General features: G+C 38.2%; 3 protein-coding genes across 6 annotated transcripts; 1 reads left to right on the plus strand and 2 right to left on the minus strand.

The window, feature by feature from the left end:
• The first annotated feature begins 4391 nt into the window (after window positions 1-4391).
• Window positions 4392-25628, plus strand: LOC145787879 (sphingosine 1-phosphate receptor 2-like). The gene is made up of 10 exons (XM_082599716.1): window positions 4392-4591; window positions 8153-8324; window positions 9622-9763; window positions 12265-12414; window positions 12776-12935; window positions 14560-14688; window positions 15323-15534; window positions 15977-16142; window positions 19090-19208; window positions 21857-25628. Exons 1-10 carry the CDS (start codon window positions 4526-4528, stop codon window positions 21987-21989), a joined length of 1449 nt encoding a protein of 482 aa, XP_082455842.1. The 5' UTR covers window positions 4392-4525; the 3' UTR covers window positions 21990-25628.
• A 5044-nt stretch (window positions 25629-30672) lies between these two features.
• Window positions 30673-44108, minus strand: LOC145787775 (proteasomal ATPase-associated factor 1-like). 4 transcript variants are annotated; one of them, XM_082599603.1, is made up of 9 exons: window positions 43268-44108; window positions 42507-42788; window positions 40333-40469; window positions 34208-34448; window positions 33927-34025; window positions 33462-33589; window positions 32529-32758; window positions 31725-31932; window positions 30673-31325 (listed from the first exon to the last, which is right to left on the minus strand). In XM_082599603.1, the coding sequence occupies exons 3-9, from the start codon at window positions 40398-40400 to the stop codon at window positions 30998-31000; spliced, it is 1302 nt and encodes a 433-aa protein (XP_082455729.1). In that variant the 5' UTR covers window positions 40401-40469; window positions 42507-42788; window positions 43268-44108; the 3' UTR covers window positions 30673-30997. The 4 variants fall into 4 exon arrangements, with proteins under 4 accessions (XP_082455729.1, XP_082455726.1, XP_082455725.1 ...); XM_082599600.1 differs by lacking the exon at window positions 43268-44108 and having other exon boundaries at window positions 42507-42845; XM_082599599.1 differs by lacking the exons at window positions 40333-40469; window positions 42507-42788; window positions 43268-44108 and adding an exon at window positions 42868-43253.
• A 2275-nt stretch (window positions 44109-46383) lies between these two features.
• On the minus strand, window positions 46384-54929 carry LOC145787838 (zinc finger SWIM domain-containing protein 3-like). Its single transcript, XM_082599673.1, has 8 exons — window positions 54595-54929; window positions 53752-53866; window positions 52956-53184; window positions 50330-51697; window positions 49893-50063; window positions 49218-49388; window positions 48911-49063; window positions 46384-48752 (listed from the first exon to the last, which is right to left on the minus strand). Exons 3-8 carry the CDS (start codon window positions 53167-53169, stop codon window positions 48376-48378), a joined length of 2454 nt encoding a protein of 817 aa, XP_082455799.1. The 5' UTR covers window positions 53170-53184; window positions 53752-53866; window positions 54595-54929; the 3' UTR covers window positions 46384-48375.
• Window positions 54930-72089: the final 17160 nt, after the last annotated feature.

Genomic DNA, 72089 nt, shown 5'->3' on the forward strand with positions numbered 1-72089 from the left:
AACAAACAACGGATTGTGGCGTCACAGACATCAATCCGTATAGAACACTGCGAAATCCTACCTCGCAGTTTACGCGGCCTCCTTTCTGTCGCTGGTACACCGCAAAATCCTATCTCGCAGTTTACACAGCTCCTTTCTGTACACAACCAGGGGCGCCGGAAGCGGGGGGGCAGGGGGGGCGAATGCCTCCCCTGCCCTCAATTTTTCTGCAGATGGAGGGGCAGGGGGGGCAATGGTGCCCTTTTAAAGTCATGTAAGCTACTGCACATTTTGCAATATAACAAATTCTGCTATTCGCTTTTAGCCTAATTATAATCTTTCATTTTTGCCTCAAAATAATATTTACGGCACAAAATTTTGCAACACAGTACAGGCCTTAAAACTCGTTTTATTTTTCGGCAGCCATCGTGGCCTACCGGGAGATCCTTCTCGGGGGCCAAATCTGCGTGCTTTGAGGCCAAAATACAAAATAAAAATAACGATAGCACAAGTAAATAGAATTAAACTTGCAGCAATGCTAAAATGATCACGTAGCGTTGTTGAAGTCTTGGCCTGGGCGATGTCCTACAATAGAATCGTTGCACCACGCAGTAACTGCTTTATCGGGATTGTAATCCAGTAGGCTACTATCCAAACGAGTGTCTCCAATGTGGCTTATTTTAAAGAAGTTCGCCACTCCCCTAGAATTATTTTTAGCAACGAAAAACAACGTTCGACATGACTGTGTTGACGATGACGGCAAGGTAATAAGTATTTCAATGATGTGAAGGACATTACTAAAAGAAGCATAATTTTTGCAAAATATGATCAAAAAATGTTTTCCCCTCGGATGTCAACTAACTTAGTTCTCCTTTTTAACAACTGTTCAATGTCCGACAACATCGAATCGACATAAAAACAATATTGCCAGCCGATGTAAATTAGCACTTCGGATTAACACTTTGTTAAAATAAACGTCGGGAATTACAAATAAGACTTACAACGCTGGCGATCGCAGATGGATATATTCCATCAATAACAAATATTCCCGCACATTGCAACAGTGGCGATTAGGCTATGACGCGCTGACCTAATTTTGCGTCACTCTTTGATACTACATGTTTTCGACAGTTAATCCACAATCATTCTATTGCGAAATTAAATAATTGTCTAGAAGAGACCGGCGGCCAAACTTGGCCGAGTGAGGAGGTAGCACCGGCGGTCATTCAAGCACTACTTAGCGGCCATGGCCGCAGGCTGTTTTAAGGCTTGACAGTAGGTTACAATAACATCATTATAACATAACATGGTGCCCTTCTTTGTATACCGCATTATCATTATTGCTATATTTTATCTTAAAACTTAAAAAAAAATTGGCCTTTTAGTAAACAAAAGTGCCCTTTTTTCGTAATCTTGCCCCCCCAGTCACAAATCGTTCCGGCGCCCCTGTACACAACCTCGCTTCTTGTCGCCAAATGCCTATAATCTCTTCCAAACAAATAATTTGACCACTACAAAAAAACTGCCATAAACTGAAAAACAAACGACCAATTTTTGTTTGGGAAATCAAGTAACTGTAACTAGTAACTGTTGAAAAACGATAAAATAGTAGCTAGTTACCGCTTATCATTACTTTTTCAAAAAAGTAACGAAGTTACAGTTACTCAAAAAGTAACTAGTTATGTAACTAGTTACTTTTTTAACTAGTTACTGCCCACCTCTGCGCAAATGTTATTTTTTCCGTGAATGCTTATTGTTTACCGTTGTCGTTGCGAATATAAATCATTGTGAAAGAAGATACAGTTAAAAAGTGGAATTTACCTGCTATAGATTATCAAACAGAAGGAAAAGTTAGTGTGCTATTTTGCAAAATTTGTAAAGAATTTTATGACGGAAACAAATCGGAATTAGAAAAGCTACGGGGTCAAGTTAAAAAAGTAATACGAAATTAGATAAGCGGTTCTTCGGCAGAAAAGAAAAATAATGCTTCTGATCATATGGCATTGCGCGTTCATGAACGGGCAGTTTTGCGTCTTCAAGTATTCCAGTGACGATGCGACAGCTTCATCCTTCCATACAGCGTCTTATGATTCCGATTGTGACAACTAGTTCATTATCAAACAGACTTGTGTTGTGTTTGCTCGCAGTATCTCAATTGTGCCGAAATTATGTTAGTGTAAACGTAAATCGAGGCAATCATCTCGCAGTGAGATATTAATTTGTTACCGGTACCTGGTTGAACAATTAACGTTATTTTATGATAATTCAAAGTCGCTAGATGTCGAATTAATGTAAAACAAACGTAAATTTCTTCTTGGGCATTGTTACGCAGGCAGCAAAATTCGTTATTTTTGCATTGACTTCACGTCTGTAGATGTTGAATCAATGTAAAAATGATGATTTTTGCTGTCTGGGTACGCAATGTAACCCGCTAGGAAAATTAAATAGATTTGTGCTGACTCCAACGTTGAATCAACCCAAAATTAACTTACTTTTCCCTCTGAGTTATTTAACATGATTTAACGTAACAGCGTGCGTATCGCTACTTTTGGTATTATTACATCACTACAAATCAAACAGTGCGGTCGTGACTCGTGATAGATTACTCTAGTATATTTTTCACTTCTCGTTTTTTCGATTCAACGTCTCCAGATGTTGAATCAATGTAAAAACGACGGGTTTTGCCAGCTGGGTTGTGTGCTTTTGTGAATGCAAATGCAAAATCGCCCATTACGTAATCACAGAAACCCTTTTAGTGGATGGAAGTCAAGTTGCAACCGTGTTTACCTGTCTACTATTTTTATTCACATTGCAAAACATTTCTGCAAGCTTGGAACAACAAGTGCATAAGTCAGACATAAATATAAACTTGCAAACACGTTGACAATTAAAGTAGCCTACTTCGGTTATTTTATCTATAAAAGAAACCCGTTGTGTCGAATAGCACAAAACGTGTGTGGCGAAATGTTTGATGCCAGGCGTTGGAACTTCGATCAAAGCATTCTCCCGCAGTGTTCAAAATGGCGGCGCTGACGCCTTGGGAGTTTCTCGTGTGAAGCGTCACTTTTAGACCTTGCTTTGAAGTACCTGGCGCAAGAAAGTTTACGTAAGTCAGCACTCTTATGGTTGCATCACGTGATGCCTCCCCCCCCCCCGATTGTTCCTCGACCTGACTACGTTTAGTCCTCTCTCAGTTTTTTTTATTTCCTTTTTATTTTCCTTTTTTTTCGTTTTTTTTTTCGTTTTTTTTTTTTAGTAAGGCACGGCGTTTGTCGAATAGTGATGGCGCGTGTCGAGTGACCTCGTCACCGAAAAAGGCAAAAATCGCAGCCCTGGAGCCGCATGCGACTCCAAGCTAGCCTTTTTGCGGCTCTCATTGACCCCTGAAAATCCCATAAAAAATATAAAAAATCTATTTATAATAAATAAGGCGATTATTTTTTGACTTGTCAAAATTATTTACGAAGTCAAAATTGTTTACAAACTCCGTAGCCGTTATGTCGTAGAGGTTGCACCGTCAGTGAACTTTTCATTTTACATCTTACACCAAGGATACGTGTACCCTTTGGGGGTACGAAGCACCAAAGCAGGGGGTACGACATGCAATGTGAAATTATAAATCAAATCCTATTGCAGTTAATGTAGCCACTGCTCCTGATAATTTACAATTGGAATTGCTAGACATGCAGTCAGATATCGAGCTCAAACAATTACTTCAAAGTGAAGACCTACTTGAATTTTGGAGTCGAGTTCCAGAGGGAAAATATCCCAACTTGAAAACCAATGCCCAGAAAAACGCCTCTGTATTTGGATCAACTTACGTATGTGAAGCACTTTTCAGCAAATGATCAGAATCAAAAATAAATATCGCAATCGGTTGACCGATGACCACCTCAAGCAGCTACTGCATATTTCATCCTCTGCATCAATTTCAATTTAATTTTCATCAAATCAATTTAATGTCCAACTCATCCAAGTTGGACATTAAATTGATTTGTGTTATTTTTTTGTTAGTGTTGCTATTCGTTGGTACATGCTTTTATGCTTTAAAATTTTCGTTATAATTACTTGAGTGTTTTCATGCGGCTCCATACGCACTCTGAAGTTTGAAATTCGGCCCCGACACCAAAAAAGGTTGGGAACCACTGCTCTAGACCCACTGGTCTAATCTTAAAAAATTTTGTGTCTAACCCCATGTTTTCACTGGTGGACTTTCCAATAACATTGTGTAAAATGAGCTACAGGTAGTAGTTTTCAATCATGATAGACTAGTTTTGATACACACTTGGATTTTGGCACTTGTTATATGATAATATGCTTCAATGGGCATATGCAGTGGCATAGCCAGGAGTTTTATAAGGGGGGGTTTTGACAGTTTTTAAATGGACATTTGTTTTTACAGAATAATGAAATATAAGAAAAACTAGACGAGTTGTACTTGTAATGGGTATTGAATCTACTACTGTATTGTGTAGCATAGGTCTCTTATGTGTTTGAGAAATAGCCAACATTAACACATGACTGAAGAAATAGAGCTTCGACTGACATGCAATTTTATCAATCAACAAATGCAACTGATTTGGATTCAAGTCATTACAATTTATCTAGTAATGTGAGTACAGCATGTTTATATTTGCTTTATCAGTAGGCTATTCTATTTATAGCTTTCCAATATGTATTTATAGTTGGTCAAATTAGTTGGTAAACATTATCATTAATCTTAGTAAAACAATATTGATGTGATATTGCATTGTTGTGAAATACCATGTTTTGATGCGACTTGATTCTGCCGCTTCAGAGATGACTTTTTGGATATGTCTTGTTGGGGTAGGCAATGATTGGGTGTTATCTCAGATTTCATTCGTCCTTTTTTTGGAGTTAATATGTGGTCATGTGACATTTTGATGTGGCTGACCTGTCATGAGATAACTGAACGCGGCTGACCTGTCACAAAGACATCTCACTGCAAGTATATCATACTTGATGCAAATTCTACTTTATTCTGCATTGTCCAAATATTTCAAGCAACGTTTGTTTAGACTTTTTGTTGATTTGATGCATGTGTTGGGCGCCAGTTGGTGACCCATGCTTTACAGTCAATTCTGCACAACCCTTATCTTGCATCTTTGTTTTGAAACAAAACCGTTATAAGCACACACTGGGTTAATTATGTAGCCCAGCTGTGTAGAAGCATTGCAGTACATATCATTTTTAGTATCAAGCCGATACATGCCAAAGCACGTAAATGCTCATGAATTATCTGCTCTATAATAAAGTTACTGGGGTTGCTTGCAAGATGACAGCTCAAGTGTTTTCACCTCATGGCAGCTGCGTAGCCGAGTGGTACCAGGACTTGCTGGGTCGGAAATGGGATATTTTTGAATCGGCTGTCACTGATTAGTCATTTGCTCTCTGAGGTTGTTTAAGAAAAGAGTGACACCAACACCAGTCATGACTACGAGAATGAATTTTTTGGTGTGCTGGTGCCATCGCATGCAATGTTGGCACGGAAGAAAAGTCAATTGTGAAGGCTTTTTTTCAGACAGAAATAAGTCCTTGAGCTTTTCTAGTGCCGTAAACCGGGGCTACATTGAACGCTTTTTGACTTCAAAATGAAGTGCATCAGCGGTTTCTTAACCTATCCGCACTAAATTGCAATATGTTAGGGAGACCAACTAGGTCTCTAAATAGCACAAACAACATTCCGTTTTAATCTCTATCTTAACCGCTTTTTTTAGAAAATTGTCGGTGTTCAAAGTAACCCCGTAATCAGGGTTACTTTGAACAGACGTGAATTGTTTACGTTTGTTCAATTGTGGCTGTATATGAGGATACTTTAAACACATTGAAAGTTTTTAAAATACCTTTTTGATATCGGTACCATAGTATATTGACAATAAGCAACATATTTCACTGAAGAGAACATATTTACACGAACTGGTAGACGAATTGGCAATAGCAATTATGATGCTACAGGAAAACAAGAAATATGGCTCAAAACAGTTCATATTAGCATCGGTTTTGCAACTACTTTTCCCACATTTATTCTAAGTCAGGAAATCGAATCTGTTATTGAGAGGAATAGCTTTGGGCTGTACTTTGACAATATTATCTCACCCATAGAGCATCTCGTCTTTGGTTTGGGGCCATCTCCATCCGTTTTGATTGCACTTTGTCAATGTCGATGCCACCGCTCCTTCGTTCTCAACACTTGTCACTTTACCGGGAACCTGTTGCCCTTCGTATTCAACAATTATGTACTCTCCAGTTGCAATATCTTTTTTGTTAGATCCTTTTGCTTCATTTTCTTCAATATCACCATCAGAAACCATATCCTCTGATGAAGCACCATCTTCTATGCTTTCGTTCTCATACGACTCATCGCTTTCCGATTCATTTTCATCGTTCGTACCGGTAACTGCAGTTGCACTTTTACATGTGCCTGCAAAAATATTTATTCAGAGCAGCAGTGTAAGGAAATCGTAGCTTTTTGCAAATGGTAATGAAGTTGTTAATGATGTGCTTTCATAGCAGAAATATTTTAGACACCAATACCAGTAGCCTACTGGTACATAAAATTAAGTTATTTAACCTTTGCAATAAAACTAAAAAAACAGAGGGTTCTAGAAATAAAAGAATGGTTATCGGTATGTGCTCTGGTGCTCACCTGCTTCTGCTATCTCATCACATGTGATGCTTTTCCCTGGAATGACATTGAATGATCTTCTTTCTTCTCTTCTTTGGTCTGTCCTCATCCACATCATTCTGAGCACTCCAAGAACTGCATCTCACACTCTGCGAGCTGTGTCGGTACCGGTACCGGCATCGCCATTTTCATTCAAATCATAGTCTGGAAGCCGTTCCAACACTTTTTGCGGATGGAAAGGATGAATACCGCATTTTCGAAATCCAGTTTTGACGTTCAAAGTAACCACAGAATACTGTTCAAAGTAACCCCATCTAGCAAATGACCCAAGCTTTCCAAAACTAGTACAAAAAAACTCGATGTGCATATTGATATAACTTGCTTATGACTTACCCTGCAATTGATAAGAAGGTCTTGCCCAAAAGCGTTAAAACCACTCAGACACACAATGAAGTATTCTTACCATGCCAAAACTGATTATTTCCCTCAAAATCAAGGTTGAAAGCAGAATAGTCTCAAAGCAGCAATCTTCTTTATTTTCGAACAGAAAGGGTTTTCAAAAATAGTTTACCAGACACTATTTACAAATTGACTGCTAAACAAAAAAATAAAATAAGCGAAGATATGTTTTTAGGTAAACATACAATGAACAAACAAAATAAAAAAAAATTTTCAAAGTTACCCTGGCGTTCAAAGTAGCCCCGGTTTACGGTGCCGATTTATAACGCCTCATTATTAAATACAACACCCACTTTCTCTCCGGTGTTACGGTGGAGAGATTTTTCTCCCTTGGAAAAGACATGCTAAAGCCAAGTGGACTCAGCAATTCACATTTTGAAATGCTCGTATGCGTAACAACAAATTTGACTTGAAACATGTTTTCTATAACAGTGTTGAAATGGTAGTGTGAACGAATGATATGATATTCGTTTTTTAGGTTATTTTGTCGTCACAAAGTGCTTCCTTTGTCAGTTTTATGTGAAGACAAAAGCTGTGGTAGTGCGTGCTACTTTCGCTCGAGTAGCTAGAGCGCACTACTTTTATCGATTGGTAGCAGTAGCTTGTGCTACTTTAGCCCGATTAGCAGTAACAGGTAGAGTACTACTTTTAAAGTAGGCTACCGGTAGCGGATGCCCACCTCTGAAGAAAACTATATATGTAGCCTTCCTAGTATTTATATTGTACCTTGTAAACAAACGTTCAATAAAGGTCGACAGTAATTCATAGTATGAAAATACTTTAATCAAGACTTGCATTTATGTTGAGCAGCAAGATAAACGTTTCATTTCAAGTTAAACGACATTTGGCTCAAACAATAGATAGCGTTATTCAAATGCTCAATCAACAAAACAACATGTTTCATTTAGAAGCTTGTTTTAATGTTGCAACATTATTTTTGTATGTGTACAATTGTACATTCCATAAAAATAATTGCTGCTAGGATAAAATTGGTCACTTTTGCTAGTGTAGACAAAGCCCAATTTGGATAATAATGGTTTCATTACTTTTAAAATCTATGTATTTCAGATATGCCCACCACTACATGTGACACCTCTGATAGTTACAGCTGGTCTTGTCTCATGTGGCATCATTGTTGGGAACAGTCTTGTCATCATAGCCATTGTTGGAGGAAATGCAAAGTTTTTTCGTCCAATGTATTGGTTTATTATTCACTTAAGTAGTTCTGATCTGTCTGTTGGTAAGATCAATTTTGTTTTGCTTTTAGTTTTATACTTAGTCTCAACATCGGTCAGCTAGGTCTGCAGAGTTATGCAAACATTTTTTGCTAATTCCTTTTTACATTAATTTTGTTAAAGGTTTAATTAGCCTATCCCTTTCTTTAGTGTAAAACCATGATCAGGGGTATCACTATTCACTATGTAAAAAGGGATAGTGGGTAATAATGTGGATCTTTCTGTTTACAGCACAGAAATCTCAGAAAAAAAATGTAAAAATCTTCTTTTGCCAACTTTTGAAAATACTTCTAGTCTACTTCAAATAGTTTAGCCCAAGACATGAGTTCACATCAAAGCTGGGATACTATTGTTACAGACGGTTGTTCGCCTGGTCAAACGTCATGTAGAAACCGTTCGGGTCTACTGAATATTACGTCATGGAAATTCCTAAAACATGAGCCAAAATTGCACCATCGTCCGTAAGACTCGTGTCAGACCGGTTTAAACCTGTTTCAGTTTGAGACCTGTTTGGACATGAAATATTGCGTCACGAACTGCCGGCGTGCCTTTGAGTTATCACAAATTTTTCTGATTCATTCTCGAAGTTGTTTGTTGGAAGTCGGTCGCACATTTAACTGGTTTATTTGGTGCTTGCTAGCTGGACAAATTCTCCGTCTTTTATCCAAGTAATCTGTATCGTAGTGACAGTTTTAGAGGTGTAGGCATTGCACCAGTCATTTCGATAGCCGCGGGCTAATTTTACTGGAATACACTTTGAATAGACGTTTCGAAGGTGTGTTTATTTTTCGGTCATTACGTACAGACAAACGGATCCGGGAACTTTATGTTACAATTTTCCCACGAAGAATTATGGTTTACCGTTGTGACCAACTATCTTGTTGGATAGCATATGGTTGAAGGATAGCCCAATTTTATCTGTGACTATCATTCAAAGTGGATCGTTTTACTGCTTTCAATCATATACCAAACATTTTTAAAAGCATTCTGGTCCAAATTGATCGTTTTATAGACAGACGGTTAATGTTACAGGGCATGGTGTAACCTGATATGTGTTACTGCATTCTTGTTGCAAAAATATTAATCATCACAGACCAGCGTTTATGTCAAACGTTGTTTGCAAAATAAAGCAGCAGCAGCATAAATTACTACTAAAAGAAAGCCTTCGTTAATTTACTTTCTATCTAAACAGAAAACAAGCAGTGCAAGTTTTTAGTCACACTGGGGTAATGTTCTACAAGTTAGTCAGTTTGATTTAAAATTAAATTTTAAACCAGTAAAATAACAATATTATGTTGTTAGGTTTCATGTTGCTGTGGAACTATTGCCTTGCAGCAATATTCAACATTAACAACACATTGATCAGCCTGTCTGTGCTACAAGCGGTCTGGGTCACTAGTTCATGTTCATCTGTACTTGGCATTCTTATGCTTGCAGTCGACAGGTGAGCAAATTATTACAATGTTTCAAATATTTCGCAATCATTTTAGGACTACCCAGACAACAAAATTTGTCATTTTTACATTGATTCAACGTCTACTTTAAATTAATATAAATATGACAAATTTTGCTGTCTGGGGTTAGACGTTACAAAAGTTTCAAGTTGTTTCAGTTCCATTGTGCCCGCATCGAAAGAAGTAATAATTTTTAAAATTTGTTTTTGAAAATTGAGTAGAATATCAATTTTACAACACGAGTCGTCGAGTACCTAGGCTACCGTTTCTTCGGCCATTTACTTTATGTATGCTCCTTTAACCTGAAATTATTTTAACTTTACTGTTAATGTTAATTGAGGCTGTTCGAATGAAAGATATTTTGTACTTTTTTGTCTTGGCTAAATTTTTCTGTATTGGTTTTGTTTTAAAACGAAAGTAATTACGAATTATCGTCAACTCGGAGCTCGTAAAACGAAAGTGAAAGACTTGAGGGTCTTTCAACTAAGAAAGCAGCTCAGTATGCAATTTGTAACCTTGTTCAACTTTCTTTGATCTATCAATTTTATTTATTTATGATTGAGACTTTATATGAGACAACAGACGTATAGTATTAAAATAAATGTATTTTAAAAGTTTATTTTTTGTGTACATATAATTAAATTTCAAGTTTCCTTTTAAGCACCATTTAAGGAGTTATATTTTCTTTCAACAAAAATCATCTAGTTTAGAACAGCGCCTCACTGTTGACTTTGATAGTTTTAGAGCACCGATTTTCGGGAAGGTTTGCAGTAAAGATATTTGAAACAAGTTTAAATTATACAGCACTAATTCGCATTCCATCCTCAGCAATCTAGTAATAGTCTCAACCTCAATTAAATTGCAGAACGATCTTATCTCTTTGTACACGAAGTAGATTGAACTTTTTTTTTGTCAAACACGCACTAAGCGATTCATCGAACACTAGCCATTTACGCAAGATAAAACGAGTTTGATGAGATTTAGATGCAATCATAAAAAAACACGCACTTTAAAAAACAAACCGTTACTCAAACTTCACGCTTCAAAATGTGCTGATACGCGCAGAATATGTCCTACCGTATTTAATTCCTACTTTGCAAAACCAGATGTTTGGGACATCACTCCTGGAAAGCGGTCAATTGTTTCTCAATTTTTAGTTAGTAAATAGATTATGTCCTGTCACTGAAGACAACAGCTACTTGGATAAGATAATGCACATGAGGCTCGGTCAATGGCCTAAAGAACAACATGTCACGCATGCAAAAACCAAATTCTGTGCAATAGACTTCTAATAAAACATTCCACAGATACAATAAAAGTATTTCTCTTCAAGTTCTCGGACAGCAAAATCCATCATTTTTACATTGATTCAACAAACTACAGTATGTGGAAACAAAATGCAAAGATTTGGCGCAAATTCATAAGTGTATTTCATAAGTTGGAAGTGTACACTGTAGAATGACGCTCAGCCAGGTACTAAAATAATCGATTGAACGAAAATTCTTTTATTGTGATGTTAAAAAGATGTCTAGTTAGACAACGTCGAGTTATCTGGTATTGAGTTAGTCAGGCTGAGTATTTTCGAAATATATTATATACAGTATATATAGGATTATAGGTGTTCCTGCTGTTCTTCCCTGGCAGGAAAAGGTGCTTTGTGGATTCTACTCAATCACGTAACACAGTTTTAATTTTTTTGGCTAGATAAATAATCTTGTGGAGGCCCTTTATTATCTGGACCCAGTATGCCTCCGGACAGGAGTGGTTTATCAAAATAAACAAGAAATAAGCCGATTATTCAGCAGAACACACTGACCAGTACCAGTCTTTAATAACAAACATATGTATAATACATTGCAATTGATTGAATTGAGGAAGTAATAACGGTCTGTAATATATAATACATTGTCAAACTTTTCCAAACATTTTTTGATTTTACGAGCAAATCTCTTGTCTCTCAAATTTACACAGCACAGCGACTGATTCTTAACTAATTCATCAACTTATTTTAAAGTATCAGGTTTGGTGGCCGTGCTTAACTATATTTATTGATGCATATACCGCAATATTAGATCCATTCATGCACGTCTTAAACCATTAAGGTTTTGCCACCTTTTCCTTTTGTTAGTTTTGTTACCGTATTTCTTTTTCCCAATATCATTTTTTTTGCATTCTGACAAATAAAATTGAAAAATTGAAATCAACTATGTTTGATTTTTTTTTAGTTTTCTTTAGAGGTCTATTGTGCATTACCTTCCACTTAGCAAATCGGTACGTTGTTTCAACTATTGTGTATTCTTATTGCCCTGTATTTTTCTGATATGTATTGCAAGGCATATCTTGAAGTTAATGCAAAAAATTCAAGTGGACTTCAGCATAACAATGCATCTCCCCTTATTTTCATTTCAATTGTAGTTTTATTGCAAGCGTCTGTTGTGCCATGTGGAGCCGAACGTGTATTGTTAACGTGTTATATGTTTTATTTTTGCAGATATATGCAAGTAGTTCACAACAGATTACACCGCAGATACTTCAACCAACTAACGGTTGGTATCGCAATTTTTTTTGCATGGTTGGTCCCAATATTACTCTTTCTTGTGGCCCCAATTGCCTTCAACTGGTCATGCAAAGAAAATTGCAGGTATGTGTAACTGTAATATGCCAAAAATTTTAAAGGGTTTTAGTGAAATTCGTGATTTTAATTTCACTTGCAACACGAAATCTGATCTCGCACAGTTTGGGGTTTTTAACAGTACCGTACATAATATAAAGAAAGCTATTACTTCAGCTCATTTATGAACAATTTGAAGACGATATCCTGTTACCTTTCGGATGTGCTTTCAACAGGATCTTCCATAGTTTGTTTCGGACTCTTTCTCATGATTCGTGAAGCAAACTAAAGATGATAGTATTTTGCTTCAAAGAGAAATTTAGTTTCGAAACATTTGTAAACACTGCAAATATGAACCCACTAGTGTAGTGAGTTGAGTTGTTATTTTCAGATGCCATCATGATGTTGGACATTACATCGATTGCCTTCCCTTTGAGAAGTGTTCCCAGGTGGTTCCCCCGTTTACCAAGTCCTATATTTTGGTCGGCGTTATTTATCTGTTTTTCTTAATGCCCTGGCCAATTTTAGTTTACAGTCTCATATTTATTAAGGTAAGCAAAGTAACGTTTTAAAGAAAGTTATTTGTTTTGATTTTGAGATTATTTGAGAGCAGCACATCCCCGTCGCACTGAGGTTGCCAATTAGATTAACAGTTATTATATAAAATTAAAACTTGTTTTGTACCATCATTCAAATTGATTAACACATGATGCAATTCATTCAATTTTTGAAGGTATTTTTTTTCTGTAAAACTGAGTTAGTGTCAGGCAGAGGCTTAGGTAGAAAAACAAAACTGCAGATTATTATTAAAGAAGGTATGTGCCGAACCTAGTATATCAGTTTTGTGCCTGACTGCACACCATCGGAATTTAGTGCTGCAGGTATTTATAGCTTCTCGCTTTTAGCTTTCGTTCGAATTTATTCGTTCTTTTTACTCCAATGCATCAGACCGTTATTATTCATGTCTTGTGTTGAATGTCTGTCACTACACGGAAAGTGATAATTTATTTATGACGGACATGGCTTGCATCTTATGGTCCTGTTTATCCTAATGAACATACTGTTATACTTACATCACAATATCACATTGACTACAATGTGTACCTGCGCCGCACGTGACGCATATGCAATATGCATTGAATACAGTACGTCACCAACACACGAACTATTTCACTGTAAATATTTTCAGCCGTGCTGTGATTGGCATCAAGTGTTATCAAGCATTCACATACAATTTTAAAAGACTCCAGGGATCACTAGCGTAGCCAGGAATTTTGAAAGGGGGGGGGGTTGACGACCCAACGGCGGGGGGTCTTGGGGGCCTCCCCCAGAAAATTTTGAAAAATTACTTTGAATTTGGTGCATTCTGAGAGCATTTTCAACAAAAATGTAGTTACGAATATTCCTGTAAAATGGTGGTGTCTGGTGGCATAGCAAAAGGATAAGATCATGTTTTCTTCGGCATTTTTCGGAAATAAAGCTAAGTCTCTATGTTTTCTTGTTGCTAATTCCTGGCTAAGATGTTTGGTATTGGCAAAACTTGCTCTTTTAATGCAATTTTGTTTAAAATTAAGCAATTTTTTTTAGACTGAAAGCATCATTCTCAATATCGTGACGTCACACGCGTGCCAAACGGGGGGTTGTAACCCCCAAACCCCCCCCCCCCCTTGGCCACGCCACTGCCAGGGATGGTTTATTGTTTGAATTTTGTTTATTGTCGCTGTAGTCTTTTAGAATTGTACGTAAATGCTTCACCGAATTTGATACTAAAATCCACAAGGTTTTGCTCATAAAATCTTGCAATCCTCGCCTCAATAGGCAGCCGTTTGCCGCAGGCGTCTCCTATCTGCTAAATGTCTTCACGTAATTTTGCATCATTGATTTGTGTTTTTTTTCCGAGTCTATTTAGAGTCATGTGATTTTGCCTCTCCTCTGCCTTGCCGTCTCATTTTTACGCGTTTCTTTTCACGATATTTGTGTATGTAGATCAGATCTGTAATTTCACTTAAAGAACATCAGTCAGTTGGTTACTTGAAAAGAGCTAACATGAGTAATTGAGTATGGCCGAAAACGTTTCTAATGTTTAGTTTATTTTCATGTTATTATGTTAAATGCCGTCTGGTTGGTTAAAAAAAATAACCTCTCTACCAAAATTGTATTATGTTTCTTCAACAGGCAAGGAGAAGCACTCAAGCCTTGCCTGGACGAAGGCGGCGAAGAGACTTCCGTTTGATAAGGACATTGGTGGTCATCATGATAACATTCATTGTAACTTTCACACCGGCTGGCGTTGTGATGATCCTGGTGAGTTGAGATAGCTAGCTATAATGTTAAAAGATGTTAAAGCAATGTAAAAGTGACTGATTCGTCAGCTGGGTTGTATCATATCATCGTTCATTTCAGAGTTAATGAAATCAAACTTTATGCAAAGTAATGTGGTAGGACTATGAGAGAGCAACACTGTTTATAATAATATGTTTGGATGTTTTTCCAGCATGTTACAAGTTTGTAAGACGCTTGCGACAGTCAGTAGCCTACAGTTGCAACAACGAAGTGTTCAATATAAGCCTAATCAATAATTATATATTACCAAAAATCCAACGTACGTGTCGATTGTCGACCTACATTAAACTGAACTTAAGAACTTAAAACCGGAACAGTTTGTTCTGTTCACCTTGCAACGTGTAATCAAGAGGCACTCATTCAAAGGGAATGTGATTTCTGATCAATGTCGTTTAAGTTGAATGCGTGTAATCTATGGGATGAACAAAGTGTTTATGTTTCCAACTTTTGATGCTTCAAGTGATGTCACTCGAAATGATGCGCATGGCCCGTTTGAAATGTGTGCTACCACTTTTTCGGTGAGTCCCGGAAATGTGCAAGGGGCGAATAATAACAATCAGAGACAGAAAATAAAGGTTTCACTTCTTTGTTGCAGGATTACAGCAGCGTTAGTGGTGGCAACTCAGAACTTGTGGATTACGCTTTGTATGCGTTTACCGCGTCAACTATAAACTCCCTTTTGAATCCGGTCCTGTACATTTGGCGTATCCCTGCTATTCGGTTGTCTCTTGAACAGAGGTTCAGGTGTTGTCGCAAAGCAAAATTAAGCTCGACAGAATCAAGGAGATTGCAGAACGAAAAAAGAATGTAAGATTAATTTCTTTTTCATACAAACGTCAATTTTAGGTGTACAATTATGTACTAAGAGTGTTTTACAACATTAAGCGAAGCAGAATAAACTAGTGTTAAATTCTATCAATGCTCCAATTCCAAAAGTTGATAAAATAAATTTGTCACCAGACTGTCAGGTTCCCCCATGGAGTCTTAGGCTTGTTTGTGGGTTTTGTTGCTGTTTGTTTGAATTGAGAATAATAGTTTGCGGTGGCAATTACTTTGACTTGATAAATGATTCATTTTGGTCTATTTCATTTTCGGAGAGCATGGAAAGTTAGTTTCAAAGTCTGAGATCAGTTTGTTAAAGTTCAAGTCCCAACTGTCTTGTGCACTACGATTTAGTTTTGTGGAATTTGCTTTTTTGAATCGTAGGATTTTTGCCACCTGAGATAACCGGTGCATTCGTTGGTTGCAGGCACAGCCATGTCAACTCCGAGCAAGGTATGCACAGTGACATCCCAATCAGTCCTCAGACTCCTCTTGATGACACATCCAACCACCGGAGCGCATTCATCTTCTGCGGGAAGCGATTCTCGTCCAATTTTTCCGACGTAAGCCAGAATTCGACGCCTGCGTCACAGGTAAGCAATGACGTCAGGAGTTACATGGACTTGCGATTTTTGCGTCGCTGAAATTCTGGAATTTTTGCATTTACGATTTCACTGCACGCAGATACAACAGTATATATGATACAGTATTTGTGGATCCTTGCTTGCTATTTTACCAATGAAATTAGTTTTGATATCTGTCTGCATGAAACGTATTTTTTATAGTACGGAGCCGTACTTAGTGTTAATGAAATATGATCGTGTATGAGATATACGGTGACAACTGCTGACTAACCGAGTGGGGTTAATTGTTTGCACAAACGCATGAGTCCCAGCAAAACAGCCTTCAAGGCGGCCGTATGCTTTGTATTCGTGCGCTGCTCTTGTATTTTAGAATTGAAACCTTGCAAAGACTTCTCCATACTGACTGGTTTTTTTTTCGGTCATTTATTGGTTATTGACCGATTTTTTAGCAAAATGTCCGAAAAACATGTAGTCAATTCGGTCAAAATGTCCAAAAAAATATGTAGTCAATTGACTATATATGACTAAAAATGACCGATTTTTTTTAAGTTATTTGGGACAAATGACCGAAAAGTGTCAGCGAAAAAAAAAACATCATACTGATCATGTGAATGCTCGAAATGAGATATTACGTCACGTCATCGTCAAGAAATGAAGTTTTGTGAATTCACTTGTGGGCTGTGGCTTGTTTTGGATGTTTTTTTTTAAGGGAAGGCTCGAGCGTTTTTAAATCTATCTCCTGAAACAAGGACAAACTTATCTCCAATGTTTGAGACTCCCATGAATAGGTTCTGCGAGATAACTGGAAGCTCATATTGGACTTGTAGCATATCGTAGTTTTTGTCATTGTATCTTTTGAAGTTGAAGACCCTACTACTGGTCAATGGCTCTTCTAGACGACATTCATGTGTGCACAAATCTTTGTTATACAAAACAACAAAAGTGATTTCGATTTTCATATAAACCTTTGTCAATATAAGAAAGTAAGATTTTGCGCAGTGATTCACCTGATACATTCACGTCTATTTAATGTGACAAAAAGTTGGAGCAACGGTCGAAAAAGGAATAAAAATTAGCTTCCAAGATTATAATTTCGACGAAGTCGTCTCAGTCCTTGACGATTCAGCGTATGGCTCTCTATAAAAGACAGTACTCGAAACTTTTTGAATCAGAAAAATTGGCGATTGTTGGCTTAGAACTATGCATAGTTATTTTTATGTTTTTCAAAATTTTAACTCCAACAATTGTGTAGGTGCAGTGGTTATAATAACAGCATTATCCTACTGGGTTCAATTTGTATTGATAAAAAATGCATTTCACTCCTAAAGCGTCATCATTCTCAAACGTTACATGTGAAACACTAAAATTATCTTCTTCCTGAATTGCTATTTTGACCAAGGGATTTTGTCTTGGTTGTGTCACAGTGTTGAAGTTTAGAATTGAGCATCCTGTGCACTTATTGTTATTTTCGGTTCATTGACTTTATTAAGGAACGCCCCCTTGGAACTATGTATATTCAAATCAAGGTTGTAAAAATTCCTTCGTTGAATTGTCATACGTTCTTGTGGCTGTGTTGTAGTAGCGTTGTTTTTGTCAGTGCAGTTGAATGCCAAGCAGAGAGGCTTTTAGTCCGTCATACAGCAAGTGAATTTTTGGTTGGCCTCGGTATTATTTATTATAAAATTTACAAGCAGTTTACAAAGCGACCAAACAACGTTTTTGAGATGTTGTGTAGCTAACGTAAAAAAATCATTAATTTATGATGTAAGGCAGGGCATGCTTTTAGTTTATACTGCAGCACAATGCACATTGCTCAATGTCCGCATGGTTTAAAACTTATACTGGTCAATTGGCCAAACGCTTCAAGCAAGCAGGACTGCTTGGATTAGGTTCTATTGGATCATCCAATATCCGCATTAACTATCACTCTAGACTCTAGAGTCCAGTGTACTGTACAGTGTACACTTATCGAATGAATGTGCAGAAAAATTGAAAGAACCAGGAATCTCTTGTTAATTCCGCCCTTCCAACGTTTACTTTCTACTAAACCAAAAGGATTATTTACCTCAGTGACAGATTGCAAATCTCGTGTTAAGCCTTTACCTTCTTTTTGATTATTTTGATTTCGGCTGTGAACACAAGAGAATTGCGGTCAACAAGGTGCACAAGGATGTGGAGTTAAATTTAGCTCAATATCCCTAAATAATAGATGAAGTTCTTTATTAACCATAATATTACTTCTTTCTTTGCTTCGAAGTTTAAGATTTTAAATTTCAATTAATAGATTTTTAAGTAAGAATAGACAAGTTTGACAGGAAAGGCATCAAAAGTTGATTAACTCATTTGTGCGTGGTAGTTATCAATTCACTGAATTACGTTTCCATATTATTTTGTGACCTTCGATTTTTAAAGTTTGTTGTATTCATAATTGTTCATACGTGATAGCTGCAAAACCAAGCTTAATGCACTGGCCTCCATGTTCGTTAATGGACGTGTACCCCTCATGTTAGAGTGTCGTCAGTTCTACAAACATACTGCGATCTTTTAATTAAAATATATTTTAAAATCATTCATTACACCTTAATGTTAGATAAATGAATTCAATTTTTCTAAATATTTAATTTTATTTGATTGGATTTTTTTTTATTTATAATTATTTCAAATTTAATTGCATTTTTTGCATACCTTTGTGTTATCTAATGCCATAATCATGTCTTGACTAGAGCTTTGGTGGATCGTTTACTATGTTGTTCCACGATATAAAACCAAACAACATTGCAAGACTCAACATAGTCGTAAATTATACGAAGTTGTTACGCTGCATTTTTTTGCAACAATTGTCTTTGCATTCATTTTGTCTGATGCTTTGTCCTCGTGACCCAACCCTCCTTACAGAGCTCTTGGCAAAAGAAGAGAAAAAGTGTTTGTTCAACGATATTCACGTATTTTATCACAGAGATCAACCAAAAAGACAATGGCGATGAAACTGCAAACGCTATCCGTTGAACGTCGCAGCCGTACCTCATCACAATCTCCTGGCACGAGCAATAACCGCTCGGATGATGTTGAGAGCGGGTGAGCTTGAAATATATTCATAAGAATCCTGTCAACTTCATGAAGTTTTTATAGTTCCATCTTTGCCCTTCATTGTATTGGTGGACTTGCGTAAATTTAGTTTACTGAAACAAGGAAACTGTTTTGTCAAGTTCAAGCTTAAGAAGTTTCTTACAATATATACAATATTATATACATTTTAAGAACAGAAATGTGATTTCAAACAAATTCCAATCAGACTTCTAGCAACTGTCAGCAAAAGATCACAAATCTGGTCACATGACCAGATTGCCATGATTCTAGGCAGTAAATCAAGCGTTTTTTACATACATTGATTTAACCATTTTTTAATGTAAAAAATTGTTGATTTGCTGTTTATGAAGTTGTTGGATGGTGTTGTGTTCATTTCTCATGGTTTAACAATGTTATTTGGCATAACATCACTGCAACGTTTTTTCCCATAATTTCACTTATACTGACACTGCCTTTGAGCCACAGTGTACCCAGCACATCATGCGGATGAGTGATTGACCAGGATTTCTTTGCTGCAGTGTCAAGTTGGTTCTTTTCGTTATATTTCCTACTTCCCTTACTGCGCCAGTGCAGAGGAAGCATAGGCCGATACGATTTGCAAATGCTCTATTGTAACGAAGATTTTGCAAAGTTATCTATGTGACGCGACATTTCTTTGTTCTGAAATAGTAGAGTCCAATGGTTGCTGGTTCGATTCCAGCAGTAGCCTTCAACTTGTCGTACTTCATCGTGCCAGTTGACCGATTCATTTGTGAACATACGTGTCGTTAGAGGGAGTTTATCGAAGAATGAAGTTTTGTCGTTTCTGCAAAGATTTTCATTGAACCGTGTACAGAAATGTGAACTCGCTTGACTTGGTAAATTTGTCCCAGACAGTAAAATGGTCATTTTTACATTGATTCAACGTCTGCAGACGAATTTTGTTGCATGAGGTTGAGCATTGACTCCATTCAGACCACTTGCTAAGAATAGACCTATCAATCACAAACTGGTTGTGCTGCCATGGTCTTGTTGGTATAAGTAACTTCAAGTACTTTGAGGATGCACCGACGATATAGCAAAGTTGGATGTTTCGAAGCAGGAAAATCTATATTTTGGCTAATAAAAGACGAAGTTCAAGGTTTGAGACACTAAAAATTGTACTGACTTTCAAGTGAAGCTTAAAGACTCGTGTTGAAGTTGAGCCTTGTTAATTCACTTAAAATTGTCACAATTTTTACAGCTAGAAGAAATTTAAAATTGATCAATGATCACTTATAAATCTAATACTTGATGTCTGGTATGGTTTGTATTTTCAAGCCACCTACAGGCTTCACGCTTTGCATTTCAACGATAACACCGTTTCAAAAATCATCTTGTGCACATTTAATGCTTAAATATTTCCAACATGAACATCATTTCTTGGCTTAAGTTGTCTTTGTTATTAGAAGTAAATTTCTTTTAATTCTTAGTGAAGGTTGCAAATTTTATCTCAAAAGACCAGCAGTATTGTTGTTAAATGCTGAAAGTAGGCAAAAGCCTTGAATGCCAGATCACTTGAAATCATTTTTATTGATTGGGAATGTGGAAAAGCCTAAATCATGCATTTGGAAATCTGTATTGCCTTTTCTCAATCATATCAAGTTTTTGTGATGATTGAATTTTTGGCGAATTCTTCGTACTTACCTTTTCTTGCCCAATCAATACATTAGTTGTCGTTTTGACATTGACGTCTGCAGACGTTGATTCAATGTAAAAATTGCTTTACTGACTGGGTGGGCGTTGTGTGCTTGTACCACTGCAAATGGCAATGTGGCCACATTATGTCATGACAAGACAAAGATGAGATTCTTTTGTTCAATTGGGTCTTGTGGGTTTATGTTTGCTGTTAATATCCAAGCAATGACGCGCCTTATCGATTTTTTATGATAATTTCTTGTTCGCGGATTCATAACTTCATTACCCAGCCATTTGTCAATATTGTTTCACCACAGGATTCTTTTCTCATATATTTCACAAACCTCGCACTAGTTAGCAATTTAGCCTTAACTTTCATCGACTCATGCTTGAATGCAAGAGCAACTTTCTCTTGCTGTCTTTCAGAGTGACTCAGACTATCACGTTTCTTGTGATGATATTGTTGCTTGGTTACATTGTATCCTTCAGAGTGTTGTTTGCAGCCGGAAACAGGCTTATCATCATCGTGCTCTAGTGGGCGCACTCTGCCACCTGTAGCACTGAAAAACGAACCGACGACTGCGTCATCACAAACATACACTCCAACTCAGGTGCTCGGTATCCACGAGATGGGTGACAAGATGGTGGCATATGTCTGCCCCAGGCTTATACTATTCTGTGTAGATCACCTTGGCCTCTCGCGAGGCACAGAGTGGCCCTGACGAAGAAGAGGCCTGCTTTGGTTATGATTGCTGTGGCCCACCTAGAAAATATGCTATTTTCGACATTGCACCAATTGAACCAATGTGACATTGTTGACAATGATGTAACAATTTAGCTGTTGAGTCAATGTGAAAACTAATGGACTGATTTTCAGGCCGGCAAATGTGAGAGATGCGTGACAATGTCCCACTTGAACTAGCACGAGACTTCACTGCGGCTGATTTCGAATAATGAAAGTATCTTTCTTTTTTTTTCAGAGCGCTTGTGGCGAAGGAACCGTTTGTTAGCAACGGCACTGATCGAGATGCAGCTACTTTCCCCATCCTCTTTCACAGGAGGACGAAACATGGCAATGAAAAAGAAATCTTCCTTTCTTCAGCCGCGTCTTGATTTTTCATAATTTCTCTCAATGTCTCTTCCCGCAACACGTGGCATATAACTAGCTGAGGCAAGTTTGTTGGATTATAAACGATGAACTGCAGCATAATTATCACTATGGCATTGTCCGTAGTGAAATGGGTAGGTTTGTGTCAGGCATGGAGGTATCTCTAGCTGCTGTGTATTGATTCAATCGTGTTGTTTAGATTGTTGCGTACAATTATGTTGATGCAGCCGTCATTGAGGTTTCACAACGTCATGTTATGTTAATGTTGTCACCGTTGGTGACGTCATCGTGTGAGCTGTTGAAGTCAGCAGTATTGACGCATGGTTGATCATGATGGTCGTGTTCCAAAACTTTTTTGTTGAACTTTTAAAAGCGGTGCTTCAGCCTAGCTTGTTTTATTGCTATTTGATTGTTTTAAATACGTCAATCCTTTACCTATTTCAAAGAGTGTTTTATTATTTATAAGATAACCATATATTTAATTGTGTTTTGTGGTGTATTGCCACCAGCCCTGGTGCGCATTTTTGACTTCGGTACTTTTATTCTGTTCACCCCCACTAGGGTTAGTCACCTGAAGGACCACTCGCTATTCTTGTTCCTGTGGTACTTTAGTAGTTTCTCGGTATCACAAGTTGGTCTTCTTCTTCACATACGACACCGAAACTAATTTTACTCAACACGACCATGTTCCGTTTATGACGGATGAAAGTGCATCTAGCTTCGTTTAACTTCGACAACAAACGTTTCTTATGTGAATTAAGACTGGTGCGGTACTGGCATCTCTTATATTTTATGAGCAGTTACGTTTGTGATATTTTGGTACATATGATATATATTGATTTTTAATGACTGCTGATATTTAATGGAGAATTCTAATGCTTTACAAAGCTATTGGTCATGGAAATGCGTAGATGTGATTTTGCATTGGTTAAAGTAATGTCTGTTCACATTTTATAATAACGTCTTTAACTCACTATTTTCACCTGACCCAAAGTTGAATAAACCTCTACCAACTTTGGAAGTTATCTCGTTCGGTTTGAGGTTCCTGGTTTGAGTTCTTAATGTCACCTCGTTATTTGACAAATGGTCGCACTTTTAATCTTTTAGGGAAGTTATACAATAGTTTTTTATTGGACTTAATGAAATTGACATCTTACCTTCGACATCAGCCGCTTCTCAGGGCGCTTGTGATTGGCTATCGCTGGTGAATACGCCACTAGCTGCCAACATACACAGTCCCAGACAGCAATCCAAAAGAAATTTACACAGTAAAAAGCCGTTAGTTTGTTATCTGGGGTCGTACGTGGAAGCAGTGCTTGATGAGCTTTTGGATAATTTTGCACCAATTGACAGTTAGATTACATTAATAAATAGACTATTGTATAAAGTTAGTCAGTTTAACGCAAGTGACGCTTTGCGTTTTCTTGTGGAAGAAATCTTCTGTGTTTGAAAATCTATCCGCTGCCGCAGTAGTGAGGATTTCCTGGTGACGATTCAGCACAAACGTTACTGACATGTTTTTTATTGCTGTTTCTTGTTTATTTTTCGGTTGAAAATCGAAAAATTGTTCTTCAGTTAAATTAGTTCCTTAATCTGTATTGTTTCATTTGAAGCGACAAATGCTTCAATAAAACAAATCCATTCCAAAACCATTCCGTTCAGCAGCTGGATAAAAGTTCTTCATGAAGAACGTTATGTTTAAATTTAGGTGTACAAATGGCACGTGCTTAAACAAGCCTGTGTTGTGCTTAAACTACAGATGCTAGTTGCTTCCTTAAAGGCATCAATCTAAATGCTTTAATGGTGAAAAGGAGGTTTGTCATTGATCGTATTTGCACTAATTTTCGTCTGACTCCCTTCAGGAGCTTGCGTCAAGAGAGTCGGACGAAAAGCACAGCAGCTTCGAGCAATGGCAGTTTTGCCCTCGCCATATTGAAGTCCTGTAGACCGCCACAACTCTTTAACATGCTTGTAAGTCTATATTGCAAACTAATGTTGAAAACCGCGAGAGAAATTACTTTTCTATAAAAAGGTATTTGTCGTCCAAATGTAAGAATTGCAAGAATATGGTGTGGAAGAAAATGTGATGAGATAGGTGATGGAATTGATGCTGGTTTTGAACCGCAGCCCAACGTTGCCAGATCGTGACACCTTGTATGTGTGAGCACTGGGCAGTGCCATTTCTTGTACAGTAATATCCCGGACACCAAAGCAGTCTTGTTTACATTGACTCAATGTCTGCAAACGTTGAATCAAGGTAAAACAAGACTAATTTACTGGTTGGGTTGTTTTCGAACTGTCACAGGCGGTCGTTACCGGGCGGACTATTACATTGGTTCAAAAATGTTTCATCATTTGTGTATCTCCATCTCTGTGTTGTTTCTCCCGAGAGAAAATCAGCCGTTTTTTACATTGATTCAACTTCTGCAGATATTGCATCAATGCAAATATCGACTGATTTACTTTCTGGGTTGTTGGCACTTAAAGTGCTAAAAAGTAACGAAATGTTCGAAAATGTTGACTCAATGTGAAGTGAAGGCTGTTGCTTTGCCGGTTGTTGACGGGAACTATCTGTGTTGGTGTATCACTAAAATTCTTGGTTTTGTTGATCCGTAAACACAAAGTTGACCCCATTGTCAAATTCCTTGATGCCAACCATCAGAAAACATGTATCACAGACATGACAATTTGTTGTCAAACGTTGGGGCAACTGTTCTACCAAACCATTTGTCGTCCAACCCTTCCAACGACAAACTTGCTTTGATGGCCAACTTTACATTATATATGTTATTTTAAATTTGGAACTCATTCACCTGATCGCCCAGTGTCTTTTGCGCATCCTCATTAGATTGTGTTTCGAGAGTTATCCTTTTATTGCACTAAGATAAGTGCCATTCAAACAGTCCCTATATCACTTGCGGTTATTGAAAGGGGATGATGTATTGCACCAAGGAAAATTCTTTGTGAATGTCATTTTTACGTTTGCTTGTGCGTAGCTACCCAATCAAAGCGCAGATCGTTTGAAGGAACGATTGGTTGCGTGTTTTACTGTAACTTGCAAGGGGAATGTTGTAAACAGTAAATTGCTTAGTGTTAATGGTTCATTTCTTCATTGCTTTCCTCAAACTCAAAGGTTGAAGGACTTCAAAATTGTTCGTATCTGGTACATTAGTGCATAGTTACCTGCAAACACGATATATATCAGTAGGACTGTTCAATAACGATACTGGATCGCGAAAAAAAATTGTTTCCACAAATGCAAATCCGTTTGCAAACGTTTAATCAATGAAAAAATATATAGAATTGGTGGCTGCTCATTTGACCAACTTTTTCTGGAGGCGTTGCCTTGAATTTATCTCATGTTTAATGTGAAATTGTAGCAGGAGAAGTATCGCAGATATCCGTTTTCTTCTAACCCACCGTCTTTCTTCAATTACTCAACACTGTGAATAGCTCTCAATGCATGTTGCCAGACAGCAAATCAGTCGCCTTTTACATTATGTTTATGTAAAAAAACGATGTATTTGCTGTCGGAGTTGTTGTCGCTGCGAATTAAACGAAGCAAATCGATTTGCTTGTGCGCCGTTTGTTGTGAACTTTGACATAGATGAGTGCCATTTTTGCCAGATTTGTTAAATTATAAATAAAATATGGAGTGGTGTAGCCTTTGCAGCATTTGTTTTATTGAGTGTTTTTGGTTTCGGACTCCAGTAGCACCAATATTTAGGTTGAAATGAAAGTTAAGCCTTTGTAAACAATTGTAAACAATTTGTTTGTAAACAATTGTTAATCTATAACATTTGAAATTTTACCTATTATCCAATAAACGCACCTAATAAAACCTGGTCATAATCACCTTTCTAATTTGGCCTATTTGCAAATTCATACAATATGCATAATACAAAGAAAACTCATAACAGACCAAAATAAAGACAAAAGCGTAATCCTTCCCGGGCCAACACTCAACTAAAATAGAGTGAAGACTCCTGGCATGGAAACCAAATCAATCGCAAGACAGTTTACGGAGCTAACTTTTCAACCATTTTTCATCAGTTGTCGGTCTTGCGCAGCGCTTAAAAGGAATTTTAAGTTTGATTATAACTTAGATGTCAAAACATGGCCCATGAAAGGGAGGTTAATTGCAGTTCAACGTATCGAATTTAGCTGTTTCAAATGCGAAGAAAGCTTTGTTCACCAATGTTTAGGCCACTTCAAAAGATAAGGCTTTTGTCGATTTTTACTTAAACTGAGCTAAGGTTTTGGAAACCAAACATTTTGTAATTTAACGACTGAGTTACGTTTAAAGTAATGCCCATGTGCGGTAATCCAAAAAATGTATAATTGAGGTTGAGTTACAAGGGTTGCCCATGACACTGCTCAGTGGGACAGGGCAAGTACAATTTCATGGGCCATTGATATTTCAAAAGTTTTGACATTAGGGCTATCTCGAGCTCTCACAAGCTGATGTCTTAAACTTTTGAGCAAAGCTTTGTAGTCTACTCTACAACAATGCTTGCCGCTTATATAAATCTGTTATCGCTAATCTTCTTGAGAATATAAAACGGTCGCAGCTTAACCAAAATGCCTTAATTTTCTGCTTACATTGAAAATTGCCTGTAAAAGTGTAAATGCTATTTTCCGCGTCAGTAGTCTCGAAACGGTTAACGTTTGCATATCTGATATTTATCTTTCTCGGAAATGTTCATCTCATATTCCAGAAATATACCACTCGTCGACCACCATGCATGCCTTATGCAACGAGGTAACGCTAGAACGGTATAGTCAGGTCTTGATTAAGATAGCAATGGGCCCGAGGCCAACTGGTTGTTTGGTTACAGTATAACCAAACAATAATTTTTCTGGAGGCACCTGACTGAATTCGAAAAGACAATCACGGAAAACGGATACCCAAAGGACTTTCTTAAGCAACCACCACCTCAGACACCATACAACCCAATACATTTCGAATTTCCTTATATGAGCGACGACGCGGATCGTAAAATAAAGAAAGTCTTCAAAGTCCTGGACTTGCCAGTCCGCCTCTTTCGACGCTCACGAACCCTCCGAAACGCACTTAAAAAACTACAAAAATCCGAACCTTGCCGGCTGCAAAACTGCCAACTACGGAACGACGACATGTGTACCACCAAGAACTGTGTCTACAAGATCACCTGCAAAAAATGCAGGGAAAGCTATATAGGCTAGGCAGCACGATCCGCCCACTCCACTCCCGCATCAAAGAACACCTTAGCTCAGATAAAAGTTCGATCTTTGATCATCAACAACAGTGCCACGCCGACTTTGAATTTAAAAGTCTCTGTTAAAAGTATTGCCAGAAAAAATGACGCGGTACAATTACGTTTCAAAGAGGCCATATTCATCAGCAGGCAAAATCCAAAAATCAACAACCGTGCCGAAAGGGAAGAACTACGTCACCTAATCTACTAATAACTGATTCAACAAAATTTCATAGCAATAGCGCCTAACAGCACAGAAACTCAACAGCCGGCAGCCTCAAGCTAAACCAAAGAGCCACATGAAAGAAGCACTCACTGAATTCAACACCATTCGTCATAGCACATGACTAGGGAACTGTGTTCCGAAAGCTCGTGTAATTCGGTATTACCACAACTAATTCGCAGCATCAGGCTTAAACAGATCGTTAGAATCTACACTGTGAAGTAAGCAACGATCATGCTGCTAAAAGCGAAACTCAATCAATTGCAAACAATAATAGCCTACAATTCATGGCGCATTGGTATAACCGTTATACCAATGCGCCATGAATTGTATGGTCAAGATAAGTTTAGTTTGTTTTTATTTCTGAACATCACAACGAAAAAAAATATATATATGACAAACATAGCAGAGGGTAAAAACGTAGAAGCGAGGGTTTCTTGCTATAGCTTAGAGCTGGGGTCGGCAACCTACTGCCCGCAGCCTCTTTAGAATTATAGTAATTACACAGCTCTCTTAAAACCAGATTAATGAAATAATATGCTACTGTCTTGCAGCGCCCCCAGCATGGGGCTAAGGGGGCTCAAACCCGCCACCGAAAATAAAGTTTTTGTATGTTCTGCAGAATATAAACCGGACTTCGTATTTTCTCTCCTGATATCGAACGAAATATTTTCGTTCAGTTTGCCACTTAGTAAGCAAGTACAAAGTAAACAATTGAATATGGCAAGTGCAATTACACACGTGAAAGCTCTTAAGTTTTAAATGACGTGAGGCTGGATGCTGTCGAAAAGTTCAACGCAATTTACACGAAAGGTGCAAAAATTATTTCTGATTTGTTTCAAGACAGCGTTGCACTGACAAGAATTGCTGAACGTCAAATTCATCGAAACAATGTTGTTGCAGAAACGCCTGAAGATTATTACCGAATATCTATATTCATTCCATTCATCGACGATTTCATCTCCCAACTTAGTACCCGTCTTTTAAAGCATGGCAACATACTTGAGGCGTTTTTCTGTTACTTCCCACTGGATGTCAGCTGACTAACCTAGATAGGCAATTTTTCTCAAATTTGTGTGAATTTTACTGCGAAGATTTGAAGCTGGATTCTGATTTTTTGTTTCAAAATGAATTAACGCTTTGGAACGAACGGTTTCACAGTAATGCTAATGACGTGCCTTCACCGACATCGGCAATTGAAGCAATGTTGAACATTCGTTGGAAAATTTCAATTTCACCAACAGAAATTTTAAATGAACTTTAGAAACATCAAAGACGGCTTGACATCAAATTGTAGCTTGTTGGCTGGTGAATTTTCTTTTCGTTCTGGAGTTATGTTACAACCTGTTTCTTTTCCTCTGTTTAAGAACTTTTTTTGATTTTGCATTTTTACACCTAATTCAATGTTTACACAAGGCATTGTAAACTTATAAATGTAGGTAATGATGGGAGATAAAAAGTTTTGGTTTAGCCTATTCCATTAGAAATTCAGGAAAGTGAAAACGCGCAGTTTAGGAAATTAATGTACCGTATATTGGCCCTTATTCGGAGCCTTTAACCCTTAGAAGGTTGGGCTCCTGGAGTCTTGCTCAGTTTGGAGGGGGGTGTCGATTCTTCTTATGCTTTAGGAGGGATATCTTTGTTCTTTTTAAGGCATGGTTTCAAAATTTGGGCTTCACTTTGTAAAATTATTCACGCTGAGCATATCCGAAAATTAAAACCATATGAATTTTAGAACTGCTCATATACGTTGAAATGTTGAGGTGACTTATGACTGTAATTGTAGCGTGAGTTAACACGTTGTTTTTTGGTAGAGTAATGAAGAACATGCATTGCAATGTTGTAATTAAAATTTTTTTACATAATTTTGCATAAACAGTTAGAATTAACGAGACATGGGCCAAATTAATTACTTTCATCCAGCTGGTGGAAAAATTTTGAACAATAGAATATGAAATATTTCATAGGATGTGCTGAGAAATGTCTTATATCTCTCAATTTATAACCTTTATTCGCTCAAAATTTCAGCTCAATAGAGGTGAATAAAAGTTAGGAAAAGTCAAGAAATCTCGTAGTCGCAGCCTCAGTGGTTTTAGAGATACAACTGTTGATACAAAAAAGTTGAATTGACAGCCCCCCTCCCCAACCTTCAAAGGGTTAAGAAACGTGTATTTTCATTGTTGAAATCAAATATTTTCCAAAGGAGCTTGAACACTCCGCTGGAACCCTGGCACAGGTATCGGTAACCGGTGGGTTGAGTGCCTTTAAATATTAATCAAAGGATTGAGCATAGGCCTATTGTCACAAATCACTCGGCCGACATTTCTGAATTAACCCCCCCCCCTCTAATTTTTTTTGGGTGCGCTACTGGTACTGTCAACAACAAGCCAATGACACCCGAAAGAGCTTCAACATTGCTTGGTTAATCAAACTACCGCGCCGTCGGCTACTGCAAAACGTTCATGTAGCGGCTGTTTGCTTAAAAAAACACAACAACCAACATTACAGAACCTCATTCATTAGAAGTGATTACACGCAAAGGTTTCAAGTTCAAACAATAACTACCAGCACCTAAAGTCATTCCTGCCTACAGTTCAGAAACTTTCAAAACAAAAGCGACGTGAAAAATCTCATTAGGCCGATGTTGCTGTAAATTTAGACTGGGTTGGCTTTACGATTATGTTTTAGCCTAATTCAATGTGGGAATGTTTATCGCGTAGCCTACTCAAAAAGATTTTTTGATGAGAGCTTGATCCCGGTCACTAAAATTGAAAAAATAAAGTTTCCTTTTGACGTTTGTGAATTATTCCATCGGCTTATGTACCGCTAAAGGGCGAAAGTTTCTTATATGTGTTGCTGAAACGCAAACCCGAGAGTCGAACCAGCGCCACTTGATCTTGCAGTTTCTTTGTGCAAAAAGTCCGATGCTCAGCCCAAAGAGCTATTGACCGAATTGAAATGTGATCAAACGTTCGCCAGTTTTTATTAGATCACAAACAGTGACGAAATCGTTAGTGGAAAAGTGGACGCTCTGCTGAGATTTAGCTTAGGATCGCGGTTGGGAAACGTTTGCCGACCCCTGGCTAAAGAGTCTACAAAGTGCTTGCGAATTACACGCAATAACTTGTTTGGACCTTAAGTTTAATGACAAGCAGTGAAGTTTCTGTGTCATTATGAGAGTAACCTACCTTGAAGATGATGGCAAATTGAAAATATGCAGACGAGATAAAGCAGCTAAGCGTTATCAAAACAAAACAGCTTTATTTCAGTAACTAAACTCATTTCATAGGGCAGTGACAATTGACATTTTTAAGACAAAACCACATTGCGCGTATAATTCAGCAGTCGTAAAAATTTGCATTTTTATTAAAATGTGCCAAAATTCTTTTCACAGAAAAAAAAATCGCTTTTTTGCGAGTGTGACGGGCGAGATGACGGTCCTGCATCATTCGTTTTTTAATCGATGTAAAAAAAAACTGATTTGTTGGGGGGTTGTTCTCTCGTACTTCTTAAAAAATTGTTCTGCTAAAGCAACAGAGTGAAGCGGCGTGAGTCAAGTAGGTAGCAAACTTTTCAAATTATATTTTCTAATGGAAGCGTCTCTGCAAGCGGTGAAGACAAAGCCCTCCTTCGATTCCACAACCTTGTAGACAGGATCACAGTCAGGGCCGGTCAGACTGCAAACCAAAGTTAGGGTTTCATGAACATTTGGCTCGTGTGAGTCCCCGTGGCCATTCGTAGCTGATTTATCGTCCACTGTGAGGTTGTAAAGAGCACACGTACCGTTGCCAGAGCTTAGCCACAGGCTATTACGTAGAAAGGTTGAACTGCTCATTGATAAAATTGGAGACTCGCAAAACCTGACTTTCAAGAGGAAGCACCTGAATGAAATAAAATGACGATGGGTCTAAGTCTTGACAATAAGTGACAAAACATTATGAAAAACTAAACCCAAGATTGTAGTAGGTTACTTAGTAGCAATGTGAGGAATAACTGGTTTTCTTAACATAAATGTGCTTACGTGGTATCAATCTGAACACTTCTCAAAACTCAACTTCTCGAACTCGCCGCAAATGAAAAGCGCCGGTTGCTCTTTTCAAATCGCATGCTTGTCATGTGATTGAAAAGTACGTCAAAAACTATTTGTATGGGAAATTATACAACAGAGGCAAAACGTTTTGCAAACACGTAGATACGGCCAAAGTGCTCAACTCATGGGGAAGAATAAAACACCTGTGGAGTTCTAACATCTCAGCTTATCTTACTTTCCCACATTTTACCTTGGTTTTCGGATATCCAGCAACAACACTGTCCCGTCCTGAGCACCAGCAGCTAGGACGGTACTGGTAATAAAGCAGCAGCAGTTCAGAGGAGATGTGTGGGTCAGAGAAAACATCAAACGTTTCGCAGCTATGTCGAAGCCTTCCAGATTGCCATTCTCACACGCTATCGCCAGCAGCTTGCCTTCTGTTCCAATTTCAAGCTCATCTGAAAAGTAAAGCAGAATGTGAAAACAAAGGTGAATCTTTGCTGATGTGATAAGCCAAAAGTGACAACATTTTAACAAAAGTTGTATTTGTAAAACCGCAGTAGTTTGGTAATGTGATCCATTCGCATACAATGCCTTATGATTATCTTCTGTGTATAAATGACGATTGTCTGCCAGACAGTTTTCTATGCATGCTGAATGCTGATGCATGGCTCAACACTGCAAGACGTTTGCTTGGCAATGCAATAAGCGATATCTTCTTTTAACCGATGAACAAGTTTTCTTTCAAGGCTTAAGTCGTTTAATCATTAATATGCTGTTCTCTTTACCATCGCATGTGTGAAAAATCAATTAAGAAAAAGATTTGGAAATAAAAACAATTTTGTTATAAAAATTTATAACTAAAAACTCCACCATTTTGAACGATTGGAAAGTTGTTAGCCTACTGAAAAATATCGGAAAGACCGGCATTGTAATAATATTTTTTACCAACTCTACAAAATAGTTGATTACCTCGCACAATTAAAACTGTTTCTCAATTAAATTCGGTGTAAATACGGCAGTAGAATTTGTTGTGGTAAGTTCTAAAGCTCACTTTTTATCGTGTCCTCCATCTCAAGATTATCTTGCAATAATTCAGGAGGAAGATCGATGATATCGCAAGCGTTCACCTCCGATCTTCCGCTGGAGACTGTGGAGACGCAAGTTCCACTGCCGCACTCCCAAAGGAGAGCTGTTCCGTCACGGGAACACGAGATGATGTTTCTGCCTCTCTCCACAACAGAGACATGCAAGACTCCTCCTCTGTGAGAGCCATTTAATGTCCTAGAAAAGATGCTCAATGGAAGATAATTTGTACAAAGCACTTTGTTGTGCAATGAAAAATAGACAAAGACTATTTGAACATATCTAAAGTGATTTCTGATGATACAAAAATGGTTGTGTGTTCCAGATAGCCTAGATGAAGTCTCAGGGGAAGTTAATCTTGATTTGGGACTCATACTTTTAGATTGGCAATGTTGAACAATAATGTTGTTGGTTTGTATAGGCTGCATAGCCGAGTGGTGAGAGCCCTGGCCCGACGTTTGAAAGGTCGCCTGTTCGACACCGCTTAAGAGCACGTGGCTGTGTCTTTGGCAGGACACTTGAAGGCATGCCTGAAGGTGGACATGAAGATTGGCTTCCTTGCCTTCTCAACCACTTGGTCTAAATATCCAACTATTGAGCGTAAGCCTGGATATGACAAAGAATTTTATTGTCCTTGCAAAATTGCGTGACGTTTGTCTACACTTCATGAAAAACCTTCACAAAGAAATCAAAAACCGCTTCATGAAAATTCAATCGGGCTGATTTTGTTTGGTCGATTTTATGACAACAATCAACGCACTGTGTATAATCACTTTTAGTATATATATAGTAAAAAATGCTTAAAACACATTTTCATTAAATCAAATGAACTAATACGCGATGCATTAAATATGTACATTTAAGACTGAACACCACCTACACCAGAGTCTCTGTTACACACCTAGCACATTGGCCATCTTCAGCAGACCATATCTTTAATTGTGTGTCCATCCCTCCGCTGAGAACAACCAACCCGGATGGAAAGAATTTACAACAGTTGACGTCACCAAGATGGCCGTCTAGTACACGCTGCAACAAAATCGTTAATATTATCTTTACAAGCCTGCAACGTGTAGTCACCACTGTTTCTGTTTCAACCATTGGGTTGAAAAATGTTTATAATGAGAACTAGATGCAATGCACTGTTTGTGAGCATTATTACTACCAGCATGGCGTGAAGGTAAACAAGTTAAATCAGTTTGTGGCAAACGATAAGCATTAAAGTTTTCGATTAAAAAATCCAAATGTTTTTCAAACATGAAAATGATGAAAGCCATACGTCGTCCAACTTGCACTTCCTACTGAAACAATTGCATGATGCGCTTTACCTTCAAAAACACAAAAAGTAAACATCACATTTTCTCACCCTGACAGTTCCAGATGAAGTGTCCCAAATATGAAGAGTTTCATCTATGGATGCTGAGACTCCTAAACCTCCCCCCTCCGATATGTCTAACGATGTGATCTAAGTTACAAAATTTCGTCGTCAAACACAGGCTAAATGTTTAGGGAGGGTTTATGATGCAAATTGGATGACAAACGAAGTGTGTTTGAAGGTAACCCAATTACACGTTTCTGGAGTTGCAAACACAATAAATATCAAACAGAATGTGTAGGGAACTGAATAATAGCATGCAATATACTTACACTTTTCTTATGCACATTAGTGAAAGTACGATCTGGAGCAACAAACAATGCCAGCACTCCAGAATTTAAACAAGAGATGGTGATTGTACGTTTAGTAATGTTTTTCACTTCAAATTGGTCAGTTGCAGCAAACACAGGGACACCATTTTCATTAAGCCCTTTGTTTAGAATTTCCCCATGAACTGTGGAACGCTGACATCCATAATGCTTCAAAGAAATCCAAACTTTGTTTCCAGCTTTCCTGCAAAAAACAAAACAGACCTTCAAAATTCTAGTGTATGTATAAAATTTTTCACTTCTTCTTTTGAGTTAAAGGCCTCTTGGCCACTATATCTATCCTTTTACCACTCCAAGCGGTTTCCTAAACATCATTACAAGGCTTCTTCAGAGAAGGCGGTCTCTGATTTCTTTATCCAAGCCAGGCAGGGTTTTTGTTCTATTTGGTGGATGGATAATGGTACAATCATTGAAAGTATGGCCCGCAATCTGTTCACAAGCAACACATTTGCAAGAAGAGGAAGATACCAGGCCTCGAAATTCACGGCGGACATGTCCGCTGTCACAGCATGAGATGTCCGCGGGAAGTACCGTCTAGATCGGTCATATTTGTCCGCCGAGAAATAACACAGAAACTAGCAATACAAATCGTCATTGCATAGCACGAACAACAATTGTTACAAGAATATAATTTCCCGCGCATTCTAGCGCGCATCTAGAAAATGTGACATCCCTTAGCTTTCATTCAAGCAGAAAAACTTTCAATTTTGACGTTGCTTCAACAATTGATGACATTGACTCAGCGTAACAAAGGTGAACTCTTCGCTAAGAATCGATGGAGCACGCACAACTTAGTTCAAGCCTTACGTCACAATGTCTGGCTTTGATCTCTGAGTAATATTGATAAGGCGTTGGTTACAAAAATAGATTAAATACGAGTAGGCTATTACAGCAAGTTGAAGCAAAATTTGTTAAGTTTTGTATTACAGTAAGAAAGAAAAGGCCAGAGAAAATTCACTTTCGCTCACATGACATGCAAAAATAAACCTAAAGAAAAATGCCTAGTGAAACCTTGCACAGCAGAAAATAGTTGCGTCATTGTAGAAGTTTTCCGACTCGTGCCCAGAGCATTGTGACGCAAAAATCCACACGACCTCGTTCGGTGGAAGTTAATCAGTTATGCAGCGTATTAAGTAGCTACACAGCGATTTGACTCTTCAAGCGCACCTCGTTGGTCTGATGAAAGCCTTCGCTGAAATTTTTTTAAAAGCCTTCTACAGTAAACCGTAGCTATAGCTCTTAAATGGTGAAGAATTATCAAGTGATTAAGCATGACGATCGACGCTAAAACTGGTGTGTCCGCCGTGAGACTTAATTTGTCCGCCAAGATAGCTGCTCAGACCGGACACGTTTGTCCGCCGTCAACAAAAACGAATTTCGAGGCCTGAGTTACTATTTCTGTATGGATAACTGATCGTCATAATTTCAATTATTATCCAGTTCATCTGAAAAAATTTTCTATTCCATTTAGTGATGTGCAGTTTTCCTGCATAAAAATCAAACCCAGAAACAAAAAGGTCTGGTACCAAAGTGGCTGCAGCAATTCAGATGGGGTGCAACCTAATTCATACCCTAAACAATCCGTACCCTCATTTCATACCCTGAAAAGATCGAGAGAAAAAATAGTACGAAATGAGGGTACGAATAGGGATGGGCAATTCAGAATACCAATCCAGAAGGATTCGGATCCTAAACTATCCGAATCCAAAACGGCAATAAAACCGGGTAATAAGATTCGGTTTTAAAGATATACATAAGTCTTGTGCAAGCTGTCAGCTGGAGACAGTGAACTGAAAAAAAGTGTGGTTTACTCACATTTTTCTTTGCACTGACACCATCCGCAGTTCCGCACTTTCAAAAACATTGTGCACGCGTTGTGCGCGCACGGCGCATGCAACTCTACGTCACTGGCTCGCATGAGCCATCAAAGAAACTAAGAGTGCAATTTTCTTCACGCTTTGTACACATGCACAATCGTGCAATGCTTTTTTTCAATCCACGTGCGTATTAGGGTGGCTCATTTTCCTTGATGTTCTTTAAAATTTTTGTCAGTTTGGAATAATGTTCCATTTTGCTCACTGATATTTGTAAACCAAAAATTTTTGTTGGGTTTTGACCTTTGACCCTGGTTCACCCAAGGAGAAATTCTGAATTTTTCTGAAAAATTAGTAAATTTCGAAGTGGTTTAGAAGTATCTCAAGAGAGGATTTCTCAAAATTTGACCACGTGATGTTGACGTCACTTCCTCTGTTAACTTCCACGTGGAACATCTTCACCCTACTCCAAGTCTGAGAGTCACTAATAGTGCATGCTTTTAGTGTCATTTTAGTTGATTTTACAGCCTTTTCGCAGTCAGTGAATCTATAACGTCGTAGACCAACAAAAAAATTTGGCATAAAAGATGAGAGTCATTTTAGAGTATTTCAGGGCCCCTGATTACGAAAATGCACTTAGTTTTTTCGAATTGTCTCTAGTTTTCGAGATATTCGACAATGAAAATATTTTTGAAATCGTTTCTCAAAAGCATTCAATTAGCAAATTACTTATTTTCAGCCCTGTTTACCATTATGATGTCATAATTGCACTTGTCTAGTTCAATTGGTTCATATTGCACGAAAGTTCAAAACGCAAGCAAAGGTTGAAATGAACTGTGTTTAACGTAAGCTAGACATAAATACTCAATGAAAACAGTTGTGAATCAGTAGGCCTACATCACAAGAAAAATATCCCGAAAGTCATGTGTTTATGAATGCAGCTTTATATTGAAAAGGTAGGCCTACTGAAATGGATACTTGTACAAATGAAGTTTTATTCCAAGCCTTTGCTAAGGCCAAGTCTTTGCTGCAAGAAGTTTTTTTCTGGTCTATAGACTAAATAAATGGCATATAGGCTAATAAAATATGCCTTTGACAAGTAGGATGCTGTACAAACAGGGTCTGCTACTATTCGGTGAGTCCGATTCGGTGAGTCCAATTCGGTTAGTCCGATTCGGTGAGTTCCTAACCTGTAACCCCTAACCCTAACCTCTAACCCCTAACCCTAAAACGGCAATGATAATTAGGCTACGGTACCCGATATTTAAAAAAAAAAATTGAAAATATCACCGAATAGGGATCGGACTCACCGAATCGGACTCACCGAATCAGACTCACCGAATCGGACTCACCGAAACGGGCCATTCCGGTACAAACAACCCAGATATATTTTGCTGCATGAAGCAACGCAGAGGACCAACACATTTTGCGATAGATACAGCGCTATATAAAAACAAGCATTATTATTATTACTTTGACATGAAGCTGGGTGATCAAGATAAGTCCTGGGTTCCTCCTAAAGTATGCAAACATTGCACTCAAACCGGTTTCTGGGCTCAAGGCTAAGAAGTTCAGAGTGCCATGACATAAAGAGAGCCGTGGAATCACCATGAAAATTGATACTTCTGCACGGTGAGGATGTTCGAAGGAAGTTGGAACATCATGTTTACATGGAGTGTGCAAGGCAGTCATTGCATGGACGTTGCTATTTCTGTTTTGTGTTTGCCCTTTCTATAGTTTCAAGTGGTGATTTGCTTGAAACAATAGCAAAACGGGCATGACTGAGAGTAACCTCAATACCTTCAGTTATGTTTTGGAGCAAGGTCAAGTTTTTTTCTCAAAACCATTTCTACCACCTACTGTAGTAGTTAAAGATTTAGTTATCAAAAGTGGTAGCTGCAATCTTGGCTCCTCATTTCGATCAACATGGCATTCTTGACTCCAAGGCCAAGATTACGTTCTTCCGCAGCAAGGATAAATGCAGCTACTTTACTGAAGAACATAACTTTGTATTCTGTAATTATATAAATGGCCTTCGTACCTTGATGGGTGTTGCTCAGTAGGCCAATCATAATAAAGAGTTGCGTTTGTTCATCGATAGCTTTGTTTTGTTTATTTGTCTAGTTTGTTAAGCAAAACAATGTATGCATTTTGTTTGTACTTAGTAGCTTACTTAGTAAGTCTGAGACTGTTGAAATCAACAAATATATTAATGCAAAACGCAGATAGTAATAACTGTAACGTCCGCTTTGTCTATTTGATTGCGACGTTACAGTGACGTATTTTGTTTGTCGTTGTTGACCTTTGCTCTCTTTGAACTGTCTAGATTGCTACCAACAACACAACACATGAGTTTTAATTGAGTTTCACGTGTTCTTATTGTGCGTTTTTAGACAATCTTTTCAACACAGGTAACTTTGAGATTTCTTAAATTTGCGACCGTCTAGAGAAAAGCAATTTTGTAGAATGAAACAAAAACGATTTACACATAGACGCCGACTTTTCAAAAAACCTTGGGGGGCGAGAAAGGTGATGACGTCATAACCATAACGCTATTTTACTCAATTAAAATAGTCTTTGATTAAGCTTAGTGTCTTGTTTATATTGACACCTAGGTCCTAGGTCGCAAACCGAATTTATTAGAACCGCTGCTTGAAACGATTAGTTTTACGCATGCTGTACGCCTAGTCGTAAAAATTTTGATATTGTTAGCTCATAATTGGAACAGTTGGAAAACAAGCCGATTCATTTCCTTTTCGTGCGAGTGAATAACAACGATCAAGACAGTGAAGTTATCGAAATAAAACGCAAAAAATCATGATCTCAAATAGAGTAGAAACCCGCTATCAGTTTTATTAACCTCGTTTTGCTAATTGCTTATTTTCAAAGCGCTAACAACGACAAAGTGTTTTCTGTTTTTTATCAAAAGTCTTTACTCTTCATAGTCTTTTATCGAATACCGTATATACTCGAGTATAAGTTGAGATGTTCGCAAGTGATTTTGCTGGAGCTGGAGACAAGCTGTTGTCTCCAGCTCGGCAGTTTTCAAAATTTTTGCTGGGGCGAAATCATTGTCGACGTAGATTACGGAGTGTGTAATGGCGTAGTCGTCGGCTGAAGTCAAAATTTTGAATACGTTTATTTGCAGTCATTCAAACTTAAGTTTCAAATTTAATGATTACTTGTCAATTCTAAACCTTATGCAATGTTAAGCAATATGCAAAGCTCACGAGACAAAAACAGCGGAAAGAGCTGTTTTAAGAGATCAATTTTTTTATTTTTGCGTGTAGGATATAATCGTTTTTATTACGTAACATTCCATGATCGTTGAAGTCGATGTCAAACCTTAGCGGCCGCATAAAACAATGATGTCAGTTGGCTTGGTGATAATAGCGGTAAGAGACGTCGTTAAGGCAGGCAATATCTGCGACCAAAACCATTGAACACCTTTTCTTTTATCGGTTTTCGATTTAATTCTCACACATTGCGAACAAAACAATGCGTTCTGTTGAATCATAATTGATCTCACAGCGGGAAGACCTCGTTGAAAATAGCGCGTCTAATTTAGGTGGTTTAGTTAACATTGCAGTGAAGAGTTACGTGACTATTCCAGCAGCGTAAGTTACTCTACCATCTACTTTGAAATTTCCATACCGTATGAGAAAGCCAGCTGCTGTTTTGCGGGCAAAAGCAACGTAGGCTATTTTTCGCTTTCGGTATTCCCTAAGTCCGTTTAAATGATCTAAATCTCTTTTGCGAAGTGTTTTATCTTTGAAACAACACTTGTAATAACCATTTTTCTTGCCCCTCAACCATAAATTTACGGGGGGCGCCGCCCCCCGGAAGTCGGCGCGTATGGCTTTTAGTTATATATATGATATATATAAGTCAAATAATAACTACACTAAACATTAGTAAAAAATATACCGTAGCCTATATTCAAGCGGGTGGTAGGCTGGAGTGAAGAGTAACAGTTTTCCATCAAAACCCGGACTAATACAATCTTCAAACTTTACTAGGAATAGCACCTAAATGAACGGGCACCACAGTGCTCCGCACCTAAATATCCTGACCCACAGTGTGCGCGCCTATTTGACCGGGGCCTAACTGTCTGCACCTAAAAGATGTGGACCCCAAATTAGGTTGCATCCTTCAGATGACACACACATCAATGGTCAGTCATGTAAAAATGATGCATTTAACAAAATTATTCATCAAATTTAAGAAAATATGTAAGTTTTTGTTAAAACATACCATAACACATCATTCCAATCACTTTGAATGATAAAAAAGGCAGAGCTGGTGTTCACATCAGGCTCCATTTCTAGTGATGGAAAAGTTGTTCCAATAATTTCAAGGCATGAATTTTGCTTCTCACGGTGACAAAAAACCTGAATTATGATTTAAACGCATGAAAATAGCCTAAAAGGGAAAGTAAAAAACACAACATTTAAAACATGTTTTACACCACCTTGACAAGTGTTTTGTTGAGTATATAAATATGCAACATTGGTCTAAAAGCTAATTAATGTTGGGTACTGTTGTTGTTAGGGAACAACAACTCTGGATACCATAGGCGTAGGCCGTAGAGTTTTAGAAATTACCGGGGGTGCAGTTATATCAGAATATCACACGCACCGCATAAACATCAAATAGGCCTATATATATAACAACCAACAAAACAACAACGTCAAGCACGTGGTTTAGCCTGGTTTGGGTCATTGTTGACCCCAAATATGTCGTGATCCGTCTGAATGTGCTGAACGAACATTTGGCCTTGCAAGACGTGCATGGTAAAGTCAAGTACAATTGTATGAGGATTGCCAAATTCGGAAACATGATTGGTAAGGTGTCGTCTTCACGAAGTTTGACGACATTATAGGCTAGTTATTCTTCCAATAACAACACTGTAGGGTTATTAAAGGACCCTAAACCTCAGGCATGCTGTAGCATGCTGCGTAGGAAACAAACTACATTAGTGTGAATTTGAAACAGATATAGCCTACTTTGAATAATACAATTAAAATGAAATGAAAAAATGAAAATAAAATTTAATAAAAGCATTAAAATACAGATAAGAGCAGGGGACAGGGGTGCACCGCACCCATGAACCCTCTTATTCTACACCTATATGCTGGATACCCTATGCTAAATGTTGTTTTGAAATGGGGTCATTTGAAGAAAAATCCAAATTCTGAGCAACAAACTCTATCGCAAATGACTGGTCACATTTAGAATGCAACCAATTCAGAAAGACAGCTTATCTGCGACACCACCAGCTGACATTTAGCAATACAAGCCGTGCTTAACTATATTAATCGATGCATATCATTAGATCCGTTCATGCACGTCTTAAACCATTGTGGTTCTGCCACCTTTTCCTTTTGTTGGTTTGTTACTGTACTTCTTTTTCACAATATCATTTCTTTTGCATTCTGACCAGTGGTGGATTTCCAGAAGATTAGCTTCCGGAACGTTAGTTTTTTACTTTCCAAATGCGCTAGGTGCCGTAGAAGAGATCAGAAATATGCCATTATAAGACTTTGAAACAACACACTTGATGTACGTAAAACGTTGCTAAAGTAAGTATCATGGTCTATAGATGATACAGCATTGTTCAACGCAAATATTTGTATTTTAGTGAAACAATAATACAAAAAAATACAAGTTATAGCCTACAATTTTTTAAGACATTTATCGTATTCAAAACCATAAAACCTCTGGCGACTTCAGGTCTCAATTGGCGGGTTACGTTCCTGACGTAACCAGGATCCAACAATTCAGGCCTCGAAATTCGTTTTTGTTGACGGCGGACAAACGTGTCCGGTCTGAGCAGCTATCTCGGCGGACAAATGAAGTTTCATGGTGGACACGCCAGTTTTAGCGTCAAACGTCATGCTTAATCAGTATAATCACTTTATCTTGATAGTTCTTCGCCATTTGATAACTATAGCTACGGTTTAAAAGAAGTCAATCTGAAATGCTTTCATCAGATCAACGACGTGCGCTTGAAGAGTCAAAGCGCTGCGTAGCTGCTTAATACGCTGCATAACTGATTAACTTCCACCGAACGAGGTTGTGTGGCTTCTTGCGTCAGTGCGTCACAATGCTCTGGGCACGAGTCGGAAAACTTCTACACCAACGCTACTATTTTCTAATGTGCAAAGTTTCACTAGGCTTTTTTCTTTAGGTTTATTTTTGCGTATCATTTAACGAAAGTGAATTTTCTCTGGCCTTTTCTTTCTCACGGTAATACCAAAACTTAACAAATTTTGCTGTAGTAGCCTACTCGTAGAATCTAATTTTGTAACCAACCTTGCCTTATCAATATTACTCGATCAAAGCCAGACATTGTGACGTAAGACTTGAACTAAGTTGCGCGTGATTAATGTAGAAGTACTCCCATCGATTCTTAGCAAAGAATTCACCTTTGTTACGCTGATTCGATGTCGTCAATCGTTGAAGCAACGTAAAAATCGTAAGTTTTCCTGCTTGAATGGAAGCTAAGGGATACAGTATTCACATTTTTTAGATGCGCAGGAAATTATACTCTCGCAACAGTTGTTCGTGCTATACAATGACGATTAGTATCGCTGGTTCCTGTGTTAATTCTCGGCGGACAAATATGACCGATCTAGATGGTACTTCCCGCGGACATCACATGCTGTGACGGCGGACATGACCGCCGTGTCCGCCGTGAATTTCGAGACCTGCAACATAGTTCGCTGGTTAAAACTTTCTCAGTGAAGGACCGACCATTCGTATAAAGAGTAAACTTGAAACAGTTACACAGTGTGTGGAGAAGCACGGTCCAGTGTCAGTATGAGGTTCATTCGTGAAAATCCGTGCTCACACTCGCTCGATGAAGTTGGAATGGATTTTAGTGACGTTATTAAATTTTGAAGAATCTGGGATCTTCTTTTCGTAGTTATATATTCACGAAGTCCCCTTACAGTTTCGCGTTCATCTAAGCGCAATCTCTTTGCCACTTCAATGATTTCGTTTTCTCCGTGTGTCATTACTGTGTCCTCTGGCCAAGTAGTTGAATCAAGTATTTTGCCGCTGTTAATAAATGACAAGTCTGTTGAATTTAACAAGCGATCTTGGATGAAATTTCCTAAGTGATGATAAAATATGCGGGGATTGATTAGCGGGCTATTTCTGCAATTGTTTACATGCAATTTCACACCTTTGAAGTCTAAGTTTTCTTCAGCATCCTTGGCAATGCAATAACGTCGTCCGGGTTTGTTCCTACGTGTTTCAAATAATTTTGCAAGATTATTAATTTTGTGATCTGCATCCCAAATAGTACATGCTCTGTTTTGCAGTTCGAGGCTTAGGCTACTTCGGATAATTCTTGCAAGGATTCGTACATCAAAGCCAAGTCCAACAAGAAATCCGTGGATGTTATCTTCGACAAGAGTCCTTGATATTTCCCATGTTCCCGAGAAGCTCTTGTGTCGCTACTAGCACCCTTTTTGAAATGTTCGGCAAGTGCTGGAAAATCATTCCAGATGGCATTATCTGTGCGGAAACTCAAAGGCTACCGTACCCAACGTGTGTCCAGTACCCTTCCGATTTTCAACAGCTGCACTTCAACAGCCGCTGCACATTCACCCAATTCCCTGCTATTGTTAGGAGAAGTGTGGTAAAGGCTATAGCACTTGTCCATAAAAGATCGAAATCGATTCACATTACTGACTGATTTTACAACATCACGAACCGATAGTTCCAATCTATGGTTTGCACAATACCACACCACAAAGTCTGGAAATTCATCACGAAGCAATTTTGCCACACCATTTTTGAGACCTAACATCACAGCCGCGCCATCCCGTACAACACCAATCAAACAAGAAGATAAAAATGTTGTAGACATGCCATATGATTTTAAGCAGCTCTTCAGGGAATCAAAGATGACATTCGCTGTAAGACTAGCGAGCTCAACAAGACAAATACATTCACAGGTTCGCTTCCGTCAAGACTGGTACGAAGATATATTATCAGAGTGGATGCGCGATTTAACGTGGTCGACTCATCAAGAATTATTGATATACTTTTACTGAACAGGGCAAAGCATAATAAGAGTATAAAATATTTGATCTTCCGGAACGCCGTTCCGGACAAGTCAACTTTTTGATCGAGCTTCCGGAGCGGCGCTCCGGACCGTTCCGACTGAAATCCAGCCCTGATTCTGACAAAGAAAAATACATTGAATTGAATCAAATCCCTTGATTAATGGAAAACAGGCTTTGCGCCTCTGGCTAGTAAGGTTGCCAGAGGTTAATTTAAAAAAAGAGCCAAAGCTTATGTAAAAAGTAGCACAAATTTTTTGGGGGTTCTAAAATGGAGCCCAAGCAAAGAGATAGGCTATTATACAAAATTCTTCTAGAGCGCTTGATTATCAGTCTCAAATTATAAGTGTTTTTCCAGCTCTTCACATCTTTCAGACAGATTGGCAACCATGCATTCACTCAACTGTTTATTAAAACAACTACAAACAAGTGCGGCAGTGCCTAAACACACAAATTTTTTAATTGCTTTTCGTAACAAATTAGGCTGTGGCTATTCTTACAACATATTGTAAAAATAGCCTCAGAGGCTATTCTTACAAGCACCACTCAAGCATTACGTTTGACATCAATATGCGCTCATGCGTGATCTGGAACTGGTATACAAGTAGCGACCCTGGTTAAAAAGGAGATGACGTCACACAGGAGGAATCCACCATAAAATGGTGGAAAAGTGGGGTGAAATTAGTCAACCATGACAAAAAAAAGCGTGCAAGTGTCCGCTTTTACCTAATAGCTATGTAACACAAGCCCGAAAAACACCACATATCTCCTTAGAAAAGAATTAAACTTGACCAAGTTTAACTATTTATCCGAAGAATAGCCTACTTCTAAAGATACCAGCATTTAATCAATAATATATCTTTGTCGTTTCTGCTTCGATTTTTACAATTGAACCATTGCTGGAAAGCGCAAGCTATCGTTTATCCAAATGAAGGTCAGCCAGACTCTAAAAGTTAAAAATATTTCTTAGGTAAAGAGTTGAACTTGACCGACTTTAACCATTTATCCCAAAAATACTTGTAAAGATACCAGCATTTAATAAACGCTAATCTAAAGAACATATCTCTGTCTATTGACAAGCAAAAGTTGAGGTTGATAGCTTTTTCACAAAGCGAGCAACCGGGCTTCAAACACAAGCAAATAGCGCCCGATGACTCGTTGCATTTCCGAATCGAAGCAAGTATGCAAGTCTCCCCGGTCTGCGATCATTATATGTCTTTATTAAATTAGTTGTAAGTTGCTTGTTTCTGCTTCGATTTTAACAATTGAACCATTGCTGGAAAGCACAAGCTATCGTCTATCCAAATTAAGGTCAGCCAGACTCTAAAAGTTAAAAATATTTCTTAGGTAAAGAGTTGAACTTGACCGACTTTAACCATTTATCCCACAAATATTTTTAAAGATAACAGCATTTAATAAACGCTAATCTAAACAACATATCTCTGTCTATTGACAAGCAAAAGTTGAGGTTGATAGCTTTTTCACAAAGCGAGCAACCGGGCTTCAAACACAAGCAAATAGCGCCAGATGACTCGTTGCATTTCCGAAAAGCTAGGCTATTTACAAAAAGTGAATACCGCACATGTTAAACAAAAACTGTACATATTTTGAGCACAGCACAGTAACTGTTAGGCCAGATCATCACCCATGTGTCCCTCCTCTCCTTGCCTAGATGAGACCTGCCATTTGTCCTCGCAACCCTTTTTGTTTCCCGACCAAACTGAGAAGTTTAGAGTTTCGTTATTTGTTGGATGCAAATAGACGCATGCTTACATTTTTGACCACCTTAAAACACTAAACCAGTTTCTGCTCGACATAGCCTACAGTGTTCAATTTTTGTCCCAGGAATCAACTCTTCAAGCAATACTTTCCCTACTTTGTGTGCACTAACATCCTAATTTATATGCCATTGTTAACAATTGCGATATTCGTGAATTCATTTGAGGCTTTGGGTACCGGAATTAATATACTTATTTGAACTAGCAAATTCAATCCACAACACTTTCCACTAGGCTGTTACTTAACACTAAGCACGCATATGCGCTGCGATTTGTGGCCGTGTTAGCAACTGAAAAAAAGCCTTGGTGTGAAGATCACTGAATTGTTCAAAATGTGAGCTCAGTAGCCTATTACTGTGCTTGCAACTGCATGGTGCTATCAACGTGCAAAACAACTCGGCTCCAGGTCCCCTGCGGTCACAGACACGCATATTATCCCTGAATAGGGGGGTATCGCGTTTGCCATTCGCTCATTGTCGCCTGGTTTGATTGCAAACAAGTCTGTTCTATGTAGTTGCTTTCCTCATTGCGTCTAGTATGTCAGCACAATTGCTTTATCATCGCGAACGCCATTGTCACTTTTCCTCATCCACCTTTCCCAGGCTTGTTCGCGATGAAAGGCACAGAGTAACACGTAGCAATCTGCGGAACAAGAAGTCGTGGGCACTGAGTGGTAAAGTACAGTAGCAACTTAACAGTGACGACACAAATGCATGAGCAATGGAGACAGCACACAAGCAACGAAAATGTTAATGCAATTCACTAACTTGAAAAAACGCTTTCGATGGCCTTGATTTCCGCCTCACATTTATCGGTCATGAAAAACGAAGGGTTCCAGTTTTCTGACCACCCTTTTACAACAGAAAGTGCTTCTGCTATGTCCGAAGCTTGTTCATTTTGGATAATAAACGTAGCAACAACCTGGTAACCAACATTCGTTCTGACGCAAAGAAAAAATAGAGGAAGGGAATACTTGGACGTCTTGTAAGTTGCATCCAAGAGGCAAATGCCTTGGCCGCAACGATGCAACAATCGTATTATCTTCATCTACGATGAGTTACAATCAACTAAATTTTCATCTTATGATAGTAGCCTACAGAAATAATATACGGTACTGTACGTAACATTGAAAACCACCAAGCCTACTACGTGAATATGGTAAAAAATAAATTGTCTCAAAAAGATTGGTTGTGACCCAAACCCTGCCTTTAGTTACCGCTGGACATGTCACTTGGTCCAATCAATAACACCACATAGGCGTATGGATTTGGCACACTAGATGGAAAAAATACAAAAGAGGTCAGTGAAGTAGGCTAGGCTACTTTGAATCAACAAAGCTTTTACACCTGAAAACTGAGTGTCTTTAAGAAACGAGATGAAAAGTTGATGAAACAGAACACATTTACATATGTTTATAGCATTTTTTGCAGTTAGTAAACCGTTTCCTCTTTTATGATGCCTAACCTCCACTTTGGTGAAAACACTGTGCTTTGCAGAAACCTTTTCAGAATCTTTGTCAACAAAGAAAAGGCTTATTATTGTAGTATGAATATCAACACTTAGTACACTAGTGAATTACAATGACAGGATGTTAAAAATCAACATTAACATGGCACCGTATGCTCGTTTCTGAACAACAACAAGCTTCGTTCCTGCTTTTGCTTCGTACTCTTCAATGGATCTCATGGCATCTTCAACTGAAGCCAACCACTTTCAACAATAAACAATTGATTTTTTACTGTTATAAACTTATGGATCTTCATCACCCATTTTTTGCCATAAGAAATCAAAGCATTTATGCCATAGCCTAAGATTACAGTGAAGAAATGTAAATACTACACACATGCAACAAATCTGGATTTAGCGAGTATAAGGTAGCTGATAGTTTGAAGCTCCAGTTTTTCTTCTTTCCTTCTACTATAAGTACTTCACCACATTTAGGTTTGTTTTATTCTGATGACAGCTCCTGATGAGTCAGTCAAAAAAAAAACTGCAGCTTCGAGCTACCTTTTACTTGCTATTTTCAAGTTCTGTACCACCATTTGCTATGAAAGAGTTCAACATACGTATACTAATTGTGTTAAGTTGGAAACAGTAAAATAGTTGAATATTAATGAACTGTTGAAGGTCTTGTTGGACCGTAGTATATTGCAGCAACTACATTACAAACCTGTACTAGTCCATGACTTTCAGCCAGCTCTCCCAAAGAATGTTAAATGTCCTAAATGCATCAGAACTTTTAATGCCAGGATTGGACTCATTAGTCATTCAAGAACACATCGTTAGCGTTTTATGTGAGGACCATTGAAGAAACGATTTTTATCAAATGTTACAAGTTTCAAGCATAACGCGTCAAGGCCAATAAGTCTTTTCGTAGTTCACGGTTTACATAACCTTGGTTTAATTGACAAAGCGAGATTGCAGTATCACCTGAACATTCAATGTCACTTCTCCATAAGGTTGCATTTCCTGCAGAACCAAGACTTCGTTTTTGGCGGCATTGTTCTACCAAGACATCTCAGATGGTGCCAATCCAGACACGAGTCGCACATGATGCTGTCGCCTGCATCAAGATCTAAATAACAGGAGATGCACAACCAGCGGCCTTTATTTCGCAAAGTGGTCAGTAGGTTCTCCATCAACGTCCAACCGTCAAAAGAAAAATGTCTTCGCACAGAAGCAATGGCAATGTTTTCATCTAAACACTTCATTGGAATTCTTTCGGGCAACGTTTCAATTTCATTTTCTTCGATCAGTCGATCGCTGAATGGACGCAAGACCTCTTCTACTACCTCAGAATCGACAAACCAACTGAGTATTGCTGAAAAATATGACCATGGGTGACTTTGTTTGATGTAGCCTACGTACGCTTTGACGTAGCCTATCGGCTAGGCAGACCCACAGAAGTCAAAGTGTAGTTTTTTAAACTAACGTAGGCTATAACAAAAATGAAGTCACACAAACATAAATGCAACAAACCTGCTTCTTTCTGAAAAGACGACTTCAGTCTGAATGGAATTGGTCCGCTCTTTTTTTGTCTCTTGCGTGGTAACCCAATGACTGTCAATCCAGCTCCTTTTGGCCTGCCACGTTTCATCATCTTCGGTGGAAATTTAATTGATCCTGCATCATCTGTTAATAAACACAACGAGAATCGAATATAGGCTACAACGTAGAAAACATCACTATTTCAACGTTTTTATTAAAAAATTAATAAACATAATGCATTATGCAATGCAAGAAAAAACAACTAATCAGAAATGAATGTTTCAGAAACAGCACATACTTGTAAAAGACTGAATAGAACTGGACGGTGTCTGCATCATAATCGCACTGGTATCAACGGTCGACAAGACGTCACCGGGTGTGTGCTGTGAACTACTACTTGAGACTGTAGGAAGTGCAATTCCAGGATCATTGCTGGAAGATGTTGCAGCAGCACTTCCAGTATCAGTGCCTGAAAAGGATCACCTCTGAGCAATGAAGAAACAATAGAAGCGTCGCACGAGTCTTTACTGGACAATTATTGGATGTGTTGCACTGTTGCAATGGGGGCCAAACTGACGAGGTTACGGTCCTGGGCGGAACATAATGTCGTATAATCGTAAATACGTGCACTGGCAGTAGATATTGTGATATACCGTATTTTGAGTTGGAAGCGAGCACTTGAGGTGTCAACAAATCTACATTAACCTTTTGAAAACAAGATTTTGTTGCAGCCAAAACATGCTTCTGGCGTGGTTACCGAATGCCAACCAATCCAGTATCTATCAAAATCTGCTAGGTGTTTCTCGATGATTATTTGCACAATGCTGCATCACCTGCCAATAAACTCATTACTTATCAAATAATGCAGACCGTGCTATAATCTTAAGAAACATGAAACGTAGTGTAAGCGCAGCATGCAATGCAAGAAAAAAAAAACAACTAATCAGAAATGAAGCTTTCAGAAATAGCATACTTCTAAAAGACTGAACAGAACTGGACGGAGTCTGCATCATAATCGCACTGGTATCAACGGTCGACAAGACGTCACAGGGTGTGTGCTGTAAAGTACTGTTTGAGACCGTAGGAAATACAATTCCAGGATCATTGCTGGAAGATGTTGCAGCAGCACTTCCAGTATTAGTGCCTGAAAAGGATCATGCAGTTGTTCACAAAAGCAGAATTACTGAGCATCTGCAACCTTGTATAATCGTAAATTAGTGCGCAACTGCGCATGCAGTACATATTAGCCCACATATTGGATAGCTCAACGCCATAAAAATCATTGCTCAAAAAAAAATTGACTGCAAAATCACGACGCAAGTTGCAGTAACTAACCCATATCTCTTCAGATATTTGAAAAAGTAGGCTAGTTTTTCTGATTTAGTAAATAGTGCTAGCATATAGGCCTACCTTTCTGAGTTTGACCCAAAAAGTTCACAACTTGGAATTTCTTTCCTTCCTGCAAGAACTCTGCAATTTGTCGTAAATTATCCAGGTTGTATTGGAATTCATCCATTCCTTGTTCAGATATCATTAACGCAATCTTCTGGGAAATATCTTGAACACGGCGATACTTTTGCTGTTCTGATAAAACACATCTTCTTTGAGGCTTGTTAAGAATCTCAACAGCTGGTAATGTGGATGCAGGACCGTTGTCCAGTGAGTTTCTTGTCAGGCGATGGGATTTAAGAAAATATTGCATTGTCCACCGTTCTGAACAAAGATTGGGATTGTACTCTGACATATGGAGCTGCCTTCTAACTGCTAAGACATGCCTACAAGGTAGCAGCATTGATGATGTGAATCCACAAGGACATGCTGTTGTTGTGACTGCCAATTCCCCATGGACACGAGATTTTACTATGGCAGAATCATTCAAAATCTCTGACATGACAACCTTTTCCGCTAACTTGAATTGTTGTTGCACATGAATATATGCAAATGGTGTCAGTAGCTGTTGGTATTGTCTCTCCGCCACACTTGAAATCGCATCAATTGGAACCTTAAGGAAAGCATTTGACGCTTTGTGGTCACGTTCGGTGGAAAGAGATTGGATACATGCCATCAGATCTTTAAAAAACATGGTCATTCCTGAGTATCTTGTTATGACACTTTTCAACTTTCCATTGATGGATTCCAGTCGATTATTAGTTCTGTTCAAAAAATTAGCTTTCAAGTTGCTCAGTCCATCCACCCATTGATGTCGAATAGCATGCCAGTTATCGTTATAATATGTTGTGACAGCAATTGGGACTGTGTCAACGAATTGGTTATACAGTAAATTATAAGCTGACTCATTTTTGGCATTTGCCAGTTTTCCTAAAATTTCCAGTGATACCTGCCTTTGGGCTGAAGAAATGCCTAATTTTTCCATGGAAACTTCTCTACGAAAAGTGCGAAGGGTATGAAAATAGCAAATTAAAATTTCTGCAGTAGGCAGCATTTTCATCATGGCATCCCGCTCTGTCATGTCTTTGTCAGCCATTACAACCTCCACTTTATCCCAAGCTGGATTGTGGAGTTTAAACTGAGTTAACAGCTTGCTGATGGTCAGTTTGTCTTCAGTGGCTACAAGCCACAGACACACAATTTCACTCTGACCTAAGCCATCAACATTCAGCATCACATATAATGGCATTCTCAAGTCATTAAGTTTGTAGGTTGCATCAATCAGCAGCATTTCGGGATATGCCGCAAAGGTTTCCCGCATGTCTTTCGTTTGAAAGTATATCGCCTGCAATTGTTTGTCATCATCTGCAAACACATCTACTGCAGCACCTAAAATGAAAATAAACTGAGGATTAGTATACCCTACAAAGCAAGAATCTTGACAATCCTGGGCCAGACTAAAATAGCGCAAAACAATTAGGCCTATTAGGCACTCCATCAGATTTAAAAGCAAAAACATCAACTTTTAGTGAAATTTGTTTTCTATTCTATGTTATTTTAATTATTGGCCAGAGGAAGGATGTTTAGGCCTTTGGTAATATTTACATCATATAATCAATGTTCCAACTGAGCGGTTGTATACCACTCTCACCCCATTCTCTAAAAGATGCCACATTGCAATGCTTAGGGTCCGTTAAAAGGATCCATTAGGAGTAAACTTTTACGTAGATTTCAAATTTAGCAATGTTTTCTATTTCTATCCACTCAAAGTAGAATTGTTTCAAGATATTGAAGACCTTTGATTGAATTCCTTGATCCCGCTTTCAATCTTACAATCCCCATAGCGCCTTATGTTGCAACAAAAATCTTTGGAGCATGAGTTTGGGAAAGTAGAATGAATTCTTATGAAGAAAATGAAGCAAAAAATACTCTCAATTGACCCTTTATAGCTCAATGTTGCAAATTTTCCACACGTTGTAGGGTACTGCTAATATTCTGTGTTGGTTATACTAGACAAACGTTTTCTGAATAGAAAAACGTCTGAAAATTAGATATTTTTCTTGTGTAGCCTACTATGATGTGCGTACTGGTAATCCGCAGTTTGCTGCAGTAGACAGAGTCTATTGACCGGTAAACCAGGCGGTCAACACTTTAAATTGAACTGGCAATGGTGAGATTGAACCCACGTCATCGAAATAATTCATCTGCAGTCTAAACCATTACGGCAAGAGGTCAATCGCGAATTGCTTAATTGACATTATATCTGAAATGGTTCAAGAAGAATGCTCACAATATCATGTGACACTCAATCTGCAGCAGCGACCTGTAGATTGCAAATACGCCTACGGTGTTGACCAATGTTACAGGCAACCTGGTAGCCTATTCTTGCATTGCTGCAGTACTACAATGATGCAAAAAATTAGATTTTTCCAAGGTCATGACCCTGACCACAGCTTGCACACACACATCCGGCTCTAGGCCGGAGTCACATCACCTCCAGTACGGAGCCAGAATTTGACCGGAACCGGAGCTCATTCTATCTCTACTTATCATACTGCACATAGAAATTAGAAAGTCATCTCTACTATTTAGCATGAACATATCTTGTACTGTATAACAGACAAAAAAGTTTTGTCTGTCGACTAACCTTTTTCTTTGTTCATTTCATTAATAAGTTCATCATAGGTGTTTTCATACAAAGGTCTCTGTTTTGCGGCAATATTATGCAGATCTTTAAGAATAACTGTTTTTCCTGTAGAAGCTGCAATGTGCTTTTGTACCAACTTTTTATTTGCTTTGGTGGCAAGCATTTCTCCGATCACACTGCTTTCTGTTTCATTTAATCTTCGTTGTTTAGGCATCAAATTAAATGCATTCTGAAAAATAATTTATATGCACATAGTCAAGAAAATGACATATCTTTTGACAGGTGTCCAACCCACAGAGATGGGCAAGATCACCAGGTTTGGTGAATCGGCGGCTTGAATATGACCAGTTTCGCACAAACTGGTCATATTCAGCATGTGCGTAGTCATGCGCGCAAAGTGAAATGACCACTTTACCGTGTCTTACGATGAAGTCAAGATCAGAAAAACTGTCTTGCAACATTCTTAACGTGTTTTAGTACAGTAGCAAACAATATTTGAACTTCAAGTGTCATAATCAAAATGCAATTATACACGAAAAGTAATTTTTTGGATAAAGGGGGTTTTGGACGGAAATTTCAATTTTTTTTACTAGTGGTCTTAGAATGTACTGTTGTATCCTAAAACCTGGGTTAAAATTGAATTTGAAAAAAAAGCCGATTAACCCCCCCCCCCCTAATGTTATTGCTCTTTTTTATCCTTCACATAATTTCTGATGAAAGCCTCCTTATCATATACAGGGCTAGTGTGACCATAGCTCAAAGGCTATGACTACTACAAAGGGTTATTTCCACTTACTTCATTGAAATCATGATTATGATCATTGACATTACTAATCTCAGTGATGCATAGCGCTTTTCCATCTGACGTTGCATTTACTTTGATTCCAAATGGACAACCTTTGATAAAAGTACTGAAAAACAACAAAGATGAGGTGACATAGGCCGTGTTGAATCACCCATAAGTACACCTAAATTAGCCATAACTCACGTTAAAGTAGCCTACCTGCAAGTCATGTCAAATTGCCCATAAGTTGCATCCAATTACCTATAAGCCCACCTGAATTACCCATAAAGTCACGTTGAATTACCACAAGTTCAGCCGAGCATTCTCATAAATCTAGTCGATTTACCCATAAGTGACGTCAAATTGCCAAAAAGCTGCGTTGAAGTACCCATAAGGCATGTCTTTATGGATAATTTCATGAGACTTACGGGTAATTCGACGAATTGTGCTGATGAGCAATTCGACGTAACATATGGGTAAATTGACAAAACTAATGGGTAATTCAATGCAACTTAGGAATAATTCTGGGCATGACAATTCAATGGAAATTACAATAGACAGCATGCGGGAATGGTTCAGCAGAATATATGCATTTTGCTAAGTTCTAAGCATTCATAAGGAATGTAGGCAATTTGCACTTATGCAAAACTCAATCTATTAGCAAAACTTATTACAATAGACAGCATGCGGGAATGGTTCAGCAGAATATATGCATTTTGCTAAGTTCTTAGCATTCATAAGGAATGTAGGCAATTTGCACTTATGCAAAACTCAATCTATTAGCAAAACTTATGCATATAGGCTACATGAGTAGCTCAACCTATGGGCACCAAGGACAAAACCATCATTACTTACCTTTGATTTGGTTATTTTCCTTGACTACATGATTTGGGTGTTCTTCCTCCATGCACACAAGCATACTGTATTGTACGATACTTCAACTGTTCATTCCAGGTTTTTGTGGATGTAAGTGCTAGACGTCGTTTTGCGCGTTCAATTGTTATGGAATTTCTCACATAAACATTGACAAAGTTTTCTTTTTCCCATTGCTTAATAGCCGAAGAAAGTGTCTCAAAACTGTAATATAATGCTCCCTTCGTAATCATGATGACGATGGATTCATTGACGTGTAGTTTCGATCAGCAAAATCAGCAACTACCGCGGTTCACTCTACGATCAAGTGTGCAGCACAAGCCAATACGCATGCGCGCGAAATTACGTATGAGCGTCGTCGGATGAAACGCCTGAGCGCATTAAGGTCTTGCTCGAGTAAACAACGTCTTGCTTGAGTGGTGCTTGTAAGAATAGCTTCAGAGGCTAGTTTTACAATATGTTGTAAGAATAGCCACTTCGAACAAATTAATGCATCAAGAGTGTTCCCCAGAAAACTATCAACACTTTGGATAACCCACCAAGGTCAATCAACAAAGCAAATATCTTTTTGTCTTGATTTTTTATACTCATATAATTAGTTCAAAAAAAATTCACTAGCCCTCATCTTTCTAAATTTGTAAAATATTTATTAAGGTGTTGCGACTGTGCCATATTTTAAACTGATTGTCCTACTTTGGTTTCATGCACGTCATAACGTCCGCGTCTTGTCGCTTCTACCTTTTTCTAGACCCCTGTTATGTTTGACATATATTGTTTTTCGTTGTGATGGTCAGAAACAAAAACAAACTGATCTGATGTCCACTGCATTTTCATGGAAACCTGAGCACTTAGGTTGCCAGGGCAGTGTTGCCTTGCCAGATGCAGGAAGCTGCTTGGCACCGAAAAGTAACTAAAATTTCACCAGATTGCATACAATTTCATCAGATATTTAAAACACCCGAAATAAAGCAATTTCGCCTAAAAATACAATTAGTTTTTGGGACATAAGACTAAAATGAAACAAATATGCAAAACACATGTTTTGTCACATAGGCTATTGCATACACGGATTATAACTGTAGCAGTCAATTATCAGTAAGCATCAAAAGTTCTTAACCAAAAAAGTTGCTGTTTTTACTTTAAAAGCGGCATCTTTTACTGCCATGGTTAAAATGCACTGTAAGATGCAATAACATCCCGATAAAAAAAAATTGACTTTTGATAAATACAAATAAAATAAATAAAAAGACTTTTGCATATTATCCTGCTCAGGATATCCATGAAAATGAAATAAGTGGCCACTGCATGCATGTAGCCTATGTAAGGTCATTGATTTTGATAAACTTTTAGTTTTTGGGCAAAAAATAAACTTTTTCACTAATTTTAGATATAAAACTTGCCATTTTGGCAAGTTTTTTGGTAAAAAAAGCTCACCAAAAAGTAGTGGCGAAACGCTGCCTGCTAGAGATGCAGCAAACCCAAAATTATTATCCGCACAAAGCACCGCAACTGAATCACCTATCCGCACCGCACACCGCAATTTATCTGGAACTTTGACACTGCACCGCAAATTACAAAATTTTCAAAAAAATTTTAACGCGTTATTTTTTAGAAAGTCAATTGTGGCAAAAAGCACCCATGGCATATAACTGGTAACCTACGGTACCGGTACAGTTGTGCACTAATTGACTAGGCTAACCAGATCATATTCTCTTATCAGCAATGCATCTAAGTTCAAAGACATCATGCTTTTTCAAATAGAATGTTCCTGGATCCAGTATCAGGACTTTTGAACACTTTTTGTAAGCAATAATGCAATTTTAATGTCAGTGGCTGCATAAAGTTATGACCTACACCGACAGACAAGACAGCAAGAGTAAAACTTATAGCCTGAACTCACTGGGCTAACTGTTATAGTAACTAAAGCGGTAGTTGCGCTAGGCCAATAGCTTGGGAACTGAGCTTATCAGCTAGGCTATTAACCAAAAACACTCGCACAGCTTCCCTCACAAGCCAGCCCACAAAAACCATCTGTCAAGCACTGTAGCCTACTCAAATTGTGTCAACTGCAAACCATTTGCATAGCTTTCCAGCTTAGGGTTTCCAAAGGGAAAAAACTGATCCGTGTTTCCAATTTAAATTTGAAGTTTCATAACTGATTTTCTTGAGAAGTTGAAAGTTTACGTTTACAAAAGTTTAATTTCTTGAAAGTTTACGCGGCAAGCGGCGTGGCGCGGCTTTGTCATTTCAACCTTCCACGCGGCGCGGCACGCGGCGAAAAAGTCAAAAGCGGTGGCGTACGCGGCACGGCGCGGCTTGCATCACTACTGCCTGCAACCATGCCAGTGGCAAAAGCTACAGGATTGCTGGTACATTGCTGCTGTCAGATTCAAAAGATTGATTGAAGAGCGCAAATTGGTCACTCTGAACTTGCAACCCACTGTCATCACGCATGCGCAAACTTTTTGCAAAACGTTTTCTGTAAGAGCAGAGATTTTTTGGTGAAAAGTTTAAAAAATCTTGGTGAAACTTGAATGGGAAAAGTTTCACCAGATTTCACCAAAAAGTTGTCTGGTTTCAAGGTCAAAAAGCTTGGCACCAAAGACCTCTAAATTTCACCAGAATTATTTTATTTGGTATCTTATTTTTCCATCTGGCAACGCTGGACTAGCCAAGGTTGCCAGATATTAAAGCCTAAACATTCACATTTTTGAAAATTGGCATCTTTATACCAAATTGGTAGCCCTTCCTGACCGAGGCCTCCTGACACGCTGCTCCTCAATAAAATAGCTACGAATCAGGTAAAATCGTAATTTTGATACAATCTTTACATAAAAGATTATATTGTATTTAAAAAAAAAAAGTAGCCTAATTGGGCGCCAGTCAAACAAAGCGCGCCCAACGAGAATTTTTGGCTCCTGGAAAAATCAAAAGTAGCCCAATTGGGCGTAAAAGCGCCCCATCTGGCAACCTTACTGGCAAGCTGAGTAAAAACCAAAGCGATCTCTATTTGGTAAACACGTAATAGACTAATAGAGATCGTCTTGGTGAAAATTGAAAAGTGAAAATGAAATCAGACTTCCGACCAAGGTTGCCAGACCAAAATTTTAAACAATGCCAATGCTCCTCACATAATCAACAACAAAAATGCCACATGTCAGTTCAGTTTGTTTGCATTTGTGACCATCACAACAAAAAACAATATGTGCCCAAAAAAACAGAGGTCTAGAAAAAGGTAGAAGCGACATGTCATTTTAATCCACCCTATAAATAAAAAAAAGCGTCATTGTCAGATATAATGTTGTTGGATGATTTTTGCGCAAAATTACAAAAAAATTAGGGGGACCTGGTGACTGCGTCATAAATTAACTTCAACTTCTTATGTATGAATCACCGTTACTTTTGCAGCGTTGGCTTATACAAAGAAATGAAGAATCTTTATTGTTATCGGTCTGCTGTATTGATTGATTGTGGTCTAATTTTGCCATTTTGAGGTGATGGCTAATAACATATGTCACACGGAGACACAAGCCTTGAAAGACCTAATAGGCAAAATGTCAGGCAAATAATCAACATGACAGGCAGGGATGAAGGTGTTGTTACGGACAATCGTTCCCCAAATCAAACGTCACATAAAACCGTTAAGGTCTACAGTACTTAACCTGGCGTCTTACGTCATGGAATATTAATAAAAAATTAGCAGAGATTGCATCATCTCTTCGTAACACCTGTAAAACATTGCACAATCCTTTTCAACACCTGTGGGAATTGCTTCGCAATGTTTATCACTGTTACGTCACAAAAGCTGGTTACGTGCATTTGAAATATCGCAATCAATTCTCTCATTTTAGAATTGTCGTTAGAAAGGTTGGTCGAATATTAAAACTGTTTTGCTTGTGCTTACCAACTAGACAAAATTTCCGTCTTTTATCCTAGTAATTTGTATTGTGGTGACAAGTTTCAGTGCGTAGCCTACGGTGTTGTACCCTCTTTTCGACAGCCTGTGGCTATTTTTTCTTGAAATACAATTCGTGAAAAAACGTTTTCCGAAGAGTATTTTTTCGGTGTCATCGCATACAGACGGAAGGATTCGGGGATTTTATGTTACAACTTTCCCACGAAGATATTATGGTTTTCCGCTGTGACCAGGTGTACAGCAACATCTAGTTGCAGCGGGTGCCGTACTGTCGGTAGCCTATATTTTCATTGTTTTGCACACTGATTAAATCTTGTGCTTGAGCACAATGTTGAAAACGTGGCGATAGTTAAAACAATTTTTGAAACAATTGGTGACATCTACCGCTTTATGGACTATTCTTCCAAGAGACATTATCTGTATAAAGAGCATTTAAAAATAGAGGGAATCACGTCTAGAAAAATTGCATTGCACTCGTTATCTGATACTATCTAGATCAGTGGTTCCCAACCTGGGGTTCGCGGACCCCTTGGGGGTCTGTGAGAAAGCATTTGGGGGTCCATGATAACCTTGATGAGTTTTGGAAAAAAACGAAAAGCGATCTTTTTACTTTCATTTCTCTCTTTAAATGCAAATGTGTCAAGCTCAAGCCCGCGAGAATAAACTGTAGGCCTACCGGTATGCATTAAAATAAATCTATGCTGCTGCTCCTCGCGTAGTTGTTACCCATTGCTTCTTGCTCAGATACGATTTAGCAGCAAAAACTTTACCAGCAAGTCTCAAAGAAATTCTGAAGAATTGCGTGAAAGTCGTTAATTTCATCAAAAGCAAAGCTGTAAACCACAGTAGGCTACCGTACTTTTAAAGCGCTCTGTCGAGAAGTAGGGTCAGATTACGGAGTACTTTTGTATCATTCTGAGGTACGTTGGTTATCTAGAGGTAGGCTTACTATACGTCCCGTTTTAGGCGGGACAGTCCCGCTTTTTAACGTCTTGTCCCGGCGTCCCGACCGGTCAGCCAAACGTCCCGCTTGGGCGTTCAGCCAGCCAGCATAATACACGAACATTACCAATTAGCATGTTCTTGTTACCGTACTGTTGTTGCTGTGTAGCGTACCGGTAGCATACTTGCTGAAGGTGAATGCGTGATTTTGGGCAAATAATGGGCAAAATAATGCAAAGACAAAAGGGAAAAATAATGTTTTCTTTGAAGTGAAAGAAAAGATCGAAAGAGATCTGACAGGGATCGGATGTGCAGCTCATATTGTTCACAACTGCCTCCAACATGTTGTGGATACTCTCCCTGAATGTGTCGAAAGTCTGGTTGTGAAAATAAAGTGCTTAGAAAGTCCGAGGAAAAGTTGTCCTTTGTCTTTAAAGCAGACGATGAGTGTGCTTTTCTTAAAGAGGATGTCGTTAAAGCTTCCTCACACGACCACTTGGAGAAACTTTCTGCCGTCAGCAGAAATTCCGGTTTCCATGCTCTCTTGATCAGTGGCATATGGAATAAGTTTAGATCTGACAGACAACGGAAATAGATTTAGAAAATTCACATTTGGAGGTTTATTTAATCAGGATTGTGTATCAATTCATCGTTTTATTTTCTGTTCTGCGGCTCAGTTAACACGATCTGCTGGTAGCCTACTACATTGATTCAACGTCTGTTGACGTTTAATCAACGAAAAAGTGGCAGATTTGTCGGCTGGGAAATGCGCAATTTCACAGTCGAACAGTCACAACAAAATAAATTTATCCTTTCACATGTTGTTCTTTCTTCCTGGTAGCAGCTATGTATTAACTGCTACCCAACATGTCTTCTTTCTAACTTTCGACTCAAGTTCCTCATGTGTTGAGTGAAGATTACATATTGTCAACAAGAGACTGGATCATAGCCTGGATCAATTGTGAAGTGGAATAGTCACTGCACACTCTAATACGTCCGTCCGATAGATATATCACATCGTAAAAGGCCGAACCACGTTATCACCAAGCAGCGAAAACACGAGCTAGTGAATAGATAAAAAATAATGAGATTGTCGCTCAAGCATGACAGTGCATCGCAATGATGACATCACCATTGCGTCACAGTCCATGTTACAATTCGGGACAAATAGCTGGGCAATAATTTCGTGAACACATGTACTGCATAGCATTTTATATGTAGGCTGCCATCGCTACAGCTTTTGTTATTGAACTTAAACGAGTGGCTCAACTTACCTCACACCCCGGCTCAACTTACCACGTGGGGTAGGTAAGTTGAGCCAAAATGACGTAATATTTAAAACATGCGTTTTTTCAATATTCTTATTAATTATGAAAAAAATTCTGTTAAATTAAGGCCAAAGCATCAACCATTATGCTGCCACTTTCACTTTTATTGTAAACCAAACGGTTTTCTTAATAGAAGCGTTTAAGTAAAAAGTGGCTCAACTTACCTCATCCTCCCCTACTAGTGAAACGGCACATGTCTGAACGTTGTAAGGAAGAGAGTTGGAAAAATGCGTCTTTGGAACAAAAGTGGGTCGAGATGTTCAAAGAATTTGAAAAAAATGCATACGCGTTTCAAACTTTCAAAAGCTGGTAGAGTTCATATTTTGTTTACCCGAAACATCCGCACCCGTTGAAAGAATTTTTTCCATCATGAAGAGCATGTGGTCTGAGAGCAGAAGCAGGATGCTGGAGCAGAACGTGAAAGCCGTTATCACATGTAAAATCAATACTGATTGGTCCTGCTCTGACTTTTACGAGAATGTAAAATTGAACAATGTCTTTTTGAAGAAGGTTATCTACAGAAAAGTATGATTGGGCAAATAAGTAAATTCGCAAATGCTTGTAGGCCTACGCAGTGTTGGGTAAATTCAGTGCAATTGGGAGTTACTTATCGACTTGAAAACCGCAGGCTATTTTATTATTCTTTCTTCCTTTTGCTTTACAGAAAAAATCTAAATTCGAATTGTTTTGTATCGTTAACGTCAATTCCTTTTTATTTTTCGAACTGAAACCGATATTTAGACAGAGAATATGTGCATGAACTCTTGATGACAATACGGTCAATGAAGACGGCTGGGATGGCTTTAAATGTAGGCCTATGTAATAATTTCGGAAAATGTAAAGTTAAAAAGTCACAGCTAAGTGGTCTTGGCAGGACCGGATTTAGACCATGAGAGGCCCTAGGCTATTCCATTTGTGAGGCCCCTCCCTATTTTTGAGCTCAAAAATTCTCTTTAAACAACATCACATGTCATTGCTTAATGTTGAAAATATGAATGCATTAAACTCTTCGTTCTTTTCATTTTCCACATTCATGGGTGCAAATTTTTAATTAAAAGAATAAAAATTTAGTTAAGGCAGTTTTGCTTTTAGTTTTAATTTCTCTGATCAAACAACTCTTACAATAATTGTAAAGTTTATTTACGAGCAGTGGCGTAGCCAGAAATTTTGGAAGGGGGGGGGGGGGGGTTGACGGCGTATTTGCCTAAAATGACACCCAGTAGCGGGGTTCTGGGGGTCTTCCCCAGAAAATTTTGAAAAATTACTTTGAATTTGGTGCATTCTGAGAGCATTTTCAACGAAAATGTGGGTATGAATATTCCTGTAAAATGGTACCGTCCGGTGGCATAGCAAAAGGATAAGATAATGTTTTTTTTGGCATTTTTCGGAAATAAAGCTAAGTCTCTATGTTTTCTTGTTGCTAATTCCTAGCTGAGATATTTTAATGTTTGGTATTGGCAAAACTCGCTCTTTTAATGCAGTTTCTTTTAAAATTAGGCAAACTTTGTTTTAGAGACATAAAGAGACTGAAAGCATCATTCTCAATATCGTGACGTCACACGCGTGCCAAAGGGGGGGGTTGAAACCCCCAACCTCCCCCCCCCCCCTGGCTACACCACTGTTTACGAGGACATAAGAAATAATTACAGCCATCAAATAGAGTAAGACTAGGCTACCAAATTTTTTTTCTAGCTTTCGTCAAAGCAAAATCATGCAATTTGAGACATTATCGATCTCAGTTTATTTTTGATGCTTTTGAACCTTGAGAAAGATCTCTCTCCTGAGCAGTTAGTGACCATTAAGCTTAGAAACAGTCTTAATATTGCTTCCACATATTGAAAGGCAGTGATAATTTTTTCCTTGCACATAGAAGTTCATCAGTAAGTTTCGGGACTCGGGTCAACATCTTCCGGATAAGCTTGCTTTAAAAGTTTTAAACCTAGTTGGTTGTTCATTTTTAGTTTTAGCCGAAACTCTGGTGGGCTAAGGTTATCACTATCATGCAGAGCATTGCACGCTTGAGGCAAAGCTCCCTATTCTTCTTGCAAATCATCTAAATCTTCTTCGTTAACAACAGAAGGAAAGTTGATGCTGCCAGTCTCAAAATTTAAAAAAAACACTAGATTCTCCAAGAAAACCACTAGATTATTTCATACTGTTTTTTGCAGAGAAGACTGCGGCACTTTAACATAGAAGCTTCCAGCAGAAAGCGCGCAATAATTGCCTTTATTATGATGCAAACGAGTAACGACGTAATAATGACTGTTTGCAACTTGTGTACAGAATTTTCTACTCTGAAAAGCTTGATATATATAGGTACGGTACTTTAGGTAGGGTTTAAACTTGTCAAGTTTTTAAAAGAATTACAAACTTTGAAATCGAATTTCGAGGCCCCTGGACGTTGAGGCCCTAGGCTTCAGCCTGCCTAGCCTATTGATAAATCCGGCCCTGGGTCTTGGTCTTTGGAGGCGTCCCGTTTTAAAGCCACAAAAATATGGTAAGCCTATCTAGAGGAGAAGTTTTAAAACGACTGCAGCAGCTACAAATCAGCTATCAACTCTTTTGATAAACTCTTGGTATCAACTCAACTCATTCATAACCACTTACCTTTGCGAGGCAGGATTCTCAGCTCTTGTTACAATAAAAACTAAACATCAAAATCGCCTGGACGTTGAAGATGACATGCGTGTTGCATTGTCAAACACTCAACCACAGTTCAGTCGTTTAGTTCAGGAAAGGCAACAACAGCCCTCTCATTAAATTTGCTTATGTTGAAAAAGTTTCGGCATGGCACTTTGGGTCACCTCAATATTCAAATACTGTTGACATTTCTTGAACAATTCATTCATTTTCTTATTTGAACAACTCTTTCCTGATATTTGCCGCAGGAGTCATAGCGGTAACGCAATATGGCACAGTACAGTAGTTAAGTACCGGTAGCATAATTATTACAATAGTCAATAGTATGTTAATTGAGTTTCAGGCAAAGTTTAGGTAGGGGTCTGCAGAATTAATAATTTGTCTAAAGGGGTCCGTGACAACAAAAAGGTTGGGAACCACTGATCTAGATGGTCTGCACGTTCAGATAATCTGGATGTTATTATATATCCAGCACTGCTGTCAATGTTCCAATAAATGTCAAACGAAGGTAGTGGTGTAGCTACTGGTTTGTTGTTCCGCATTAAGCAAATTGAATTTGTTAATGCTAGTTTTATTGTTCATATTGGTTTCAAATTATTGCTGTTGTTGCTACTTTGCCCATGTGGCATCTTGTGAACGTATTCACAGCAAGGTTAAGATAATAAACAATTATCTGCATTATCGTTTGACTTGGATTTTATGCGTACCGGTAGGCCTATATATACAAGTAGGTTGCTTGCTCGCTAACACTGAGCGCGCAGAGTTTTTTGTTTTCAGAAAGCGTCCGTGTACTGCAATCTCAGACAGAAAATCAGTCGTTTTTTATTGATTCAACGTCTGCAAAACGTTGAAACAATGTAAAAAATGACTGGTTTGCTCTGGAATCAGAACCAGCTCATTCTGTCGGATGCACCAAACGTGGTTAAATTAACCGGCGGTTAACTTTAACCGGTGGTTAGCTGACCACCGGTTAACTTAACCGCCGGTTAAAGTTACCACCGAATGCACCAACCGCTGGTTAGGTAAGGTAACCGCGCGAACAGTTGGAATTTGCTGAGTCATCAGCAGCAGTCAACCAGAAAACAGTTTGTTATTGTGTTCTTAGAGGCATTTCGTGTTTTGTTAATATCATTTTAAAGTTTACACAGTCACTTTTATCAAATATAAGAAAGCATGGCAGCGAGTCGTTAAGTTTGATACCGTAGGCTATGTTCTTACATTTAACATGATGTAGTAGCTTTAACAATAGGCTAATTCATTTGCACAGCAGTCCTAAGGCGTTCACTTCTCTTGTCTACAGCTTCACATTAGTCTAACTGATAATTGCATACAGCTTGTACGGTGACAGAAAAATAGCCTTTTCTGTTTCTGAATAGTTCGGCTTGCTCTCCACCAGGAGAAACAATTGGAACATGAGTTCCATCAATGCATCCGACCACATTGGGAAAGCCTGCAACTTGGAAAAAATCTTGCTTTACACCCATCAGCTGTTCACCACTCGGAAATATCATGAAGCTGGATTTACGTTTGACAATTGCTCTAGACACTCTGTGAACAATCCGACATGCAGTTGACTGTTCAACCCCCACTAAGTCGCCATCTGTCCTTTGAAAATTACCAGTTGCGTAAAAGCGGAACGTAGTGATTAATTGCAGAATAGGAGGAACAAACTTGTTTCGTTTGGATGCAAACTTTAAATCGCATTCAGTAAGGTGTGAAATACTCAGTGTACATTCCTTGCTGAATCTAAATCGTTCAAAAAACTCAGTTGCATCAAATTCTTCCATGGGATTTGACCAGAGATGTACGTATGCGCCGCAAATTCTACGCCGCAAGTATGCGGCGTAGACTTTTTGTTTGCGCTAACGCTTGCGGCCACATTTTTTTGGATAGTTTGCGCTTGAGGCTGCGCCGTATAGTTTTCGCGGTTTTTTAGCGCAAAGCGTCAACGCATACTTTTTAATGTCTTAGTTGTTGTTTGCAATTTTTTTTGTCAAACTGCGAAATGTTGACGTCTTGCAATTGCCCATTGTTCTAGTGTTGTGTCACAGTGTCATCTATTGTTCAGTCAGCTGGAGTTTGTTTGTATATCGCACTACTGCCTTTGACGCTAGAGTCCTACGTGGAGACTGAAGTCTTGCAGAAAAAAAGAAAGAATTAGTTAAAACAACTTAGGCCTACTGAGAAATTACTTAGTAAATTACGGGTCAGAACAGGAATGTAATGTAAGCAAGCAAGTGACCAGCTCAGTGGCCGAGTGGTTTCGCCTTCGGCTCTGGTGCTGGTAGATCTGAGATCGGTTCCAGGTCGGGTCAAACCGAAGACTTTAAAAACGGTAACGATTGTGTTCTATTCTGCATAGCGCAGTGAGAATAAGTTGGGTAATAATGTGATAACATCGTAAACCTGATAGCCTATAAATGAAAAATGAGTCCTGTTGCTAAAAGACCTTAGCTGTTGTAGAGCGACAATAAATAAAACCATATCATTATTAAGCAAGCAAGTAGGTAAGTTGGTAATGTCGCTCCATGTAAAATGTAAACAATGACTTGGCTTCGTAGTGTGAAGTTTTTTTAGTCAAGCAGTGTTGAAGGCGTTTGTAAGCACTTTAATTTATATTATTTAAGTCTTGCATTTTAGGGCAAATCAGAAACTTCTCAGGCAATGAGCAGTGCAGCCTATGTATCTAAACAAACTCAAATATTTGGTCTCCGACCGTGATTGCTTGCATGATGTTGTACTCTGTATGTTATATGTAGTACATTACTTTGCCTTTGCCAGTTATTCTTGTTGTAGGCTATGTAGCGTAGTATTGTGTAGGCCTACATACAGTAGGCTATCAAGCTAAGGTAATTTTTACTTGACAATTTATACATTCTGTTGCGTAAGTATGTAATTATATATGTTTTGTAACTTGATGAGCAGTTTAGCAAAACATGCATCCAGGGGGCAATTGTGAGAGGCTTTTGAGTAGCCTACTGCTAATAACACTAGTAATGCTAACTATCCCTGAATGCTAATAACAAAGAGTTGTGCAGTTCAGAATCTAAACTTGCTTGTGTCTGGCAGTTTTGTCTTTCATTAACCCACTTTTTAAAAATCTTATCAGAAAAAAGCATAGAGCTTACTGAGAGAATTATGGCATTAAAAGCAACATTAGTCTTATTCAAACGGAATCATTTTAAAAATAGTGTTTTTCATAATGGATTTTTAGGGAGCGACAGTTAGTATAATACTAGAATTTTCTTGATAGGCATATATGCTACAGTTTCTTACGCTACACTATTGTGTTCAGGGAATAACTTACGGTAATACTAATCTCCAAGTGAAATGGAGCATGATAATACAAATCCATGGCCCTACATGGAAAAGTATTTTCAGCTCTCTTCTTCGAAAGGCAAAAACTTATATTTTCAATGCCAGATGTGCCTTCCGGCCAAAAAGATAATTTCTTGTGACGAGAAATCGCGAAGTGGCTTGAAAAGTGTGTTGTTTCGAGTGGTTTATACCGTGTGAATGTTTGGCACCTAGCAAACAAAACGAGTTTGCGCTAGAGTATGCGCTAACGCTGACGCCGCCAACTTTTTTTACAAGTTGCGTTGACGCATGCGGCGTATAGTTTTTCGAACGTTTGCGTTTGCGCTGACGGCGTCAATATTTTTTGTATGCGCGTACATCACTGGATTTGACCGATCTCGTATAACACGTCGTATGATGGTTGTAACGTCATTAACTTTTGCTATGTCAGCAACATCAAGAACATGAAGAGCATTCATGATTAACTTCAGAGCGTAGGCTACCGGTAATTTTAATTTTGTATGAAGCTGTAATGCAACAACATTATAGTACTACAGCAATGCAAAATACATGTCTTTAAACACTCACAAACAGGGAGGTAGGGCAAGCCAAGATCTTGTCCATAATATACAAAACCTTCATATTAGCATTGTTTATAATTGTTTTATAAATATATAGCATTGTTTATAAAGGGGGCCAAAAAATGAATTGGCACGGCCTGGAAAATCCTGTCAATGTCTCTGCTCACAAACTCAGTACCGAAGATCCTAACTACTGTACTAAAGTTTTACCCTATTAATCTAACACACCACATCGAATAGCAAAATAACATAGGGTTGCCTGATTTCTTATTGTTGCGCTACGACAAAAGCTTGCAATTTCAAAGAAAGACAATCGATGGCACACCCGACTTGGTAAGCTGTTATTTTTGGTGAACTTTACTTTAACCATCAGTACTGTAGGCCTACAATGTACATAGGCTATTTGACAAAGTGAAAAGTGGTTAAGATAAGCTTGCCAAGTACTGCCTTCCCTATGCTATCAAAACAGCTAAGAAACAAACGCTTTCATCAAGTTAACCAATGGTTAACCCACATCGTCTGTTGGATTAACTTTTCGGTTAAGTCAGCCAAGTTAACCTGCGGTTAACTCATTGTCAGCGTTGGTGCATATCACATTTTGGTTAAATGAAAGTTAACCGATTGGTTAACTTAACCAGCAGTTAACCACGTTTGGTGCATCCGACCCTAGGTAAACTTTGCAGCCGCCTGGGGCGCAGCCTTCCAAGGGGCGCAGAAATTTCATCTTTCTCCTTTTTTTTAATTATTTTTCTATGAAAAAAGATTGTTTTTGTGTTTCCAATATTGACGCACTAACTGTAAGCTCATAGCCTACTTTAATTAAGAGATACAAAATGAGAGAGTTTCACAGATGGTTTAAAACTGCTGGTATCCTGTACAAGTACAATCGCAATGTGATTGCTTGTGTCAAGGGGGATTGAGAGGGCAAGCTGGGCCCGGTAACCAACGTAATTTCGGGATTTCTCCAAAGTATACATCTCTATAACAACAAAAATTTCGAGTAAAAGTTAGGAATAAGCCTATGTTTTATAAAGGAGGACACCTCGCCTATAAGGTTATAGAAGTGCAACAATCTGAAGTTTATAAAAATATCTTGGGCCTTTCAACAATTCAATTCAAAGCAATTTATTTTTCTTTGTCAGAATGCAAAAGAAACGATATTGTGAAAAAGAAATACGGTAACAAAACCAACAAAAGGAAAAGGTGGCAAAACCTTAATGGTTTAAGACGTGCATCAAAGGATCTAATATTGCGGTATATGCATCAATAAATATAGTTAAGCACCACCAAACCTGATACTTTAAAATAAGTTGATGAATTAGTTGAGAATCAGTCGCCTCCTCGTTCCTGGAACAACTGGAGCTCCAATTCTTAAAGCAATGAGAACACGACTGAATCCAACAACATCACAAAAACAAATTAATATACACAGTCACACACACATATTGAAATTACGTAACGGACTATCAAAACAAGGACTATTTACAAATTTCATACAGAAATAAAGTGTTCGCAGCAACGATATTAAGTAGCCTATATATTGCAGAACAAATACATAATATGGCAGCTCATTATCAAGATAAAATAGTTAAAAAAGCTTTGTTTTTTAAATTAATTTCCTGCGCATGTAAAAGCATAAGAAGTATGATGATATAGCAGCGTGTTTTTGGTATTTTAAATAAGAGTTGAATCATCTTTTATAGCGTCAATGAGGGATGGAGTGTTTTGGTATCGCTAATGAGAGGTGGAGTTTCCCGGTACCTGCAACGATCTCAGGCCCTGGTCCAAATGTAGCCTACACTGTTAATCAAAAGGGTGGAAACCTTGGGGTGGAAATTTCCATGGGTGGAAATCTCTCGCGGCAAGGGTGGAAAGCGAAAAGAATGGTGGATATTTCCACCATCTAGAATTTAATCCACCCTAAACTGTGGAAATACACACGTTGTTAACAAGGAGGGTGGAAAGGTTGAGTTGAAAATTATTGAGGGTGGTTATTTCTCGCGGCAAGGGTGGAATGAAGGAAAGGGTGGATTGTTCCACCCATCTCAAATTTGTTCAAATCTCAAAATAGAGATAATTAGCGTATAGCATCAGTAGCTTTGCGGTATGGTAGGAAGAGAAGATTTCTACACTGTTTAATTTGAAAAAGTTGCAAAAGCTTTTTCAATTGCCTTTGTAGTCAAATTCAGTGCATTGTTTCTGCAATAAGCTAAACCAGCTCATCAACCCAAAGATAAATACAGATGGTACTGTAGGTTAAAGATTATTTACTTGTAGCGTCTGTGGCATAACATGTGTGTTGTTAAAAATGCTTAGATTGCTGGTGTAGTCTATAGCTTATAAGCTTAAAGCGTATTTGAAATGAATTTCTTTGAATGAAAAGAAGCTTTATTCCATAATCTGCAGTTTGAATTGAAATATCTGTAAACATTAGGCTAATACCAAAGAATAAAGAGAAAAAATAAAATTAAAAATTTATTTTAAAACAAAGTTTGATTATGAAAGACCTTATAGACTATTCATTCATTGAGCGACGTACTTTCTATGTTTAACGGTGCTGATGAGTTCCACTAATAATTCAAGCTAATACAAATAACAAAAGTAGGCCTACCCAACCAGCAAAACTGGTTCTATTCACATTGATTCAATGTCTGCAGATGTTGAATCAATGTAAAAAAGACCAGTTTTGTGGGCTGGGGCATGGATTTCAAAAAAAGGATTTTTTTCCAGAAAGTTGAAAACGATGTACAAACAATATCAACTTATGTAGTTGAATGAGTTTCGCTTTTAGCAGCATGATCGTTGCTTACTTCACAGTGTAGATTCACAACTTCACTTCACAAAACAAATATCAACTTATTTTTCATTTCGACGTCCTAATCAGAACGTCACCCCATAAAATATTGTGTTAACAATAGCTAAGTGGTAAAACACTATGAATAATGGCATATACCGCACCAAACGCTTTTTGCATTGCTTAAACAAAATATTAGTTCTTGTTTACTGCTTTGCAGTTGAGACTGAACTAATATTTAAAACAAACAAGCATGTTTATCGAAATTACCGTTTTGGAAATACGATTCAATGAGAAAGAACTTGCTAAAAGTAATCAAAATGAAAAATTAGTGGGGATGCAATGTAGGCCTAATCATATCCAATCCAAATGTTGGCAAAAACAAACACAAGCAATAATTTCATTGAAAATCTTATCTGAGTGAGAAAACTTGTTGGAAACTCCTTCCTAGCAGTACTTCACAGTTACAAATATTTTCAATCACAAAGACAGGACGTCACCAGGGTCAAAAGTATGAATTGCCACTTTTATTGTGTTGTTGCCTGTAAATTATTTCATCCTCTTGGTGCCGCTAAAGAAAGCTGTTCGTGTAGCGCAATGCTCAAAGACGTGTTCCCACAGCTGAATCATCGCTCTTTGATTTCGAGAAATTTGAGTTTGCTAAACTATTTCCAAAGTATTGTCGGAGCAAACAAACGAGTTCAACTATAACAAATTTATGAGAAATGTTCAAAACAAATTTTATTCTATGAAAGAACTTTTTTTCACTGGAATGTCTTTTTAAAATAAGTTTGTTTTAAGCAGTACTCAAATTTATTGTACGTTTGTGAACAATTGTAGAAACTGGGCAGCTTAATAGTTTTAGAAATGAGGAGTGATCGAAACGAACTTTGCTAGTGAAACAAATGTAAGGATTGTGAATTTATGTAAATATCGAATGACTAACTTTGAAATTACAGAATCAAGACCAAAACAAATATTGATTATCAAAGCCTATTGCTCACCATCCCTATGGAAAACCATGTTCTGCTGAAACACATCAGCTCAAATCTTACAAAATGTTGTCAGTAATCTTTTTTACCCCAGAGCCCGTGATTTTTATCACAGAACAACATAACAGCTGTTAAACATTTACCTTGACATTTAATCCAAGCAACAAAGATGAAAAGAAGCAGACCTCTGACCTTTAGACTGGGGAAGAAAGTTTTTACAAAGAAAATAATATACATTTGTCATAACGATTTCCCCATAGGACATGCACGACATGAAGAATGATGTTGCGAACAATTTTTCATTTGCAAAATGACGATCAGCGATTACAAACTCCGAAACACGAGATCTCTCGTAGATTTAAAAGAATCGAAAAAAAACGACTCTAAACGTTAATCCATACCCAAGAATTTGTTTACTAATTGCAAAAAGAAGAAGGTCATGACATATCACCTTATTGAATTCTTCACGCACACTGCATAAGATACAATCAGACTGAAACAGATTTATGTTAGTCGAGCTTTATGTGTTGCGAGAAATACTACAAGTTAAATGTTTCTATCTGCGACATGAAAATTTTGATTTGAACCATCAACATTTTGATAAACATCGCTTCAAAGAATTGATTTTGAACAGAGTATTTTCAGAATACCTGAAAACGACATTCTTCTAAAACGAAATGAAATTTCGAAAAAAGGAATAACGATTAAGTTTTCAATGAGACGAAATCCTACAAAGCATGCCAACAGCGTCACGATTAACTTTAATAATACCTCCTACCCTACTTTTCATTAAAAAGTGGACCTCATTTCTTTTTCGATATTTGACTACTGGATTCTTTTCATGTTTTTACAAAGGATTGGTAGACTTCGTAATCATTTTAGCTATTTCATTGTTTTCATAACACACTGAGAACCCTCCCAGAGCGAATCGATCTATCAGCTTTCCGCCGAAACAGCTCTTGCCCCAGACAGCAAAATCCGTCGTTT

Source organism: Aplidium turbinatum, chromosome 18, assembly GCF_918807975.1.
Source record: "Aplidium turbinatum chromosome 18, kaAplTurb1.1, whole genome shotgun sequence".
NCBI lineage: Eukaryota > Metazoa > Chordata > Ascidiacea > Aplousobranchia > Polyclinidae > Aplidium > Aplidium turbinatum.

Excerpts from the sequence above, each read along its gene's own strand:
- LOC145787879 (XM_082599716.1), top strand. The coding sequence starts at position 4,526 with ATGCAATTTTATCAATCAACAAATGCAACTGATTTGGATTCAAGTCAT. Across the intron at positions 8,325-9,621 it reads TAGTTCTGATCTGTCTGTTG|GTTTCATGTTGCTGTGGAAC; the intron begins GTAAGATCAATT and ends TTATGTTGTTAG. Across the intron at positions 19,209-21,856 it reads TCGGATGATGTTGAGAGCGG|AGCGCTTGTGGCGAAGGAAC; the intron begins GTGAGCTTGAAA and ends TTTTTTTTTCAG.
- LOC145787775 (XM_082599599.1), bottom strand. The coding sequence starts at position 43,097 with ATGACACACGGAGAAAACGAAATCATTGAAGTGGCAAAGAGATTGCGC. Across the intron at positions 34,449-42,867 it reads CGTGCTTCTCCACACACTGT|GAAAGCTGGAAACAAAGTTT; the intron begins GTAACTGTTTCA and ends TGTTTTTTGCAG. Across the intron at positions 34,026-34,207 it reads CTAATGTGCATAAGAAAAGT|ATCACATCGTTAGACATATC; the intron begins GTAAGTATATTG and ends TTTGTAACTTAG.
- LOC145787838 (XM_082599673.1), bottom strand. The coding sequence starts at position 53,169 with ATGCCTAAACAACGAAGATTAAATGAAACAGAAAGCAGTGTGATCGGA. Across the intron at positions 50,064-50,329 it reads TTTGGGTCAAACTCAGAAAG|GCACTAATACTGGAAGTGCT; the intron begins GTAGGCCTATAT and ends GATCCTTTTCAG. Across the intron at positions 48,753-48,910 it reads GTCTTTTCAGAAAGAAGCAG|CAATACTCAGTTGGTTTGTC; the intron begins GTTTGTTGCATT and ends CATATTTTTCAG.